This window comes from Macadamia integrifolia, chromosome 8, assembly GCF_013358625.1.
Source record: "Macadamia integrifolia cultivar HAES 741 chromosome 8, SCU_Mint_v3, whole genome shotgun sequence".
Lineage (NCBI taxonomy): Eukaryota > Viridiplantae > Streptophyta > Magnoliopsida > Proteales > Proteaceae > Macadamia > Macadamia integrifolia.
Genome location: NC_056564.1, coordinates 33,938,735 through 34,010,823, shown reverse-complemented (window position 1 = coordinate 34,010,823; position 72,089 = coordinate 33,938,735). Strand labels below are relative to the sequence as shown.

Genomic DNA, 72,089 nt, shown 5'->3' with positions numbered 1-72,089 from the left:
CTAGCTCCGGGGTTCGTGAGAGAAGTAAAATACCTAACCTAGCTGACTAATGTTGTCACTGTCCCAAAGTCCAACGGGAGATGGAGGATTTACATAGACTACACTAATCTGAACAAAGCCTACCCCAAGGACTATTATACCTTACCCAGGATCGACTCTCTCATAGACTCATTGGCAAGCCATGAGATGCTGACCTTCATGGATGCGTACTCTGGCTATAACCAGATAAAGATGAAAGCTGAAGACTAGGAGAAGACAAAATTTCTCACCACCCAGGGTAACTATTGCTACATTGCAATGCCCTTTGGTCTAAAAAATACAAGAGCCACATACCAGAGAATGGTCAACACTATGTTCTGAAGTCAGATCGGAAGAAACATGGAAGTCTACATTGATGACATGCTGGTCAAAAGCACTAAGGGCACCAATTATGTGTTGGACCTGAGAGAAGCCTTCAACGTTCTGTGGCAAAACCAGATGAGGTTAAACCCTACCAAGTGTGCATTTGGAGTGACATCTAGGAAGTTCCTAGGCTTTTTAGTATCACAAAGGGGAATAGAGGCAAACCCTTCTAAAATTGAAGCCATTCAAGAGATGCGCCACCTAGAAACATCCATGAAGTCCAGAAGTTGATGGGGTGCCTAGCCGTGCTGAACAGGTTTCAGTCCCGAGCTGGAGACAACTGTCTTCCCTTTTTTAAGTTGCTAAAAGGAGGAAAAGGACACCAGCAATTTTGCTAGACGAATGAATGTGAAGTGGCATTCGAGAAATTCAAAGCCTACCTGACTAGGCCCCCTCTGCTCAGCCAACCTGAGCTGGGAGAAGTGCTCTAGCTATATCTCACCACATCCCCGGTGGCCGTTAGAGCAGTCCTCATAAGAGAAGATGGAAAACTCCAAAAGCCTATTTACTACGTGAGTCATGTGCTCTTCGACATAAAGACATGGTACTCGAGAATTGAAAAGTTTGCATTAGCATTGGTAAAGGCATCCAGGAAATAGATGCCTTACTTCCAAGCACACACCATAGTCGTACTGACGGATCAGTCACTGAGGAAGTCACTCCACAACCCTAGTGTAGTAGGATGAATGGTGAGCTGGGCAGTCGAGTTAAGCGAGCATGACATAGTATTTTGGCATAGGAGTGCAATCAAAGCTCAAGCACTGGCAGATTTCTTGGTTGAATGCATACAGTCAGAGGATGAATCAGGAGCAGAGGCCAAGCCAAACAGGAAGTGGAAGCTCTTTGTTAATAGATCCAGCACCTCGACAAGGAGCGGCGTAGGACTTGTGCTGCAAAGTCCAGAGGAATTTACAATACAGTATACCCTCAAATTTGTATTCCCCGTAACTAACAATGAAGCGGAGTAAGAAGCCTTGATAGTAGGAATCAAGTTGACAAGGACTGTAATGGCAGATGCCCTCGTTGTGCATAGTGATTCCCAACTGATGTGAACTAAGTCAACGGTCACTATGAGGCCAAGGAAGAGAGAATGATCAAATACCTGAAGGAAGCTCGTTGCCTCATCACCAGCTTCAGTACATTTGAATGGTATTGTAGGTACCATGGACCTCCGCCCCTGCGGGATCGTTGATACGGCGCGTAGCGCATGTGAACACGCTCGGGTTCGACCCTAATGAGATGAGATAGTATCCCCTGGTCATCAAATGCCAAGGGGGGATACACATTATGGGTAAAAGGGAGTCGCCACCTAGAAAGGGTCTAGGACCCATAAATGTCTCCCCCAATCAAGGGAGAGAGACTAATGACTCTGATGGATAAGGCTGGTTTGCACCAAGATTCTGGACAACTGTCAAGTGACAGACTGGGAAGGTGTTAGGCACCCAGTCTGCCCGGCCCTAAGGCCGGTCTCTTTTTGTTTGACCAAAGTTTGTTTGTACCCTACTAACTAGTCCTAAATCTAGGTCACTGAAAACCTTAAACTAGGTATCTAAGCATGACATGTGAAGACCCTAAACCAAGTGTCTAAATTATGCTAGCTAGGTTATGATGTAAATAATGAAATGATTACGCTAATTAAATAAGCCTAAATGATTTAATTAATGCATTATGAGTCTTAGATTAAGCTAATTAAATAAGCCTAAACCTAGGATTAATTTAGCAACTTATGAAACCCTAAATTACACTAATTCGATTAATTGAGCCTGACCTAGATGGATGATCAATGAATTTGTGAGATCCTAAATTGAATTAATTAAAATGATTAAACCCAATCCCTAGTAATTTGTGAAATAAATTATTGCAATCCTTCTTAATCTAATTGGTAAAAATATTTTTAGATTAAATGGGGCCTAATTAAATTAGAAAATTTAAATGGGCTAATTACATTAAATGGAAGCATTTTACTAGTCTACCTAATCTAGTTTAGGAAGATTAAACTGAACCTATGGTTTAATTAAATTAATTATGAAACCTAATTGGACTAATTATGTCTACTTTAAGCTAATCCTAAGATGAGTTAAACATTTTTCAAAACCCAAGTTAATCTAATGAGAAGAGAATCTTTTAACTAATTAATCTAGTTAATTATCCTACATTAAATAACTAATTAGTTGATTGATTAAAATGGACAAACCACTAGAGGGAAAAAGATTGGTAATTACACAAGTTTAATAAATTGAATTGAATGAAGAAATCAAATGCAATGATTTAAAAAGATAAATTAACAAACCACAATTAAATGAATAACAGTTGAAATGACTAATTACATTAACTAAGTTACTTTAATTAATCTAAATTAGTACTACACTAATGCAAGTGAATGTTGGAGTACAAAAGATAGATAGTAGGAAAACCCAAATCCCCAATACACACCTAATGCTACGAGCCGGTTTGAGGAGCCAACCACGCCCGTCCTAAACTAAACACGCCCTAAACTACGTCCCATACATTATTTAGAGGGAAATAAAATGAAATCATTTGATTTTAAATTTTAAAATTAGGGGAATCCCAAACCTAAGTTCTAGGACTAGATACATTACAGACCTGAAATCAAACCAAAATGGATAAAAGAAAAACAAAATAAAAAAAAAGGGAGGGAAAAATTCCACATAGAAATGAAATGATAGGTTGGGGGCATTACAAATATGGACTATCTAATAGCAGATTAAAGAAATAACAAAAAAACAAGAAAATAAAATAAGAAGGAGAAGAAGAAAAAGTGAGTTGCAGGTTCGGTTACAACAGACTTTGGAGGAAGGAAGATGAGAAGAGAAGAAGCAGAAGAAAGAAGAAAGAGGGGGGTTCGGTTGCTGCCAGTTATAGCAGCAGGGAAGGAAAAGAGAAAGAAAAAAGAAGAAGAAAAAGAAGAAGGTTCGGTTGCTGCCAGTTACAGTAGCAGGGAAGGAAAAGAGGAAGAAGAAGAAGAAGAAGAAGAAGAAGAAAGTTCGGTTGCTGTCAGTTAGAGTAGTAGGGAAGGAAAGGAGAAAGAAAAAGAAGAAAAAGAAGAAGAAGAAGAAGAGGAGGAGGATTAGGTGCGGCTGCGGTTCGGTCGCTGCCGGTTAGGGGTTGCAGCAGTAGGGAAGGAAAAGAGAAAGAAGAAGAAGAAGAAGAAGAAGAAGAAGAAGAAGAAGAAGAAGAAGAAGAAGAGAGGAGGATTAGGTGCGGCTGCGGTTCGATTGCTGCCGGTTAGGGGTTCCAGCAGCAGGGAAGGAAAAGAGAAAGAAAAAGAAGAAGAAGAAGAAGAAGAAGAAGAAGAGAGGAGGATTAGGTGCGGCTGCGGTTCGATTGCTGCCGGTTAGGGGTTCCAGCAGCAGGGAAGGAAAAGAGAAAGAAAAAGAAGAAGAAGAAGAAGAAGAAGAAGAAGAAGAAGAAGAAGAAGAAGAAGAAGAAGAAGAAGAAGAAGAAGAAGGAGGAGGAGGAGTTAGTGCGGCTCGGTTGCTGTTGGTTAGGGGTTGCAACAGCAGGGAAGGAAAAGAGAAGAAGAGAAGAGGAAGAAGAAGAAGAAGAAGGAGGAGGAGTTAGTGCGGCTCGGTTGCTGCTGGTTAGGGGTTGTAGTAGCAGGGAAGGAAAAGAGAAGAAGAGAAGAAGAAGAAGAAGAAGGAGGAGGAGGAGTTAGTGCGGCTCGGTTGCTGCTGGTTAGGGGTTGCAGCAGCAGGGAAGGAAAATAGAAAGAAAAAGAAGAAGAAGAGAGGAGGATTAGGTGCGGCTGCGGTTCGGTTGCAGCAGCAGGGAAGGAGAAGAAATAAAGGAAGAAAAGATGGGGAAGAAATTAGGGCTTGAGATCCTAATCTAAGGGTCTAGATCAAAAGAACAAAAAAGTAACTTAAAAAAAAACTAAACCAGATCAAAGGTAAACATAAAAAACAATTAGACTTAATTAATCTAAAAAACAATTACCTAAATACCTTTAATTGGACCGAAATAAATCAATTCATATCTAACGAACCGTATTGAACCCAAATGAGACTAATAAAACATAATTAATCTAAACAAATAAATTAGGAATTAATTTATTACATTAGATAAGCTAGTTCTAAACTGCAATTAGGAGAAGAAAAATACCTTAAGCCGGCTTTAATCAAGGAACAAGGGGAGATAACCCTTGTGCTTTGAGCCCCCAAATCGAATCGAACCGGATAAGATCTCCCGACTCAATGAAGGATTAATGTATTAAACTTTTAAACTTGGAGAATGTTTGATTTTAGAGGGAAGAAGTTAGCCAAAAACCTTAATGGGGCCATCCTCTCTCCCAAATTCTCCATTTTTCTCCTCCCTTTTGGAAGAGGGGAAGGGCCATTTTTATAGCCATGGGACTTGGGGCAATTTTCTCAAATTTCTGATGTGGGACTAAAACTAGAGAGGATTTTCCAAAAGACCTTGCTTTTGGACAAAGTGGAGCACGGCCTGGTGTAGGCCGAGGTGGAGCACGGCCTGTTGCAGGCCGAGGTGGAGCACGGCCTGGTGTAGGCCGAGGTGAAGCATGGCCTGTTGGAGGCCGAGGTGCAGCACGGCCTGATGGAGGCCGAGGTGGAGCACGGCCTGATGGAGGCCGAGGTGGAGCATGGCCTGGTGTAGGCCGAGGTGGAGCACGGCCTGTCCACCTCACAGCCTGTTGGAGGCCGAGGTAGAGCACGGCCTGATGGAGGCCGAGGTGGAGCACGGCCTGGTGGAGGCCGAGGTGGAGCACGGCCTGGTGGAGGCCGAGGTGGAGCACGGCCTGATGGAGGCCGAGGTGCAGCACGGCCTGATGGAGGCCGAGGTGGAGTGCGGCCTGATGGAGGCCGAGGTGGAGCACGACCTGATGTAGGTCGAGGTAGAGCACGGCCTAGTAAAGGCCGAGGTGCAGCACGACCTGATGGAGGCCGAGGTGGAGCACGGCCTGATGTAGGCCGAGGTGGAGCACGGCCTGGTGGAGGCCGAGGTGCAGCACGGCCTGATGGAGGCCGAGGTGGGGCACGGCCTGATGCAGGCCGAGGTGGAGCACGGCCTGATGCAAGCCGAGGTGGAGCACGGCCTGATGCAGGCCAAGGTGGAGCACGGCCTGGTGGAGGCCGAGGTGCAGCACGGCCTGGTGGAGCCTGAGGTGCAGCACAGCCTGATGGAGGCCGAGGTGCAGCACGGCCTGATGTAGGCCGAGGTGGAGCATGGCCTGGTGGAGGCCGAGGTGGAGCACGGCCTGATGTAGGCGGAGGTGGAGCACGGCCTCGTGGAGGCCGAGGTGCAGCACGGGCTGATGTAGGCCGAGGTGCAGCACGGCCTGGTGGAGGCCGAGGTGCAGCACGGCCTGATGTAGGCCGAGGTGGAGCACGGCCTGGTGGAGGCGGAGGTGGAGCACGGCCTGGTGGAGGCCGAGGTGAAGCACGGCGTGATGGAGGCCGAGGTGCAGCACGGCCTGATGGAGGCCGAGGTGGAGTGCGGCCTGATGGAGGCCGAGGTGGAGCACGACCTGATGTAGGTCGAGGTAGAGCACGGCCTAGTAAAGGCCGAGGTGCAGCACGACCTGATGGAGGCCGAGGTGGAGCACGGCCTGATGTAGGCCGAGGTGGAGCACGGCCTGGTGGAGGCCAAGGTGCAGCACGGCCTGATGGAGGCCGAGGTGGGGCACGGCCTGATGGAGGCCGAGGTGGGGCACGGCCTGATGCAGGCCGAGGTGGAGCACGGCCTGGTGGAGGCCGAGGTGGAGCACGGCCTGGTGGAGGCCGAGGTGCAGCACGGCCTGATGGAGGCCGAGGTGGAGCACGGCCTGGTGGAGGCCGAGGTGGAGCATGGCCTGTGGAGGCCGAGGTGCAGCACGGCCTAGTGGAGGCCGAGGTGCAGCACAACATCAAATTCTAATTTTTTTTGAAAAAATTTTCTCTTGAAAGTTTATAGGAAAATATGGTTATTTTCTACTCTAAGTTTGAAAATTCTCCAAGTCTAAAATATCCAACATGTAATCCTTCATATTGTCATCATTGCCGGGGGGTGACAAAATTCGGTGGCTACACTAGGTGGTTCAGGCTGCCAAATCCATTGAGGACAAACAAAGAGAGAACTATAATGCCATACAAGGGAAGAGGACAGTGGCACCTAGCAGGTTTGGTAAGGGGACATATTCTAGTGTAGCCTCAGGTTAGTATAAAAGACCAGAATAGTCTCAGACGGTCCCCTTAAGATGTTTTGTCTGTCAGCAAACGAGTCACTTTGCAAGGAATTGCTCACAGAGAAGACCGGGTGACCCCTATGCAGGACCAGCCAAATCAGTGTAGACATTATCCGCCACTTGTCTGGCTCAGGCACCACAGGGAGCTAGACTGCAAGGGAAAGTGTTTGCACTGACTACTGAGGAAGCGGAGGCATCGCCTGGATTGGTCACAGGTACCTTATTGGTATCGATAACCCCTGCATATGTTTTGTTTGATACTGGTGCATCACATTCATTTGTATCCCCCACTTTTGCCGCTAAGATGAATATCAAGGAAAAAATGTTAACATACAAGTTAGTAGTTAGCACACCGACTGGGAGTGAGGTAGGATTAGAGGAGATTTATGAGCCTTGTCCTATTCAAGTCTGTGGATAGTACATGATTGCTCATTTGATTAAATTAGAGATGCGTGACTTCGATGTTATCTTAGGTATGGATTGGTTATCTGCCTATAGGGCATGTGTTTTATGTGCTAAGAAGAAAATTGTATTCAAACTTTGAGATGGAGGTGAGTTTGAATACAAAGGGAGAAAAGTCAAGAAGTCCAAGAAACTAGTGATATCTGCAGTTGAAGTGAGAAGATTAATAGAGCAAGGATGTGAGGCTTATTTGGCATCTATGATTGACACAACTGAGGACTGAGGAGGGCAAGTTAGTAGAGGAAATAGAAGTAGTGAGAGAATTCTCAGACATCTTTCCTGACGACTTACCTAGACTACCCCCGGACCGGGAGACTGAATTCACTATTAATCTGATTCCTGGGGCAGCACCTGTATCAAAAGCTCCATATAGGATGGCACTTTCAGAACTGAAGGAGTTGAAGGAACAATTACAAGATTTATTGGAGAAAGGGTTCATCCGACCTAGTGTGTCCCCATGGGGAGCACCGGTACTCTTTGCTAGGAAGAAGGATGGGAGTATGAGAATGTGCATAGACTACAGGGAACTCAATAACTTGACTATCAAGAAATAGATATCCGTTGCCCATAATCGATGACCTTTTTGATCAATTGCAAGGTGCAACCACATTCTCCAAAATTGACCTCAGATCTGGTTATCATCAACTCAAGATCAGAGAGGGTGACATCAGGAAGACAGCTTTCAGGACCCATTATAGACACTATGAGTTCCTAGTTATGGCATTTGGACTAACCAATGCCCTTGCAGTGTTCATGGAGTTGATGAATAGAGTATTCCACGATATGTTAGACAACTTTGTCATCGTGTTCATCGATGACATTTTGATCTATTCGAAGAGCCGGGAGGAATATGCTACCCATTTGAGATTTGCCCTTTAGAGATTGAGAGAGAAGCAGTTGTATGCAAAATTCAGTAAATGTGAGTTTTGGCTTACACAAGTGCATTTTCTTAGGGCATGTTGTCCCAGAGAAGGGCATTGAAGTTGATCTTAGAAAGGTAGAGGCTGTGGTAGAATGGGAGGCACCTAAGAATGTAGGTGAAATTTGTAGCTTCCTGGGGTTAGTGGGATACTATAGAAGGTTCGTTGAAAATTTCTCAAGCATTTCTGGATCTATGACTCAACAACACGGATGGGAGTGAAATTTGAATGGTCTAAGGAATATGAAGAAAGTTTCCAGGAATTGAAGCAGAAATTAATAACAGCTCTAGTACTCACTATTCCATAAGGCAACGCCGGAATGGTAGTATATAGTTATGCATCCAAGTTGGGCTTAGGCTATGTGTTGATGCTAAATGGCAAGGTTGTAGCATACGCATCTCGACAACTGAAGGACTATGAAAAGAATTACCCCACTCATGACTTGGAGTTAGCAACAGTCATTTTTACTTTAAAGATCTAGTGGCATTATTTATATGGGGGAAAAGAGTGAGATCTACAACGATCATAAGAGTTTAAAATACTTTTTCACCCAAAAGGAGCTGAATATGAGACAAAGAAGATGGTTGGAATTGATGAAGGATTATGATTGCACCATCCATTACCATCTGGGGAAGGCCAACGTAGTGGCTGATGCAGGAAGTCTCAGACTCTATCCCTAATAGCCTTGACGGTGAATGAACAACTGATTGAGGAAGCTAGAAGAATGGATTTGGAACTACTAATGAATGAGGTGGCAGTGACCTTGGTTGCACTTATGATACAACCATCATTAGTGGGGAAAATCCAAGCCGCCCAAGTACTGGATGAGGATCTTCAGAAAATAGTAAGTGATATCAAAGAAGGAAGACAAAAAGATTTAAATTTCAAGTTGACTAAAGATGGGGTCCTCAAGTTCAAGGATAGACTTTGCGTACCAAAGGATGAAGAGATGAGAGAATTAATATTGAAAGAAGCTCACAGTTCACCCTACTCCATCCATCCCGGTAGTACAAAAATGTACAAGGATTTGAAAAAGTCCTCTTGGTGGTGTCGCATGAAAACTGACATAGCCACCCATGTAGCCAGATGCTTGAATTGTCAACAGATCAAAGCAGAAAGGCAAAGGCCACACGGCTTATTACAACCCCTACCCGTACCAGAATGGAAATGGGAAAATATTACCATGGATTTTGTCACAGGACTACCACGTACTCAGAAGAGGAATGACACAATCTGGGTAATTGTAGACCGACTGACCAAGGTGGCCCACTTCATCCCTATGAAGATTACTTACTCCATGGAAAATCTGGCTCAACTGTATGTTGACAGTATTGTCCGATTACACGGTGTACCAGCAAGCATTGTCTTTGACAGCGATGCCAGATTCACCTCTAACTTTTAGAAATATCTACAGACAGTAATGGGGACACAACTGAATTTTAGCACGGCATTCCATCCACAGACAGATGGGTAGTCAGAGAGGACTATACTGACCCTAGAGGATATGTTGCAGGCTTGTGTGTTAGATATGAGCTATTATTGGGATGAGCACTTGTCACTCATAGAGTTCTCCTACAATAATAGCTACCAAGCTACTATAGACATGGCACCTTATGAAGCCCAGTATGGTAAGAAATGCAGAACACCTTTGTATTGGGATGAAGTTGGAGAAAGGAGGATCCTAGGCCCAGAACTGATCGAAGCCACTTGTGAGAAAGTGGATGTAATCAGGGAGAGAATTAAGGTGGCTCATTGAAGACAGAAAAACTATGCGGATGTCAAACGGAAGCACCTAGAGTTTGAGGTGGGTGATAAAATTTTTCTAAAAGTCTCCCCAATGAAAGGAGTGAAGAGGTTTGGCAAGAAGGGAAAGCTAAGTCCTCGATACATGGGACCTTATGAGATGTTGGGTCGAGTCGGAACAGTAGCTTATCAAGTCTCTATGCCACCTGAATTAGAAGGAGCTCATAATGTATTTCATGTTTTCATGCTCAAGAAGTACGTTTCCGATCTAGCTCATATTTTGACACATGTACCTTTGGAACTTGACGCTGATTGGAAGTATATAGAACAGCCAGAAGAAATCATTGACCGGAGAGACCACATTCTCCGCAATCGGACTATTTCTTATGTACTAGTCAAGTGGAGGAATCACTCCCGACAAAAAGCGTCTTGGGAACGTGAGGAAATGAAGAAGAAATATCCTCAGTTATTTGGATCACCAGGTACATCAAATTTCAGGGATGAAATTTCTTGTAAGGAGGGGGGAATGTTATAACCGAACCCTAAAACTTCCTATTTTAATGTTCAAGTGCGACATCGGAGGACACCAGTACCAGTGAGTACTGGGTTGCATCCGTCTTTTACCGAGGAAGGAATGGCAACCCGACTTGCACCTGCTACCCATACTTAAGTAATTGGAAGAGATTCTGGATCTGAAGGGAAAGGCCAGTTGAACCTCACACACACTAGAAACCCTGGAGAAGGCCCCACTCAAACAGAGGAAAGATCTCCATACCAAGTGACCAGTTCAGCCTTCACCGGCTGATGGTCACCATCAGCGGATGGAGCATCCACCGGTAAACACCATAAGGTGAGTGCATAGGCCAGTTTTGGGTTATTTCACTGGGGGACCCAAGACCTCACGATCGTGCACCCCAACCCATCCACATTAATGAAATAAGGTGTTAGGAAGTTGATTAATGTGGCGAGACATCTCAAAGCGGGCCCGTTAATGTCGGATAGCGGAATAACTTGGTGTTGGGTAAAAACCGATTAATTCCCCAAACAACTCTTAGTGGGACTTAAGTGGCTATAAATAGGGCTCTTACCATTCATTTCTTCTCCTACCAAAATAGAAAGAAAGAAAGGGAGAAAGAAGAAGAAGAAGAAGGAGAAGGAGAGAAAGGGAGGAAGGAAGGAGGAAGGCTAGGGCTCCATTCTTGAGGTAAGCCCATATACTCATCTCTCCACACACACACACACATAAATATCTCTCTCTCTCTCTCTCTCTCTCTCTCTCTCTCTCTCTCCTTCCCATTTCACTCTTTATTGGAAGAAATGGAGACCCAATCAAATTCCATTTACCCAACCATAAAGACTACATAATAGGAGGATGAAATTAGAGTAAGAGATTTACATTGGCAAGGTTATTCACTCAACCTTGGGTCTAAGGACAATCCCTATGAAACCCCTAACCAAAACCCTATGATTTGGGAAATTGAGCAAATCCTCTATGACCTAACATCCTAACCTAATCCTAAGTTGGGGAAAATGAAATTAAACCTATGTATGGTGTGTGAGAGTGATTTCATGATCCATTAATAACCATTCCATGAGCTCAACCTATATCTTCCCTAATGTAGCTTAACTTAAACTTGTGTATTGAGGAAATTGGGTGTATCTTAAAACCGTATGTTGATCCACTCACTAATTTCACTAAATCAAAGCTAAGTGAAGTATGTGAGGATGTCATACATGAAAACCAACCCTAAAATCACAAAACCCAATTTGTAAAATATACAAAAGAGGGAGAAAGGGAGGAATGGAGTTGGAAAATGACACCCCACTGAAAAATACGCATTTCCACCACCATACACAGAGACCACAGGGCCAATGGGCTGATCTGGGTAAGAAAACTCTGATTTTAACTTCACCGACTGATGGTCACGGCCAGCCGGTGAAGGTAGGGACCATCCACCGGTGAAAATATTACAGGATGTGCATTCCTTTCAGATTTATCCACCGATGAACTCACCGACGGATGATCATCCACCAGTGAAAATATTATAGGATGTGCATTCCTTTTGGAATTATCCACCGGTGAATTCACCGACGGATGACCATCCACTGGTGAACCATTTTAAAGCTAAATTTTTATCCTTTTATTGGGGCATGAGTCCTAGTGTCCTACTCCTCTTTGAATAACTGAATAACCTAAAAACATTATATATTCTAGGAGTAGAATTGAGAAGTGACGGAAGCACGCAACACAAAATCGTCAACTATCTACCGCCATCTAGAACACGAGGTGAGGGGATTTTGTGTGTTTTTATGGAATGCTTGCATTATAATGCATATGTGGATGAATTTTATCATTTCGTATATTATTACATTATTCCTTATGTAAAGTGTTGATGTGGCATGAGAATGTGGATTATGATTGTGCATGTGTGCGTGTGTGTGTGAGTGACTAGGGTGTGGGGTGGCCAACGATTGGTGCCGGTAGCACTACATGCTTAGGGTGAGTGTGCATGTGTGGGTGTGTGACTAGGGTGCAGGGTGGCCAACGGTTGGTGTCGGTGGCACTGCACGTTCAAGGTGAGTTTGTGTGTGTGACTGGGGTGCAGGGTGGCCAATGGTTGGTGCCGGTGGCACTGCATGCTCAGGGTGTGTGTGAGTGTGTGAGTGTGATTGAATTGTGTTGTGGCATATTAGAATGCATTGGGCTAGGATAAACACCTTGGTGCTACAACCCTTGCCAATAGGGGTTTACGTAATGACTAATTCTCTCGTCCGATGGTCTGTGGTTGGGGACGATTTTCTTTGACTGAGGTGCGAAGATGCCAGCGTCATGGCAGACCCTCACGCGATGTTTGATTTGGTGACGGGTATACCCTACATGCAATGTTGGATTCAATGTAGTGGTATTATGGGAGGGTTATTAATAGGGGTTTATCGAGCAATGATGTGGTTCCGGAACTAGCACGCTTCTGACTTGCAACTAACTAGTATCCCTGGGGATTGATAACGTACATTCATGACTGGGGATAACACCTACGTTGCAGTAGCACTTATACCCCCTTTGGAGTTACAAATTGTGACTTAGAATCGCTTGATAATAAATGGATCATGTCATTGCATTCATATTGATGTGGCCGCACATGAATATTTATACTATTATATTTTCTTGGATTGTCATGATTGCTTGTGTGTGTTACCCCTCACTAGGCTTCGTGGAAGCTCACCCCCCGTTGTTGCCCCTTTTTAGATGTTGATTCAGAAAATCCTTTGGAAACTATGATCGAGATCTCAGCTCTCTACAGAGGTGACCTCTGGGATAAGGAGCTGGTTACACATGAGGATGGATGCGTGTGCGATGATTGTGCATTTGGAGCACATTAAGGATGGGAGTATCATCTTCTATTTTTGATTCTTTTTGTATGTAACAGATGTAGCCCTATGCGGGCATAACTGTAATTATGATCAAGATGTGAAAACATTCTTTTTGTGTAAATGTGGTAAATATCAACAGAAATCACCAATTGATATATTTTGTTTATATTATAAGTATGTGATTTTAGAATTCATTTCATAATCTTATGAACTTAAAGTACTACATCGTGGATCCTAGATGGATTGTGGACACGTGTGCGTGTCCATGTCGTCAGCCTTCAAGTGAGTGGAGGCGGGGTGTGACAGCAGAACATCTGTCTCCAACTTTTGAGGAGGAGGCTCTCAAAAAACCCACTGGTGATGACTATAATCAGTAAGAGGCCTATGAGTACTTTCACTCAAGGGATTCTAACGCAATGCTGTACATTCTTAGATCGGTTAACAAAATGATCACTGAATCTGTGAAAGCCATAATCTCTACCAATGGGTATGATGGATAAGCTCAAGGAGCTTTTAATCAAACTGACATGCACGAGCATCATGAGCTCGTTGGTCTTATCCATAATACCAAGATGACGGTAGGGACTCCAATAATCGATCATGTGATGAAGATGCAAAATCTATTCGAGAAATAGAATCCCAAGATACCTCCTTCACTCTTAAATATAAGAGGAATGTGATTATGAACTCTTTCCCTTAACCTATGGCTCATTTATCTGCAATTTCAATATGAACAAACTAGATGTTGAATTGACTAAGCTAGGCAATATGTTGTAAGAGGCAGAGAAAGCTCAAAAGAAGAAAAATGGTGAAGTCAATGCTACAGAAGTCAAGTCTTCAACTTCCAAAAATAAATGGAAGAAGAAAAAGGCCAACAAGGGTGGGAAGATATAGAAGAATAAAAAAGAACCTAAGGGTCCATACTTATTCTGTACGAAAGAGAGCCACTGGAAGAGGAACTATCGTGTATACCTGACTACTTTGAAGAAGAAGTCATATGAAAATCCTAAAGAAGGTAATTCTACTACTCTTATCATTTATAAGTTAAGCTTGTCTATTGAACAATCCAAATCATGGTTGGTGGATACTGGATCCACTGTCTACATTTGTAATATGTTGTAGGGGTTCAAGATGACAAGAAGGCTTGACAGGAATGAACTGCGGCTTAAGATGGGCACTGGAGTTGAAGCTATGGCAATGATTGTTGGAGACTTTAGTTTATAATTTGATTCTACTACGATTTTATTAAAGGATTGTTATCATGTTCCTTGCTTTAAAAGGAACCTTATTTTGTTTCTAAGTTAGTTAAAGGCAATTATGTTTTTTCCTTTGATATCATTCTCACCATTTGTTTGAATAATAAGTTTATTGTTTCTAGATATATGCAAAGTGGTTTGTATTTTTTAGATTTCCTTGGGAAAACAAATGAGGTTTCAAATATCAATTTGAAATGTAAAAGAGCTCCAGTGAGTTCTATATACCTATGGCATCTCAAGTTAGACCATTTAACTTGGAAAGGATTAACATGTTGGTTAAGGATGGACCATTAGAAAGTCTAAAGGTTGAACTTTACCCAACTTGTGAATCATGCCTACAAGGTAAGATTACCAAGAAGCCCTTTACAAATAAAGGCAACAGAGCCAATGGTTTGTTAGAACTTATACATACTGATGTGTGTGGACCCATGAACATTTAAGCAAGATATGGTTTTGAAAACTTTGTTATGTTCCCTTATGATTATTCTAGGTATGATTACATCTACTTAATGCATAAAATGTCAGAAATAACCTTTGAAAATTTCAAAGAGTTTTAGGCAGAAGTCGAAAGACAATTAGATCAATGCATTAAGTCCCTTTAATCAGATCAAAGAGGAGAATACTTGTCAGATGAGTTCAAATGATATCTCACTTCTAAAAGGATTGCCTCACAATTAACAAATCCCGATACGCCACTACAAAATGGTGTATCTGAGAGATGCAACAGGACCTTGTTAGACATGGTTAGGACTATGCTCACATTTTGTTACACCCGTGCCCTGACCCGGTCTAATTTGAACTGTTGTGATAGGTCTCGGACCGGAGGTGGGAAGTACAATCGGTTTTTGGCTCGCAACTGCCCATTATCGAAGGGGCGGAGATGACCCCACATGTTCATGTATTGCTTGCCAGTCCAACTGGAGGGGATTCTTACTTTTCGATCTCAAATGGTAAGTCGCTCGACACCCTACACTTGAATCCAGACAGGCACTAAAATTGCTGGAAGACCATATACACAGCCTAGGGCAACTACCCGTGCGAGACCAGATGGTGGACAGCAAGCACTCAAGACAGCAACCTGTCTTGACCACTAGAAATATGCCACCGAAAACAGCCTGAGCCTATTTTCCCTGGCTGTTTTCGCTGACCAATCAAGCTACTGGTTAGATTCTGATGCCCGTGGGTAGGGCTAGCTGCTTCCTAGCACATGCCTGCTACCCATGCATGATTCCAAATCCTCCCCCACACCTTCCTCATGATATGAGCACCTTATGGACCGAAGTAGTCGAGTCCATGTGCCCTGAAAGTTGGATTAACCCATTCGGACCAGACTAGGACCGAATCAAACAGGCCTAAGGCCTAACTTACCATATAAGTGGAAATGAGGAATTCATTTCCTCATTTCTCACTTGTACATACACGTGGGAAAGAGGAAGGAGGAGGGAAAGGAAGAAGAAGAGGGAAGGACTCACCTTGGCTCCCAGCTATCGCATCATTGTCGAAATCCTTGCCAGAGGTAAGTGTAACCTCTCATACCACCCCTCTCTCTTCATTTTGAACTAGGTCAATCTAGGTATAGGTAGAATCTTGACCCATATACCTACTAGAGCTCAGGGATTGTGTATTTCATCTCCCCAGTGCCATTGTTGAGCTCAAACCGAGTCTAGTGAGCTTCGACAATAAGATTGACCAAATGGCCACCAAGGGATTCGATTGACCAAATGACCACCAAGGGATTCGATCGTTCGATCGATGTATCTCCCAAACAGCTTGGTGGAATTGGGATTTTAATGGCTTATAATGATTTTAGGAACATTCTCCACAAACTCCATGGAATAAATCCCAACGATCAGACTCGAACCGGGAAGCCCTAAATCTCACAGGTAGTTCTGTAATGCCAAGGGAAACACTGAAAACACTAGATCTATTTTCAATGAACATGAGAAGTCTTAGGACCTCTCTGTTATGTCCACTGGAAACACCACTGATATTTTCGGTGGAAAATGATTGTTTTCGTTGAGTGTTTCCGGTGACGGTGCTATCACAGAGGGACTTTTCCTGTACCCTTTAGGGGTGCCCCATGTGGGCCCCTCCCGATGTTCTCGATATGTATTGATATTCGGTTACCTTTGTACCTAGAGCAATGATGCGCACATACCCCAAGGCCAAAATTGAATCGAACAATTGATGGCTATACTTGAACCCTAATCTGCACGAGCCTAATCAAGGCGAGGGATGGTTGCTTTTATTTTGGGAATGTTTAATTATTTTAAAATTTCCTCACAAGTATAGATTGTTACATGATTATTTATATTACTCAAATGATGATGATATTCTATCACATGTTACATTTTTATGAAAATGATATGAAATGTTTGTGGATATGTATAGCAGGATCCGATGTGGCCGAGGTGGTACTGGTACCGTGATCACCGTTATATTCATGCATTGATTAAGAGTTAGTTGTAGTCATAGATTACACTTTGTAGCCGATGTGTTACCGGTATCGTGTACTCTAGGATTGCATTTGGAAATGGATACGCTTCATGGCCGATGGACATACTGGTGTTGCGAAGTCCATACTCAACTGTTATTATACATGCTAGATTAGGGAAATGGTCAAGGGTACACTTTGTGGCCGAGGTGTTACATGTATCATGTACCCTGGGACTATACTTGGAGATGGATTACACTTTGTGGTCGATGTGCTTTCGGTATTGTGTAATTTATACTAACTGTATCATTATGAAGGCATGTAGAATATTTATGGTTAGGTATCATTCCCTATGCTACGTCCCCTTTCCAACCGGGGTAAGGTGTTGGATAACCCAATGGTGGTTGTGAGGGTAGCGACTGGAGATGATGAGATGTCTCACTTCCCTTTTGGGGGGAAAAGGACTTGCATCCCATCCTCTCTCCTCTCTTTCTCTTTCATGTGAGGGAGAGGGTATGTCGTGTGTGCATACCTTGCGGGCCCCGCACCATCGTACCATTGCTCGGTGATACGTGGAGGCCTATTTTGTAAGAGTGTGAAATTCATCATTCGAGACGAGGGTTTGATGATGGTGCAATATGGGGATTGGGATCATACAAATGGGGGTTTGGCGTCGTCACCTAGGGTTATGGGCCTAGGACCCTAGGGTGGGCCCAATTCCTAAGAAAAGGGCCCAAATTCTGGTTTGGTCCAGAGATTTAGGATAATTGTCAGGTTGTAGAATTGAGAAGGTGTTAGGCACCCAATCTACCCAGTTCGACCGGTCTTCCTATTAGATACTTAAAAACAAATATTTTCCACAGTTATTACTATTCCACATGCATGGCTAAGTTATCACACATATATACATTGACTGAATTTAAACTACTATATACACTAAAACAAGGTCTATATAAAGTCTACATAATGACAAGTTGGTTGAGAAACTGTACCTGAACTTAACCCCTATTTTGGATCAAAAGGGGTGGGTCCCTGATTAGTACCGGCTCAAACTTTCTTTTATGTTCTCTTGGCTCAAGGGAAGATGGTCTTGACCTCCAACTTCCTTTCTTGAGAGATGTTGATTGTGATGGTATTCGGACAGGGTTCTGGCTAAGACCGATTACTTTTGGATTTGGATTTAGATTCGGATAGAGCTTTAACTAGGGAAGGCTATTTTCAGATTTGGAGTCTAATAGAACTTCGGCTAGGGAAGGCTATTTCTAAGCTTAGGATGAGGTGGCACTCCAATAGAACTTCCGCTGGGGATAGGCTAGCAGAGGGCTAGGCTAAGGTGGCACTTCGATAGAGCTTTCACTGGGAATGGCTATTTCTGAAAAGATTCTAGGGGCACTCAGACAAAGCTTCCTCTAGGAACTGCTATTTTTGGAAAGAAACGGATTGACCTAAAAATGGATTGAAGATCCCCAAAGCCCCAAAGAACACTTTGAAGATTCGAACAGAATTTCGAATCTTGACAAAGATCTCTTCGTAGGCCCGAAGAACCTCAAGGGAGGAGGGATTTCTATTTCTGGTAAAAACTAAGAACACTCAAAAGGGGGGAGGCTAAAACATACCATTTTTGGTAAAAACTAGATTGGGCTAAAGACTTAGATTGAAGATCTTCAAAGTCTCGAAGAACACTTTAAAGATTCGAACAAGATTTTGGATCTTGACGAAGATCGCTTCGAAGACCCGAAGAAAATCAAAAGGGGGACGGGAGGAGGAGAGAGGGCTTCACTATTGTGGAGTAAGGTGGGGTTGTTTGGTGTGTAAAATCCAAAGGAGGGGGAATTTATAGGATTTCTGGGCTAATGGGGTGGAGGAAGAATTTTTAACCAACAGATAAAAGAAGGTTTTTGGACTAAAATGGGTGAAGAGGGCTTTATCCAATGGGTAAAAGGGGTTTTTTGGGAGAGAGAATTCTTAGCAAAAAAGTGGGTTTTGGTCTCAAGTGGGTGGAGAGGAAATCTCTTCACCCATCGGACCAGTGGAATACCAATCCTAACCATTGACAGGGGCGCATAAGATTGGGCCGGAGTGCATGGGGCAAGGCCAGCATGGGAGGGCAGGTAATGTATGCAAGGTGTGTGGGCAATGGCATGGGTGTGCGGCACATGGCGCTCGGTAATGGCATAGGTGTGCGGGTAGTGGCATTGGTGTGCGACATATGGCACGCAGGAAGTGGCATTAGTGTGCGGCACATGGGACAAGGGGCAGCATGCATGTGCAACACATAGCGTGCGGGGCAGCACGTACATGGGCATAGGCAGCAGCAAGGGCATGGGCTGGGCAACAACAACCACCAACACAAGTTATAGCCAGCGGGGGCACTGGCAGTAGCCAGCGGGCAAGCGAGCACGGTCATGGGAGGGCGTGTGCTAGGTCGTGCGAGGGCACACGCACAAGGCTGTGGGGGCTGGCCTACTAGCCAGTGCGTGCAGCACCCATGTGGGCAGGGCTGGCTGGATAGCAGGCATGGCAACAGACATGCGCTAGGCAGCAACCAGTGCGTAGCATGCGTGCAGGCTAGCCTGCGGGCCAAAGCACATAGCGTGCGTGATCACGGATTTTTTCGACGACGATCACGGGAGATCTGACCTTCCAATTTTAACGTGTCATATATCATCAGAATTGTATTTTTGAGCACTATCCATCTGTATGGTCATCTTGACTAGATTCCTTCGTATATAAAAAGTTAGCATTTCTAGGCTTTTCAGGTAGTGGAATGTTTTCAGGTTTTCTTAGTCCATCATCTTTGTTGATCAGAAGTCGAAAGTCGCATCCAAGATCCATATTTCATCTTAGCCGACTGAGGGTGATAAAATTGGATGTCTACAAAATGCCCCTCTTTGGTCGAGGCCTATGCCAACAGTCGTAGGGTAAAGAAAAGAATGGCCACATTTTGTCACTCGGAGCGTGTACTGTCGTCATCCTGCTCATTTATTATGGAGTTGAAAAATGCAACAAATAATATCTCTCAACTTCTTTAGAGTTTTAGAACTTACCTGGGCTACCGATTGTAGGAAAGGAATTCATTGCTTTCCCAATCCTGCAAAAAAAATGTCAATACTTTGATCTTTGACTTTTCCTTAGCTGGGCTTTACATGTGCCAGTTCAAGGAATTTGGTCTCTAGGTTGGTTTTTTCAAACCAATTTGGACTATGTGGGACCGATGGTTACAAGGGAGGAATTCACTACTCTTCCAATCTTGTAATAGGCAAAAACATTTTATTCTTAGATTTCCTTTAGCTGGGCTTCGCATGTGCCAGTTTAGGGAATGTGGTCTCCAGGCTACGTCTTTTGAACTAATCTGGACTATCTGGGACCGATGGTTACAAAAGAGAAATTCGTTGTTCTTCCAATCTTGCAACAAATAAAAATATTTGATTCTTGGATTTTCCTTAGTTGGGCTTCACATGTGCCATTTCAAGGATTTGGTTTCCAAGCTGGGTCATTCGAACCAATTTGGACTATCTGGGACCGATGGTTATAAGAGAGAAATTTGCTACTCTTCCAATCTTGCAACAAATGAAAACATTTGATTCTTAGATTTTCCTTAGCTGGGGCTTCACATGTGTAAGTTCAGGGATTTGGTCTATGAGATCGGGTCACTTGGAGCGATACAAATAGAAAGGGCCCCCTGGGGCCGGGTAAATACAATTGGGCCATCTGGGGCCGGGTCAATGAAATTGTTTCTTTTCTTGATTTTCCCTTTATTTCTTGATTTTTGGTTCTTTGATTTAGAACTTTGTTTTTACTATTGATCTTGCTTTTTGCTTTTTACCCTTCTTTCATTATTCTTCATCTTCATCCTTTCTTATACTCCTTAGGATGGGAGGATTGCCGCCTTGGAGAGCCAAGTTAGTTTTTATGAGCAGAAAATTGCACAGCAGGATGCACTGATTCAGGACATGACATTGAGGCTAGAGTAGACTGGACTAGCATCTGCAGGTTCCTCGATACTCCATGGGGATGATTCAGAGTATGGTTTAGATGATGACTTTTGACCCATAGGGATTTGTTCCTGTATTTCCTGTAAACACAAATACATGTATATTTTTCTTTTTCTTTTTCCCTCCCCCTTGTTTGTTCAGCATTTTATTTTAGCATCTCATGAATGAAAACATATCTTTAGTACAAAGAATTTTTTTTTTTTTTTTTTTGTGGTTTGCAATGTTTAAGCATAATCAATTTCATAACTCAAGTCATAATTAGAATAATCGGGATAACAAGAGAATCCAAATACTTCCTCATTCTATTACCAAGTGAATTACATGAAAAGGGGAACAATTTTCCTACCATGGACAGGATAGGTGAGTAACATGGTGGGGAGACAACTCTTGAGGTGGGTGAAAGTTCACTAACTCCACTAAGGCCATCACTTCGAGCCCATATTATCGGCCGATGTACTTAGACAAATAAAAGGATGTGTGAGTCAATCCCATCAACTTGACATAATTGTAGCCAAGGATCTTCATTAGAATTTTTTTTATGGCTTCCTTGGGCACCTCCATACGATATCTTACACAGTCCTTTCCTTCAGGTACTTCTCCCAAATAGTGATAAGGTCGAATTCCAGAACTTCCCTCTTGTCTTGGTAGCAAAGAGCTTCGAGTGGGCCTCCTTTTAATGGTTTGGTTAACTTTAGTTTCTCGAGGAGCCAAATTTGAAAAATAGCAGGACTCCCTTGATAATGATCTAGTCTGAATCTATGGCCATGGCTCATGTCATCAAATCCCTTGAATGTTTCTGCAATAACCGTAGGGATGATGTCACCTCCCTTCTTTAACTATTTTACCACCTCGATTAGCATAGGTAGTGCACCATGCCTAGGAGTTCAAAAAACATAACGAGCTATTATGCAAATTAAATAAGTATCTTGTGATCTCTATTGATAGATTCCACCCATTGGTAGATATTGGATGAAGATATGGGTCACTTTCAGAATGTCAATCTTCCCGTACATGACAAATTGCTTCACTTACTCTTCTTTCCATCCGAAGAAGTCCTGAATTTTCTCTGAATAATCTTTCTTCAAAAATGGTTGGAACAACCTTCCTATGGGTGGGGATAACATACAAATCCAAAATTCTTCGAGAGTAGGGCAGATCTCTAATCCAAAGTGAAATACATGCAGGTTGGCATCCTAATTTTGAGGCACCTGCCGAAGTAACTGATGATGTAATTTCACACACTTGATCCGACAGAGGAATGACACATTCATGGATTCCAGCAATCCTGATGCCCTCATGTTTATGTCTGTGGTCCATTTCTTCAACGTCTCATCTAACGAGCTCATGACTTTTCCTGAAACCATCACAAATAAAAGAGATTTAATGATTTATCAAAGCATTACTCATTAGCTAATGACTCAAACAAGCCTTTTATCACTGTTGCATTAAGCTCTTCTTTTTTTTTTTTTTTTAACTGATCAAGGGTGGGGGATAAACTGATATCGGGTGGCAATTTTCTTTTAGGGGATGGAATCCTAGATAAGAGTTGACAGGCCAATGGGTGGATGATAGATACCTAATGGCCTTTTATGCCAAATGGCGATTCTTGGGGGATAAAATCCTGGATAAGAAGTGACAGACCAATGGGTGGATGACAGATACCTAATGGTCTTTCATGCCAAATGACGATTCTTATGGGACACAAACTATGATGATCTTTTAAGATACTTTGATTATTAATCGAGGAACCAATTTATTGCCTTTAGATGGTTGAGACCGCATTTGTACATGTCAAGTTACCTACGTACCCCTCGAAAAGAATTAGGTCTGACGTAGTTCAGGCTCTTCACCCTTTTAGACACAATATTTCTTAGGTTGATCCATGTTCACCAGTCCGAGTATTTCTTCGCCGTTGTGGTCTATAAGTTTCACAACTTTGCTTGGTAAAATCTCTTTGACGGTGAATGGGCCGCTCCAGTTGGGCCTGAATTTTCCTCTTGGGTCATGAATTGAGGCTCTTTATTCTCGAAGAACTAGTTCACCCTCCTCTATGTGGCGGGGTTTCACATTCTTGTTAAAGGCCTTGGCCATTCTCAGTTGATATTTTTTCAAATTATCCATGGCTTTCATGCGCCTTTCATCAAGAAAATTGAACTGGTCATGTCGGGCCTTCACCTACTCTCTTTCAAGTAGCTGACTATCAAGAAGCACCTTTAGGGATGGTACCAGGATTTCCATAGGTAGAACTGCCTCAACCCCATATACCAAAGAGAAAAGGATTGCCCCTGTCGAGGACCATATAGAAATCTGGTATGCCCATAAGGCAAGAGATAACTTATCAGCCCAATCCTTTTGTATTTCTGCCATTTTCTGTAGGATGACTTTGATGTTCTTGTTGGCTACTTTCACTGCCCCATTGGTCTACGGCCTGTAAGTGGTAGAGTGATGCCTTCTGATACTGAAATTTATGCAGATTTTATCGGTCATACCCCAGAAATGGGATCCTTGATCTAATATCAATTCTTGAGGAACTCCATATCGGGAAATGATATTTTCTTGGATGAATTTTGCCACCTTAGCAGATGTGAGGATCGCATAGGACTAAACTTCTACCCACTTGGTGAAATAATCAATGGCTACTAAGATGAACTCGTGACCATTAAATGCCTTGGGGTTGATCTTTCCAATGATATCAATACCCCAAGTGGAGAATAACCAAGGTGATCTGAGCGAATGCAGCTCGACTAGCGGGCAGGATATGTATGATGTTAGTAAATATCTAACACTTGTGACATTTCTTAACAAAGTCCACGCAATCTGCTTCCATTGTGTTTCAATAATATCTCAGCCTAAGGATCTTCTTAGATAACATCTTGGCATTCATATAGGGTCCACAAAGACCTTGATGAATTTCCTCCATGATAGTTGTCGTTTGCTCCTCATCCACACACAACAACTGTATTCCATCATAGGATCTCTTGTACAACAAATTTTCCTGAAGGATAAATTGGGTGGCATAGCTCTTTAGAAACTTCTTTTCTCTATCAGTTGCTTCAACTGGGTACTTCCTTTCCCTGATGAAATCTACTATATGAGCGAACCAAGACTGACCATCCACAATGAGAGAATTCACTGAATTCTGATAAATGGGCCTGCTTCTTTGTTCCACCAAGAACGATCAAACCCTAGCCGTAGGGTTGCATTCTACCATGGAAGCCAAGGTTGCAAGGGCATCAGCAAACCTATTGTTATCTCTCTAGAAGTATTCAAACAAGATCTTCTCAAAGTGTCCAGTCACCTCTTCCAAATGTTCTTGATATGGCTTCAACTTTTCATCTCTAGTTTTTCACTTTTCCTGTGTCTGACAGATGACGATGGATGAATTACCATATACCTTGATCCTTTTTACCCTAATGGTCAAAGCAGTTTCAAGCCCAAAGCACAAGCTTTATATTCGGTAATATTGTTGGTACAGAAAAAATCGAGACGGAATGATGAAGGAAAATAAAGACCATCAGGAGTGACAAGCAATATTCCTGCACCACATCCCTTCTGATTGGCTTGCTCCATCAAAGAATAATTACTATTCATTAATTGTGTCTTCTTCCTCTATTGCAATGATTCCTTCATCGGAAAAGGCATCATCTAAAGATCTTCCATCTTCTGTGGGGTGGGCAACCAAATGATCGGCTATGGCCTGCCTCTTGATAGATTTTTGAGTAACATAGGTGATGTCAAACTTTGATAGCAAAAGCAACCAACAAGCCATCCTTTCGGTTAGGGCTAGTTTCTCGAAGAGGTATTTCATAGGATCCATCCTTGAAATTAAGTTCACCGGATAGGAAACCATGTAGTGCTGTAACCTTTTCATTGCCCAAATCAACGCAGCACAAATTCTTTCCAAAGATGTATACTGTGTCTCATATTCTAGGAACTTCTTGCTGAGGTAATATATGGCATGCTCTGCCCCCTTTTCCGTCTCCTTCTGTTCTAGCAATGAGCACATGGAATATTCTCTCACGGATAAGTACAAGAGAAGTGGTTCTTCCTCCACCGGCGGTGTCAGTACTGGTGGGTTCATGAGGTATCCCTTGATTTTGTCAAAAGCTTGTTGGCATTAGTCATTCCATTCCGTGGGTTAATCCTTTTTCAGCAGCTTGAAAATTGGTTCACAGATTATAGCCAACTGAGCTATGAATTTGCAAATATACTGGATGTGACCCAGAAGTCCTCGTATTTGCTTCTCAGTCTGAGGTGTGGGCATTTTTTGAATTGCCTTAATCTTGATAGGGTCGACTTCAATGCCTTTTTCACTCACCAAGAAACCTAACAACTTTCCTATTGTTGCCCCAAATACACACTTCTGAGGGTTCAACTTCAGTTGAAACTTCTTGATTCTTTCAAAGAAACGCCTTAGCACAGGAATATGCCCCTGCCGATCTTTTGACTATACTATCATGTCATCCACATGACTTCCACATCTTTGTTCATTATGCCATGCAATATGGCTGTAGCTGCTCTCTGATAAGTTGTCCCAGCGTTCTTCGGTCCAAAAGGCATCACCTTGTAACAATAAGTTCCGCACGGAGTGGTGAAGGTTATCTTTTTGCGATCTTCTAGGTGCATATTTATTTGGTTGTATCCTGAGAATCCATCCATAAATGATAACAAAGCATGCCCCACCATATTATCCACCAATACATCAATGTGAGGCAATGGGAAGTCATCTTTAGGGCTCACTTTGTTAAGATCTTGGAAGGCCATACACATTCGTACCTTGCCATCTTTCTTCGGTATTGGTACAATGTTGGCTAACCATTGGGGGTACTTCACCACTTGTACAGATCCTGCATTCCACTGCTTCATAACTTCTTCTCTGATCTTCTCACTCCGTTCTAACCGCATTCTTCAGAGCTTCTTCTTTACAGATTTTGCCCTGGGGTAGGTCGGTAATCGATGCTGCACGATGTTGGGGTCGATACTAGGCATATCCTCATAAGACCAAGCAAAGACCTCGATGAATTCCTTCAAAAGACTAATCATCTGTTCTACTTCTTCGTCATCAAGGGTAGTGCTAATTTTTACCTCTCAAAGGCATTGGTCGGTTCCTAGATTAATAATCCAAGTATCCTCATGGATGGGTTGGGCTTTCTTTGATTTGTATTGTTTTATTGATTCTTGATATTTATTAAGATCATCATCAAAAAAAGGAGGCAAGTTATACTCGGAATCAGAAATTTCATTCATAAAATGAGTAACACACTCGACATACAAGGACTCTGAACTCTCCTTTAGAGGGGAGGCCGACATGAAATCATAAACAACAAACTTGACTACAGACTTGATAACTGGCTTGATACTTTTGCTAGGGGTATTCAGGCTGGTTGACTCAGTAGCATGAGCAAACTTGAAGTTTTCTCCAATGCTTGTCCAATTCAGGAGCAGCTCAGTGGCTTGATGGATGAGGAGGTGTGGCAAAGGGCCTTCTTCTCCTTCTGAAAAAGTTGCTGCTATTCCTTCAGTGTTGCCATGGTTCTTTTGGATAGGTGTCTGTTTCTTCATAAATACCAGCTGGTCAATCTCACGCTCTCAGAAGCCGAACTTTATGAGGGGTGAAGATTGGTGGAGACTACTCAATCATTTTTTTATAAAGTCCATCTTTTTTAGCCTATTGAGGGATGCCATCTCAGTACCTCGGTCACATCTTTGACCACCTTCACGAGCCTTCCCGTTGCAGTTAATTCAGGCATAGTACATACAAACCATCATTCTCTGTGCTCTTCTTTGCTTCGTATACGCACTTCTTCCCCTGAAAGGACGAGGCTTAAGCTCATGTAGCTCTCGGACTCTTAGTTCTTATAGGAGGGAGCAAATGTAACGTTTCAAATCAATGGAAAGCGACAGACTCCAGGTGAGCCTTATCTTCTTTTCCCATTCTCTTTTTAGGAGGACTCGAGGACTTGATGCCTCCTTTAATTGGATCAATGTTGTAAGTTCATTAGAGGAATCTCAATCAGTGCAATTTCTGCTATCCCAGTGATGCAACTGTTATGATCACTTTCTTTGACAAGCATTTTCTATTGTTCCACTTCATGAGTCATCCAGTCGAATTCGTCTTAGAAAAATACTTCAAATCCTGGTTGCATCTTTACGGCGGTTTCATCAAACCATGGCTCCACATTTTCGTAAAAAGGAAAATCCTCTCCTTCTTTTACAAAATACCCATTGAGAGTAGGGTAGTAAGAGATGGAGATCTTCCTAGTCATCCTCAGCACTTTTTGCCCGTTGGTGGTCGGAGGAGTGTACCCGAGACCATTCTTTCCTTTGTTCACCGCCAAACTAGGCTACTTTGAAACTCCTTGATGATATTTCTCTAGCCCCATGCCAGGAAAATATTACATATTCTTCATCATCTGATTTACTGGCGGACTCTAGATGGCCTCATAGTTAGCTGGGATTTCCTCCTTTGGAACTTCTTTAGCAATGGTTGTGCAAGTTATGTCTAATTCAAAACCACTTAGTTGGACTTCCTGATCTTGTTCTTCCCCAATTTCAATATTGGCCAAGGTATTAACCACTTCGGGATCTCCGGCTATTGTGATCACCTTTCCTTTATGAATGAACTTCATTTTTTTATGGAGACTAGAGGACATTTCCCTCACATGGTGCAACCAAGGCCTTTCCAAGAGCATGTTAAAAGCTGCCAGTATATCAATGACTTGGAAATCAATATCAAATTTCACTGGGCCAATCTTTATGGGAAGGGTAAGGATGCCAAGGATCTTCCTGTTGGTATTATCATATACCTGTATAGTTTGGGTAGTGGGCCTCATTTCTTCCAGGTTGACGCCAATACTCTTTGCCGATCTCAATAGTAGCACATTCAAAGTGGGCCCGTTGTCAATAAGAACCTTGGGAACCACCTTATCAAGACACTCTACCATGAGGTGGAGAGCTCGATTATGCTGGACCCCTTTGGGAAGCTATGAATCTGAGAACATCAAGGATTGCACCGCATATGTTGCCCCTACTATATGTATGAGATGTCCTGGATTTATCTCATTCGGCACATGTACATTGGTGGGAGACTTCAAGACTGCTTCACGATGTATGGGGGATGCCATCAACAATCCCCAAATTGAGATATTCGCTTGGGACTTCTTGAGTTGACCCAAGACTAGGTTCTCTGGCTCTTTCTTTAAGCTGCTAGTTCCGGCCTCATTAGCCCTTGACTATTCTACTGCTAGAGCCTTGCCCTTATAGTCTTCTCCACTTCTAGTTTCCATCACGTTGACAGGTTTCTTCACAATAATCTCTATGGGATAACAATCTTCATCATCATTATTTGTTATGGTGATTATCCCTACCATAGGGTTATCCTCTTCTTCTGATTCTCCTTCCGTGCTTAGGGCGAAAAGTCGAGGTCCTCCACAAATATCCATAGCCCTGGCTCATAACTGTTTGACTATATTAGAAAGTTGTTGGTATGCAGCGTCTACTACCTCTACAAATGTGTCGTCTGGCCCTATTTCCTCCAGATCATTCAACTGCTTATGGTAGTAATGATCACCGATAGTTACTTCACCCAGTATATTGTCAATTTCTTTCACTCTTTCTTACATTCTCAATGTGTTTGAGTACACTTCACACAGCTTTGCTTCCATCTCTAATGTGGATTCTGGTTCATCCAGATAAACTTACATCGGTTCTCTAGATTCTTCATCACTTTCTGAATCTGATGTAGAATCATCTCCTCCCATGCAGAGGGAAGGGTAAATGCCACCTGTCGGATCAGCTATTAGGTCATCACCACCGATAGCATAGACTGAGAAACATGTCTGGTGGTCTAGTGAGTAATGTGCCAACTCATCATCATTATCATTGTACCAAGGCCCTTGGTAGTCATCCCAGTCTGGATACTCATCATCCTTTTAAGAATCAGAGTCATCTCCTTCCTTCTCATCTTCATTCTCATCCTTATCGTCGTCGTCATCATCCTCCTCTTCACTAATTTCCCCCTCACTTGGTTCTCCATCAGATTCTTCTGGACTATTAAATTCTCCTGTATCTAAACGCTCATAGTATTCAAAGCATATAGACTGGAAGATTTCCATAAGGTTGGTCTTGACATCACTAGCTCGAAATTGGACCAGTCCTGATTCATCATCCTCTGTGTCACTCCTTATGTGAATTAGGGAGGTGTGCTCTTTTAGTAGTTCCCCTATGGCCAATGTGGTTACTGCTCTAAGAAGATCACCTGTAACCTCTTTAATTACCTATGGATTGTCTTCTAAAGATATAGTAAACTAAATTAGAGAAGTGGGATCACTCACCTGGTCTTCCCCTAATGCATTCACTGACCCTGTTGATGAAGTCATCTTTGGGGAGTCTAGTAGCATAAGCATATCCTTCCAATCGTACCTATCCTTCCATCCTTCTTTTGGGTTATATACCAAACCTTGAGAATGGGATTGGTATGAGGGTGATGAGGGATATGAAGTGGGATGGTATGAAGATGATGTAATATGGGATATAGGATATGAAGATTGGGGGTGATAGGATGAGGAAATTCCTTCTCCTTGATGCTGAGGTGAAGGTTGATGATATGACGGAGGCTAGTAATATGGTGAAGGTGGGAGGTATAGTGGAGGTTGGTAATATGGTATGGTGGATTCTTCTGTTGATGAGGAATGATGAATGGTGGGAGTCCGATCTTTTAATTCTTCCTCTGATGATTCTCTTCTTTCAGGAATCCTTATGGCTCTGGCCCTTTGACTCATGAGTTTCCTGTAAGCTCAGGCATTCATATGATTCTTTTGAGCTCTAGGTACAATGAGTTGAGTGGGGTCACTCTCTATAGCTTCTTCATCTAGATTGTTCATATGCTCGAGGAGTGGATTGGTATTGACATTGGGAGGTCGCTTCACCTTGATCTCAATGGTTTTGTTGTCTACCAAGTCCTGAATTGCATGTTGTAAACCTAAACATCTTTCAATTTTGTGCCCCTTCTGAGTGTAGTAAGCACAATATTCATGATCCCTATACCAAGCTGGAGGAGGGTTACTGATCACTCTTGGAGCCACCATCCCTAGCAATCCTTGTTTCTTTAACTTCTCATACACTGTCGTCACAGGCATTCCCAAATCAAAAAATTATCTTCTTGGATGAGGGATCTTCTGAGAGGGTGCATTTGCTTGTATTATGAATGGCAGTGAAGAAGTGGCTGGTGAGACTGATTGCTGAACTGCACTCACCATATTAGTTTTCAGACTCTTTCCACATCCGACTCTGGTGTTTTTCCCTACATCTTGGGAGGATCCTTGATACTGAGCTTCCCTTAGGATTCTGTTTTCCACCCATGTGCCAGTGGCTATTAGGGCATCAAAAGTTTGCAAATCTTGATAGTAGAGGACATCATAATAGGGCTTTGACAAGTTCTCTATCAACATCTCCACTTGCTCTGCTTTTGAAGGTCGATCTGCCATCTTGGCTACCTTATCTCTAAACCTCATCAAGAAGGCGATGAATCCTTCTCTAGGCTACTGCCTCAATGTCTCCAGCTCTCGACGTTTTACATCCACCTCAATATTGTATGAGCACTGCTTGGTGAAAGCTTTCACCACTGTTATCCAATTCTGAGTTTGGGATGGCTCCAACTGCGTGAGCCACCTTAGTGCTAGTCCTGATAGGGTTAACATGAAGGTATGCTCCATCTGGTTTTATGTAAGCTGCTATGACTTAGCGATGTTGAGGAAGACTTTGAGATGAGCCTTGGGGTCTCCTGACCCATCAAACCTGTAGGTATGCCACTTGAATTTCTCGGGAATACTTGCCCTAGAAAAGAAACTCATTTCATCTAAAACTACTGTTTAGCTTTCCAAACTCTTCCCTGCTCGGAACATATTTTCCAAATTTTCCAATTGCTCCCTGACTTTCCTTTCTCTATCCATTTCTGGAGGTTCCATTCAGACGTGTGCTACAAATTCCTCTTCCTCATCTTTAATTACTACCCTGGGAGGATGGACCTTAGAATAGGCCCCTCATTGACCATTTGGACGGGTAGGTGAAGATCTTCTTTAACCAGTTGGTCTGACTTGCTCTGGTTCTCCTGAGTTAACTTGGGAAGAGTTTCCACAATAACTTATAGTGCCATTTTTCTCCACATCTCCTGTAGCCAGTGCCATCTCATTCCTAGGATCAGCTCTGGGAGGGTTCTGAAGTGCATACAATATCTGAGCTATCTCTCTCTTGACTTCAACCATTTTTGTATGGAAGGTCTCCACGGGACAAACCCATGCCTGTTCAGGTGATTCAGAGTCATGTGGATCCATACTAATTGGGCTATAATCACTTGGTAGTAGACAATCTCGAAGAGATAATGGAGGTGACACTTGACTTAGGCGAGTCAACTGATTACCCTAACGTGTCCAAAAGGACCGCAGAGAATACTTGAGGTGTGGAATTGTGCCTGAACCAAAAGTGGTTTATTTTAGGATTCTTGAATTCTCAACCCCTTGTTCACACATTCACTAGATTAACAACCAAAGATACAAAGTTAGTCCGCTTAATGATAGGGAGTGGATAGTGTTTGATGCCCCTGGTCCACTCGATATCATAAGCAGGAGATTCATACAAATGGCTTGTTGAGAATATTTCCATAAGACATTCCATGTAATAAAGTCATACTTTCCTTGCTTTTTTCCCACTAGGTGTCCTTCCTCCTGATTTTCTCGGGACTTCTCGGGACTTTATGTGACTCTGACAAGATTACCCCTAAGTCACATATTTGAACATTTTTCTTAAGGAGGAGGGACACCTTCTATCCAAAACCCACTTAGGAAAGCAATTCTTTACGACGGGAATATAATGTAGGAACATTCCTTTTCAAGACCGCAAACAAGTTCTATAGTTAGCTTGTGGCACTTCTAGCTTCTTCATCTATTTTCTACATGATGCTAAATATGCAGTGGATGAAATAGGACCGACAAGACTTCCTTAACAAGATCTATATACACAAGCTACGTGTTTCTTTCGATATACCTATAGGTACGAGATCAAGGGGGTGACTTCCTTTCCCATTACTCGTGACAACACAAGAGGTTAAGCAACTGGCCACGAGGTGGTGGAACTATGAGTGATTGTGTGCAAAAATAAAATGCAAAAATACCATTATCCGATCTCAGAATGTCACAAAGTGCACGGACCTCCCCGAGGGTGGTGGCACAATTACGAACAGTCTCACCGTTTAATAATACCTCACACTCTTGTACAAGAAGCGGGTATCATTTGCTCTCAGAGTGCTCTCCATGACATGCGATGATCTCCCCCAAGGGTGCAGGCAAGACAAGGAGTCCCTCGCCAAATGATATACCTCACCCCCTATTGGCAAGGGTTATAGCAGTGGGATATGGTCCTAGCCCAATGCAATCTAAATGCATACAGTTCAGTCAATATATCCACACATCCATACATCCTCTGACCTCTAGGCCCATGGTCTGGCATCCTCCTTCGGTCACACCGTGCCCTAGATCGTCAGAGCTATGGTCATAATTATAATATTGACCTCTGAGCCCATAGTACCGAAATCCTCCCTTAGCCACACCGAGCCTCAAACCATTAATACTATATACTATAACTACAACCATACACCATAATATAATCCACATCCAAAACCACGGTCAAATTAATCATGATATTCAAAATCCATATGTGCAATAACAGGTATATACAAAATATATCCATAACATAGAAACAATCCAATACACATGTGCATTCAAAATCAAAAGATAGAAATACTCCGTAAAATAATCACAATCACCCACTCACCTTGATACCCGAATCCAAAGTATTGTCACTGAATTCCCGTCATCACGTATTCTTGCCGAGCATCTTAGGTTCCTAAATATCAATTCAATTATTTAATGTTAGATTTTGTTTATTCAATCCAAATAAAGTCTTAATTCAAATATCAGTTGAATTCCCTCACTAGAACTCGACCACGGACCACTGAGAAGGATTTTGTCCTGTGCCAGCATCTATCCCATATATTGACCTATATGGGTCCACTTGACCCCAATAGACCATATGTAGGCTATTAATGCAACCCACACAACCATTGTCCAACTGTCCATAAATCAGAGCCATAACTTGACCAATTTGGCCACCGACACACCACATAGGTGATTGGGGCAAGGACAACAGGAACAGAGGGCATTCCCTCAACAAAAACACCCACCGCCAGGTTATGTGCAAGGGCACTGGCCTACCGCAGGCACCCACCGGTGGAGGTTTTACAGCAACTCCTGGCAGTTGCTGAAATCCCCACTAGTCTGAGGTGTTCCTGCCCCTTTGAACACTCAACTTGGTGTTTCTAGGTAACTTTCATGTGTATAAATAGGTTCCACTCAAATCCAATTAATTTACCCCACTCCATCATGGTCTTCAATTCCACACTGAATCTCAGCAGTGCACAAGTAAGCATTGTTGACCTATGATTGCCAGCACAAGCAGCCCCCAATCTGAGCATGTGCAAACCTAAAAGCATAATTGGGTAGCCATATGATGGTAAACATGCCCAAATTCAAACCCAGTTAAATTCCCAAGTCCTAAGGTTCAGAAATGAGTCAGAGATGAAGGTGGGTCTCTGAACCACTCCATTCTTCTATTTCAGTTCTAGAATGGTGGTCCCAGCCTTGAAATAGAATTCCCTCATTATACCAAGTCTGCTTAGACTATGGTCAGCCATAAGGATAAGATACATACATGTATCTACCCCTAGGCACAGGGTAAGTATGCTTACATTACCCAAATTTACAAATTCAGCAACTACAATGCTTAGGCCCTATCCTAGCAGCTGAGTTCTCAACCCCAGGACAAGAACCCCTTGTTTCCAAGATCTGATACTTATTTAGTGGAATTTATAAAATTAGTCACAAGCCTGTGTACTGTCCTGAATGTATGGACAGCAGGCTTATAACATCAATCCAACCCTTACATTTGGGTTTCTAACACAGGAACAAAGGAATCCTTGTGTACAACCCAACACTCAACTATAGGAGGCTGTAAGGATATTATCCCGAAATCTGAGCACAACCTTATAGTGAGGACAGCAGGCATACATTAACCAGATCTCCTGCTCATTAGACATTAAACCCAATTTCAAGTCTTGGGTTGCCAACTGCACACTTACAGCTCTCAATTCAACTGGAGAGGCCCACAGGGATCACATGAGACCTGCATACATTCCATGTCATACATGGACAGCATACCTTCATGCTCAATTTCAGTCCCTGTGACTGATATTACCAAATTCCCAAGCCTACAGATAAAAACCCCAAACCCGGGCTTGCTTAGCCTACCAATTTAGCCCAATTTGACTGAAAGAGGCTACGGGGACCATGATTAATTTAATTCCTACCCAATTAACATAAATTAAACATGCTACTATACTTTACACAGTCCCTGTTACTGAGTTCCAGCCAATTCCCAGGCATACAGTCCAAGGTTCCCAGTTCTTTGTGTTTGCATGCTTGGAACCTAAGCTGGATTTTAATTTCTCATACAATAACCTACTGTACAGCATATAGAGGTAAAATTTTGGCAGGTACAGTAGCAGGGAAGGTCTTGTAGCAACAATAACAGCAGTAGCAGAGCAGCATGCACGAAATCCCCTTTCTCCTTCTCTTTTCTCCTCTTCCGCTCCAACCGAATTTAGTCCATAAATGAGAGGAATTAGAAAATGAGAAATCTAAGCTTCTAAACTTACTGTACAAGAAGTTAATGATCTTCTCTTACCTGTATGTATGTATACAACAGAGAAGTGGTAGCAGCAGTAAGAAAGGCCAACTTGGAAGCAGCCTTTGCCTTCCATAGCTTGCATGAACCATACTTGGACAGCAGCTACAGCAAGGATCAGCAGCAACATCATGTATATGCAGCAGCAGCTATCATGCAGCAGTAGGAGCAGTATGTATGCAGCAGAGGCAGAAGAAGCATCACCAGGGCAGCAACCAACTTCAATTTCAGCTTGTATAAGAATAGAAATGGTAGGACAGCAGCTGAATTCTAACCTTTGGGCAGCAGCCACCTTCTTTGTACAACAAATACACTCCCTATAACTTGCATGTATAGCAGTAGTAACCAGCAGCAGCAGGAGCAAAGACATTAGCAGCAGCTGCAATGGTGGTAGCAGCAGCAGCATTAGGCTTCATGCAGCCCAAGAGAACAGCCCTTTTCCTTCTCCCCTCCTTATCTCCTTCTCCTCCCCAGTACTGGCATGTGGGCCCACCTGATCGTCTGCATGTTGGGTGCCACATAACCAGTGTGAGATACCCTTTCAACTCATATAATTGGTCGAGGCATGCCTGAAGGGATGTGGGACCCACAGGACAATAATGTAATTTTTCTGCAGACAGCACAACCGGCAGGTGGTCAGGCAGGTGACCTGCCAGTGACAGCAAAACTGTCCCCCAGCAGTCCCAACCACTTGGCCCTCAGGCCAGATATGTGTGTGACCTTGTACACACCATTTTGGCCTATTTTCCTCCACTACTTGGCTCAGGTGCAGTGGCAGTTGCCTTATCCACTGTGCAACCTACACTGGCCAATTGGGCAGCCCAGTTGCCCTTAGTGTCGGCTATGTCCAAACGCCCGAGGCATGCAGCTGCATTTTGATATGGGGTATCACAGGAAACTCTTCAAATCCTTCAGTTGGGTATCTGAAACTGAAAGAGCACTTCTACAAAGCTTTGGTAACAGAGATTTGATGGACATTATCTACTTTTGAAACCCCATATCCAAGAGCCTAGAAGCCTTCTTCTCTAAGATTAAAACCTACTCCAGTCAAAAAGATGAATCCAATATCAAATTAATTAACAGTTTAAGTTGGTAAGTAGAAGAATGGGAAAACCCCAAAGAAACGGGCATGGTTTAATTCCTACTTTTAGCATGCTTCCTTCTCTAGTGACAGTGGGGAACCATAGAACACATAGTCTTTACTCGAAGAACTATAGGAAAGTACAATTAGAAAAATCATATTAATCAGTTTTGCAACCAATAAATGCATAATTGGAGGCTTTTACACACTATCGAATCCCCATTTAATGCAATTCTCATCAATGTCTTTCAACTATACTCATCCTTGCCTTCCGTATCTTTCTTGTCTGAAATGGTGGAAATATTTTGCTCCGGTGGATAAGTTAAAGCTGACGTTATCCCTTAATAAATGTTTTTAATACTCTTTAAAATTCTGAAGTTCTGATTGTTCTGTTTTGTTTTCTCTTTAAAATTCCATAATCACCTCTCCCCATGAACGAAGTCTCGGCATTTCACCTACCGCCGTTTTGAAGAACAGAGGACAAATTAAGCTGATTCCCATTATTATGTATGCCAAATCATGAATTCCTCCGGGTAAATAGATAGTAATACAAAACACAATATTCCACTTTCCCTCATTGAAAAGGACCAAAAACAAGGTCAAGGGTGACAACTTAATTGAAGAAGCCAAAACAACATCTCAATTCGTAAGCATAATCTTGGAAGAAAATCTAATACCCTTAGCTTATATATCAAAGGCTAAATATCACATTCCACCCCACATAAGATTCCAGTGATGTGACTAGGACACTTAGCGCCGTCCTACAACACTGCTAGGATCTCTGAAGCAGTACCTCAAAGTCACAATCCTTAACAAGAACCATACTAAATCAGATGTAGCGGAATAGTAAGACAGAATATCAAATTTCAAGTTCTAGGGACATCTAAGTGATAATTAAATACATATCCGATTTATGTCCTTAATTATATAACAAGACATACTTGTAATAATCCACAAGTGCAACAGTAAAGATTACACAAAATGATGACAGCAACACAATTCTATGGTCACAGTGCACTATAAGCACAACTGTCACACGCACAGTCCATGTCATGCTCCTCGGGCTTCAGTGTCCACCGGTTCCCGCCGTACTTAGCCATGGATGAAGTGGCACTTCTCATTGGCAATTGTACCTGCATCATCATCTAAAAGCAACACGCACATGGTATGAGCTTCAGCTAGCTCAGTGAGGGATGGGGTTCATGCATGCAAACACAAATATTCTGTGATTGTGTATAATGCAGTTCATTTTATTATTATCTACCTAACAAGCAACTAAGTCTGGTATAATGCTACTACAACACATTAGGTATTATCCCTAGTCCGAGAACCACCATCAGCCACCCAATGATACAACCCTAGCTATGGTTAGGAGCTTGCTGGTTTTAGATTGTGCCTTCGATCACCCAGCAAACCCTTGATAACGTCATCCTAGCAGCCACGGTACAAGAATTACCATCAGCCACACCAGGCTAATTTCCTCCTGCAACAATAATCATATCGTACCATAGAAATGGCATCCCAGAGAGTCTTCAAACCTACCACAGTGAGTTATCAAACACTTCACCCCATATTGGCAAGGGGTCGTAGTATAGAGTAGTTATTCCTAACCACAATAATATATATGCCTGTCATAATTAGATATAGTTAGTATGGCTAATGCGGTACCAGAATCACCATCGGCCATACTGCATTCTATATCCAAGCCTAGTTCATGCATCCAATTGGGATTCTCCCCTTGGGAAGGTCAACCAATTTCTAGGTACAGTTCTTCTCAAGAGCCATCATTTCCTCTGACATGGCTTGTTTCCACTTAGGGTCTAATATAGTCTCAGTAACAGTTTTGGGAATGGAAGCAAAAGAAAGAGCAGCTGTAAAAGCAACACCTGTAGGAGAGAGAGCATCATAGGAAACAAACTGGGCTATAGGATTAGTACAAGCTCTCTTAGCCTTACGAACAACAATAGGATGATACAACTCCAAATGAGAGGTGTTACCTAACTGAGGTAGGGAAAGCTCAAGATGTGGATTCAAAGAGGACTCTTGGCAGGTCTTCTTTGTCCTTCTTGTGTACACAATAACAGGTGTCTTCTCTATACAAGGATTATCCACAGTACCAACACCATCTACCTCTTTATTTTTACCAATATCAAAAGAAAAAGGAGTAAGAGGCAATGGGATAAGAAATGGAATGGCATCAGCAGCCTTTTCACTTTTATTTTCATTCTCCCCCTAAAGAGGATGCTGATGAGGTGCAAAGTAAGGGACAGACTCAAGAAATGTGACATATTTGGAAAGAAATCGCCAGCGAGATGGAGGGTGATAACACTTGTAGCCTTTGGATGTGGAAGAATACCTAAGGAAGAGGCATTATAGAGCCTTGGGATCAAGTTTAGTGCGGGAAGATTTGTTAACATGCATATAACAAACACAACCAAACACCTTTGGAGGAAGAGTGAAAGCAAAAAACTGAGGAGATAAGAGTGCAATGGGGTTTTGAGACCCAAGAATTTTGGTAGGCATGTGATTGATGAGGAAAGTCATAGCAAGAATAGCGTCAAACCAAAAAGTTGTAGGAACATACATACCAAATAACAGACTTCTACCAACTTCTAACAAATGGCAATTTTTCCTCTCAGCTACCCCATTCTGTTGGGGTGTATCAACACAAGCAAGCTGATGGATAATACCATTGTCAGTAAAAAATCTTGTAGACCACCATACATGTACTCCCCCCCCCCCCTTTATCAGACCAAATAATTTTGATCTTGGTTTCAAACTGGGTATGAACCATTTGATAGAAGTTTTTGAAGGCATCATAAAAATCCCTCTTATGCTTCATAAGAATGGTCCAAGTACAACAAGAAAAATATTCCACAAAAGAAACAAAATAGCGATGGCCAAACAGAGAGGTAATGGGACAAGGTCCCCAAACATCAGTATGCACAATATGAAAAGGAACATATCTATTACCATGATAGGGATAAGATTAACGACAATGTTTAGCAAAAGTAAATGGTTCACAATGAAATACATGAGTATAAGAAATAGATGTAAACAAATAAGGTAATTGTTTCCTCATAACAACAAAAGATGGATGTCCCAAACGCTGATGCCAAAGCATCACAGAGTCTATAGAGCTAGCATCACTACGGCCACATGCATAGGATTGTGGTGTAGGCAAAAAAGATAATTGCGGCTCAAGACAGTATAGGCTGCCCTCCTCACGTCCACTGCCAATAATCCTCTTCATCCCCAAATCCTGAAAAAGACAATAAGAAGGAAAAAAATGTGATACAACAATTCAAGATTTTAGCTAAAGTGCTCACAGACAATAGGTTCAAGGTAAGGTTAAGGACATGAAGAACAGAGGTAAGTGAAATGGAAGAGGTAATAGGAATACTGTCTTTACCAGAGACAGAGGAGAAAGTACCATCAACTACCCGGACCTTATCCTTACCAAAGCAAATGGAGTAGGAGTCATAGTAATGGGACGTACCAATCATGTGGTCAATGGCACCAGAGTCAATGACCCACGACGAAGCTGTAGAAGGTGTAGAGGTGGTGACATGCATAGCAGAAGCTGAGGCATCCTGTGAGGTAGACGGGTTGTAGCTAAGACATGAACCAGTGAAGCATTGTAATATCTCTAAAGAAAGAGCTAGTATCTAGCTGTGCAGGGCCTCTAGTATCAGTCTCTGTCATAGTAGCATGGGTCGTAGCCCCTCCTCTACAGCCACCACGTGTGCCAGTAGATCCACCATGTGTACTAAGATGGCCTTGAAGGACCTAGCACCGCTCTCAAGTGTGGCCAGGTTTCCTATAATGATCACACTGTCGTCTATCCCTGTCATCTCCATGGGATGGCCCTTGACCTCGGTTGCCTCCACACCATTTTCTATGAGTAGTAAAGGAAAGGGCAGAGCGCTCAAGTGAGGGTGTAGAATCCATGGCACCTCTCCTGGTTTCCTCACTCATGAGGTAGCTACACACCTCATCAAGTGTAGGTAGGGGTGATTGGCCCAAAATCTGTATCTGGATCTGCTCATATTCTGAATTCAACCCACCTAGAAGAATCAGAACACTCTCTTTTTCAAGAGATCTATAGACATTGGCTTCATCATCAGGATTGGTCAAATGAAGATCTCGGTAATGATCATATTCTTCCTAGAGTCCTATAACAATATTATAGTAGTAAAAAATGGACTTAGTCCCCTGCTTTATGGAGAGAGCCCGCTGAAGAAATTGGTAGACCTTCACAGAATCACCTACCCTAGCATAAGTTCTAGAGACACTATCCCAAATATCTTTTGCATTTTCCTTCCTTATAAATCTCCTACCTATCTCAAGTTTCATGGAGAAAAGAAGCCAAGTCATAACAGTAGAGTTTGCAGTCTCCCATTTCTGGTACCTGGGTCTGCGACAGCGGGAGCCTTGATAGCCCCAATAATATATCCTAGCTTCCCTCTACTCCGCAGGGACAGCTTCATAGAGTGTGACCAATCCAAGTAGTTGGTATTATCTAACTTCACAAGAGAAATCTGGGTGTTAGGATAATTAATCGAGCTGGGGTTGGTACTACTCAACCCACCCAATGTAGCTTCAAGAGGCTCTGTGAGATCAAACATAATGTAAGGATACTCCTCAAACACCAATGGAGATCCAAACCAAGAGGGGATACACAAGTCCTAAATATTGTCTTCTCAGAACCCAAAAAAAAGTTCCAGCAACTAGTAAACCATGGAAATTTGATGGAAAAACAAAAGAGGCCACTTACAACTATAGGGCTCCATCCGAAAGTACATACAATCATCATAGAACATAATACATCCATCAAATGGAACCAAAGCATCCACTATCAGCTATTTTTTACCCAAAAAAAGGTAAACCAGAAAAACCGATGATACCTGGCAGCAGGTAGAAAAGGAGTTGTGTTCCCACAACACTACAACACTACACAACATATGAGGCTTGGAGGGGTCATACAAGACCCTTGGGCGATTCTGTCCAACTAGGCCACATCCTCAGCCAATGTCGGAGGAGAGAGAGAGGAGCTGGAAGCAATGGCTGGCGGTAAAGCTTGGAAGAGCCCTTCTTCTCTGTGTGAGTTTCAATTAGTCCATGTAGCCCTTAAATCTTCCTCCAAATGTCTTTAATTTGTTTCTAAAACTCCATTAGGTCACCTTCTATACTCTTCTTACATAGTATAGCCTCTAATGGACCCCTTTTTTTTCTAGGGTTCCAAGAGAGACTCAAAGAGTGGAACAAGAGGGCTTAATCGACTCTTAAACCCTTGTACAATCCTCTGATACCAAGTTAGAAATAAGGACTAGGGTTAGAGATGAAGGAAGAGAGAGAAGAGGGTAAGAAAGATGAGGGAGAGACATTGGGAGAAGAAGAGAAGAGAATGAGAGAGAAACATGAATGAGCTTTTGGCTCATCTCATCAATATTAGATTCAAATAATGTTTAGGGAATTACATATTACTCCTTAAGGGAGGTGAAAAAGAAATAAGAGAAATAAAAAAAATTACATATAAGGACAACTTAACATAAGACAATTCCTAATGTACCCCTAATACATATATTCTAACACGATCTAGCCAGATGCCCAAGCTGAGTACATACAAAACATAGAGGTTAACCCACTTGTTGAGGTACCGCTATTGTTGACCTAAGTTGTGATGCTTGGCCAACTTCGGGTCTGTCGAACTGGGGTGCAATCGGAGTAGGTTCCTCTGATTGTCCTAATGAAACCTCTCCCGCCAACTAGTGTGTTTTCTCTCCTTGCTGCTTGAACTTAATAATTATCTCTCTGTTTTTCTATAGACTTGGCTATTTGAACCACCGGTGCATAGGTCTGCAAGTGATGTGCCACCAATAATGCACCAATCCCTGGTCTCAAACCCTTCTCAAATTTCTTGGCTTTGGCTCTATCTGATTTCATGTGCTCTGCTGCAAAATATTACAACTCTTCAAACTTCAGCTGGTATTCGAGAACAATTCTTGGCCCTTGAGTTAAAGCCATGAACTCTACCTCCTTTCTGTCCCTCACTCTCTCTGGGAAGTAGTTCTTATAAAAAGCATCAATAAATTGATCCCATATAGGATTGGGATAGGTAGCTGTCAATATGGGCTTTGTGGCCTTCCATCACACATTAGCTTCATTCTGCAACTGGTAGCTGGCACAAAGTATCTTCTGCTTATCAGTGCAACCCAACACCATAAATGCTTTCTCTACACCCTCCACCCATTTAGCTAATGCCAATGGGTTATATGTCACACCACTAAAGTAGGGAGGCATGCACTTCTAAAATTTCTCCATTAACTTGGAGATATCTATCGACACTGGAGTAACTGGCTATGTCTCTGGTGTATGCTGCCTAGGATGTGTCACTAGTACTATTACTCGCGGCCTCCCTTTCAGGGTTCTCTTTTGCCCTCTCAAGGATCTCTCCCTTGGTGGTGAGTGTTCTCCCACCATAGTTTTTAAGGCACTGCTAAGGCATCGCCTTACCAGTGCCTTGGCGTTGATGTGGTCTAGAGATGGTAAGGCAATACTCCGCCTTTTGTGAAGTGGCGCCTTATGGGTTTTTTTTTTTTAACACATTTAAAAATTACTTAATGGATATTCCAAATATAGATTTTTTTATTGGTAGGTGTATGATTTTGTTAACACTTGAAAAGTATGGGATCAGCTCTACTCCACCAAAAATAACCAAAACAAACAAAACAAAAACACGATTCACAAATAGGGTTTGGATTTTGTCAAGGGTTTTAAGAAAGGGCTTTGAGAAGGAATTAAGGAACAAGGAAGAACCACTGATTTAGGCGACCATTTTGCTCCGGCAGCGGTGAGTTTGCTCCAGCAGCGGTGAGCTTCATTCTTCTTTGACAATAGTAGAAATATAGTGGATGACCTTAGGGCTTAGGCACTCATTTTGGCATCATAAAGGTAAGTATAATAAATACTTGTATTTTTTGTCTTCTTTTCTTTGTATTTATAATTTTGTTTCATAATTATGTATTTATATTATATGTTAATATGTTATGATGATTGATGAAGATGAACTTAGTTTATTCACTTTATTGATTTGTTTTCTTGATAAATATCTTACATTCGTATGAATATGAACCTTTAATATTTATTTAACATATGAGTAATAGGATTCAACTAGGATTTGATTCAAATAGATTGGTTTTATAAAAAAATTACACATGAACGCTTTAGTCAATAAGGCGACGCTTTATGCCCGCCTTATAAGGCGCTTCGAAAGACCCTCAAACGCCTCCGTCGCCTTACCGCCTTAAAAACTGTCTCCCACTAGGGGCCCTTTTTTTTCACGGATTTGATCCAGATTCCTATGCTTGGTTAGATCTGGATTGGTGTCTTTTCTTGTGATTGTTTGTTGAATCAACACCTATAGTGTCTAACGAGTCCGAGACATCTGTTCTCCGAGAGGGATGTAGTCGTTCCTCTAATTATCACTACCCTCTCTTCTCTACTAGCTCCATTAGATTGGACCAATTATCTGATATAGTCTTAGTCCTACTACTTGTCGATTGTTTGTTGTGGTTATGCCGGATTTCTCACAGGTGATTCAATACGCACTACTACTGCTAGTTCTGCGTATGATAAATGGGACGCTGCCAATTGGATGGTAATGTCCTACCTTATCAACTCTATTTCCCCTTCTATTGCTAGGACATATTTGTTGCTTGATTCTACTACTAAGGTCTGGTAATCTGCTAAGGCCACATATTCTCAGGTGAGCAAGCATGCCCAGTGTTTTGAACTGAGAGAAAAAATCCATAAGGCTACTCAGAAGGAGCTTTCAGTATCTCAATATTACTCTGATGGTATGTGGAATGAGATTGATTATTATAACTGATGGTGTAGGTGTTAGGAAGCGTGAGGAGAAGCTCCGTGTTTATGATTTTCTGGCAGGTCTCAATGTGGAATTTGATCAGATTAGGGTCAATGTGCTTAATCGTGATCCCTCACCCACTCTTAAGGAGGCCTATTCCCTGATTCACGCTGACGAGGAACATCATTCTGAGATGCTACAGCCTACTTCTCAAGGTCGTCCTACTCTTGTCTCTGCTATTGGTACTGGTTCAAGGACTGTTTCTCCCTCCTCTATGAACAAACCAATTATTAAATGTGACTACTGTGGTAAGGAGCATCACACTAGTGAGACTTATTGGAAGCTCCATGGGCACCCCATCGACTCTCATGGCCATAATCAAGGACATGGAAAGAACACTCAGGCAAATCAATCTAGACTACAACCAACTCTGACAGAGCCACTACTACAGGATCCTCCTCTGTTGACAAGATGACTAGGCTTCGTCGTATACTGACTCAGATGAGATCCTCTACTATTGTTGATGTTGCCTCTTCTCTGCCAGCCATCACTGCCTCCCACTTAGCCCAGTCATGTACTATCTTCTTTGGTTATAATGCATCTGTTGCTCCCAGGCTTAGGTAATTGATTCTGGGGTTACTGATCATATGACTAGTTTGCACACATTTTTTTCTACCCATTACCCTTCCTCAGGTAATACCAAAGTTCGAGTTGTTGATGGTTCCCTTTCTCCTATTGCTATATCGGGTTCCATTTAGTGCTCCCCTTCTATGTCTTTGTCCTTTGTGTTACATGTTCCTTAATTTTCTACTAATTTATTATCTATTGTTAGTATTACTAACAATTAAACTACAAAGTCATTTTCTTTCCTACTCACTTGTGTTTTAGGATTTGGTAATGGGGGCAACGATTGGTAATGGTAGAATAAGTGGTGGTCTATATTACCTAGGCACTGGACCTTCAAAGGCTTTTCACACATCTTCTGAATTGGCACTCTCAGAGCTTTTGTGTTGGCACTATTGTCTAGGTAACCCCCTATGGTAAGGATTTTGAGATCAAGGACTTAGGAAGGCCGAAATAGTTTCTTGGCATTGAGGTGGCACAATCTACCAAGGGTATTGTTCTCTCTCAGAGAAAATGTACCTTGGACCTCCTCTCAAAGGCTAGTATGTTAGGGTATAAGTCCTCAGATACTCCTATTGATGCTAACTCTCATCTCAGAAGCAAGGAAGGTGAACCTGTTGATAAAAGTCAGTACCAAAGACTGGTTGGAAGACTCATCTATCTATCTCACTCCAGACTAGACATAGCTCATGCAGTTAGTTTGGTGAGTCAATATATCATGATCCCTATTCCTCGTATATGGAAGTTATGTACCATATTCTTGGGTACTTGAAGATTGCCCCTGGGAACGACATTATTCTCTCCATCAGATTATACGAGGGTTGAGGCGTATACTGATGCTAATTGGACAAGTTCTCTAGATGATCGTCATTCCATTATTGGTTATTGTACTTTTGTTGGTGGTAACTTGATTACGTGGCATAGTAAGAAGCAGCCAGTTATGGCTCGATCTAGTGCAAAAGCTAAGTTGAGAGCGATGGCACATGGGATATGTGAATTACTTTGGTTGCAGAGTCTTCTTCATGATTTGGGCATGTCCATTCAGGTGCAATGTTATTTTACTATGACAATGTCAGCTATCAGCATTGCACATAATCCTGATCAAAATAACCATACCAAACATGTGGAGATTGATAGGCACTTCATCAAGGAAAAGTTGGAGCAAGGCCTGGTTTATATTCCTTTTGTGCGGAGTGAAGATCAATTAGCAGATATTCTCACAAAGGGACTTAGTAGTAAATATTTTTATTCTATTTTGTCCAAGTTGGGTATGTGTGACATTCATACACCAACTTGAGGGGGATTGTTGAATAATAAGATTTCAATAACGGATTTTAGGTGTTATATCCAAACAGACCCTTAAGCCCACTTAAGGTTTTATTTCATTATGAATAAGAGAGGATTGTGCTCATTAATGCACAAGTCACAATTCCTCAATTCTTCAAAAAGAATATCATAAAAAATCTAATTTAAAGAAATTAATTTTCAACAATTTTAGGAAATTAAAGTTCCAAATCACAAACACTCTGCTTCAAAATAAACAACCATTCCCCGCAAGTGTTGTCATCGCTAACTAACTAGTCCATGAAAGCTCAATCACACGGGAACCACAACCATACACCATTTCGTCAGCTCTACATTCCATTCCCTCAGATGAGGAGATCATAACTACCATCCTCTCCCACAAAACCAATAAAGCTCTCGGGCCTAATGGCTTCAGTATGGGCTTCTTCTCTTCCTGTTGAAACACCATCAAGAATGACCTTATTCAGACCATCAGAAGCTTCTTCCTCAATCCTAATCAGATTAAGAATATTAATCATACTTTCTTATCTTATCCCCAAAAAGATGGGGCTTCCTCCATGGCTGACTTTAGACCGATCTCCCTCTGTAATCTCCTGTATAAATTCATTGCCAAAATTCTTAACAATTGTATCTAGCCAGTGGTGGATTCCTTGGTCAGCGCTAATCAATCGGCCTTCATTGCCGGAAGAAGCATTGTCAATAATATTATCTTGTGCCACGAGATTGTCATAGAGGGTTTGATCGCAAATCCCACTCCTCTGCTGCCCTTCTCAAAAATGACATCCAAAAAGCTTTTGACTCCATCAAATGGGATTTCATCTCCAAAGTCTAGCTTCAGATGTCTGTCCCCCTATTTTCGTTCCCTAGATCCACTCCTACATTTCCTCCCCCCATTTCTCCGTTCATGTTAATGGTAGCCTCATTGGCTATTTTCCCTCCTCCGTGGGTATCAGATAAGGTTGCCCCCTCTCCCCGTTTCTCTTCTCCTTGGCCCTCAAGGTTTTCTCCAAATCTATCCAATCTTCCATGGACCAGCACCTCATTTCCCCCATTCCCAAAGGTAAATCCCTCTTCCTCACCCATTTAGCCTTTGCCTCTGATCTTATGATCTTCTCCAAAGCAGACACTCTCTCCATCTATTCCATCATGTCCTCCCTACATCTCTTTGAGGGGCTCTCTAGACTACATATCAATCTTCTCAAGTCCCGTCTTTTCCTCTCTAGCATCCTTGAAGCTTCAAAAGCTCACCTCTTTGATCATAGTCGATTCTCCTTGGGCTCTCTCTAGGTCAAATACCAAGGTTGCCTCTTATCATTGTCGGGCTTGCTGCTCACCATTGCACCCCCATACTTGCCCTCATGAGGAAAAGACTCCAACCCTTGAAAGAAAAACTCCTCTCTTATACCAAGCATCTGGAACTAACTGGATATGTGCTTCAATCGATGTTACCTTTATTGGTCGATTGTCTTTGTCCTTCCCAAGTCCATAATCAAAGTTATTGAATCCAATCCCTCCTTTATACTTTCCTCTAAAAATGGGTCAATTCTAACAAGTTCATCCACCCTTTACGTTGGCCTTTTGTTTGCCTTCCTAAACCAGAAGGTGGCCTAGGTCTGAAGACAAATCAAAGAGGTCAACACTGTTGGCATCCTTAAGTTTATCTGGAAAAGATTGTGTCTAAGTAAAACAGTATATAGGTTGCTTGGGTTCAATCCTACTGCCTCAAGAATGACTCCCTTTAGACGGTTTCCCTTGCCTTTGATGCTTCTTGGGTCTGGCGCAAAATCCTCAACCTTTGGCCTTCTGCTCTTGGATCCATCTCTTTTTCCATTGGCAATGGATTCACAGCCTTCCTTTGGCTTGACCCGTGGCACCCTTGGCGTGTGCTTTATGTTCTTAACCCAAGGATTTTTTACTCCTCTGGATTAAACAGGAATCAATTTGTTGCTTCTATTATTTCTAATGGCGTATGGTCACCCCCTCTCCTCCCCTTCTAACTAATATCTGGTTTGCCCTTCCTCCCCTCCCTCCGGGTCATCATGGTAGAGAAGACAAAATTTCCTGCCATCCTTCTCTCTCTAGTCTGTTTAGCTCCTCTTCTACTTGGGACATCAAATAAAAGGCCCTCTTGTCCCTTGGCGTAAGTCTATCTGGTTTAAAGGCCACATCCCAAGCCACAGCTTTATAGCTTGGCCAGCCATTTCCAACTACCTTCCCATGCAGTCTTTCCTCATCTACCGGCACATTCAAGTTCCCGCCTCTTGTTATCTTTTCTGGAATGACATAGAAGATGTCAACAATCTTTTTTTCTCCTTCCTTTTCTCCTCTATCGTCTAGAAGAGGGTCATTAGTAGTTGTTGGCCTTCCAGGAGAGCTGCTCTTCCCCTTAGTATAGAATAGATCTAGGTTGATATAACCTTTGTTGGTTCCTCCATCTGTGACACAGTCAGAAAGCTCGCCTTTTGTGCCACCATCAATCATATTTGGATGGAGTGTAATCTTCGTAGATGGACGTCCAACTCCTGATCTTATGATCAAATTTGGAAAGCCATCTACTTTGACTTCAACTCCAAACTCGCCTCCCTCTCTCTCGTAATGTAAGGGACTCTCCAAGGAACATACTTATCGTTGTATCCTAGGATCTTCCCTCCACCATCTTGCTTCCCCCTTTCCCCCCGGTGATTTTGTTGTAGCCCTTTTGGCATTTATGTTATGTTGCCCCCCCTTAACTTGTTCTTTTTTGCTTTGTTGGCTTGCTCTAAACCTTTCTCCCCATCTATTAACAACAATAAACAACAAATATAATCTTACCCAACTAAATGGGTTCGGCTACATGGATCCAATATGGAAAAAAAGAAATTAAAGCAACAAAAGAAGAACAAAAAAAAAGGAAATACAAGGGGGATAAGAGAAGAAGATAGGGCAGAAATCAAAGATGCATCATAGGAACATCCCCTACACAAGGTCGGCAACCCAAGTCCTTGTCCTCCACAAAACTCTATCCATGGTCATACTAGAATCGAGCCCCACCATATTCATGTCTTTTCACACCACTTCGTTAATAGTCATTTTAGGCCTTCCCCCACCTTTTTTGGCTCCCTCTAAGTAAAGCTGACCACTCTTCCTTACTGGGGCATCTATAGGTCTCCGTTACAAATAGTCATACCACCTCAACTAGTTCTCGCGAAGCTTGTCCTGGATTGGTGCAACCCCCAACTCGTTTTTAATACAATCATTCCTTATTCTATCTCTCTTGGTCTTGCCGCACATTCCTCTCAGCATCCCCATCTCTGTTACACTCAATTTGGTCAAATCACTCTGCTACATATGTCATAGCTGGTAAAAAAACTATCCTGTAGAATTTTTCCTTAAGTTTAACAAGCATTCTTTTGTCACATAGCACTCCTGACGCACCTCTCCATCTCATCCATTCCACTTTAATTCTATGGGCAACATCATCCTCTATATCACCCTCTTTGTTAAAGATGGACCCCAGGTATTTAAAACAATCACTCTAGGGTAGCTCTCATTCCTCAAGTTTCACCACTCCCTCCTTTCCTCTAGTTTGACTAAAGGGGCACAACATATATTCTGTCTTCGTTCTGCTTATCATAAAACCTCTTGATTCCAAGCTTGATCTCCATAGCTCCAATTTAGTATTAATCCCTTCTACTATTTTATCTATTAGAACAATATCATCTGCGAATAGCATACACCATAGAACAGGATCTTATAAGTGTCTGGTTAGATCATCCATTATGAATGCAAACAAATAACGGCTTAGAGCTGATGATATTCTCCCCGTCTTTTATCCTTTATATATTCTTCTATCTTGCGGTAGTGAATTTTCTATTCATCCAAAAAAAAAAAAAAAAAACATAGTAAATTAGAAGCAGCGAATCATACAAAAATAAATTGTAACATACTTAGCAAGGTCTTGACTGAAAATAGAGACAAAACCCGTATGAAGTTTTATTTGCATTTCCTTGAAAATTCAATTCTTAAACATAACAGAGTTAAAAAATGATTTAAGTAAAAGATACCTACTAAAGCCAATTCAGCCAACTTGTCATCAACCAAATCAGATAGAAGGCGTGGGGGCTGCGAGAGAAACAAAAACAGAGAAAAGAAGAGTGGGGGAAAAACACAGAGATGAAAGAGTACAAAAATAAACATGGATCAATAGCCATTCGAGACAATAGATGCTGCATAAACATGGATCAATAGCCATTCGAGACAACAGATGCTGCCCACCTTTCTAAAATCAACTTAAAAACTACCACTTCCCTTTTCAGTGAATGCAATAATGTCTAAATCATGATGTCGGAGACTTAAAGGAAGGCCTCAATGCAACATTGGAACCTATAAAAAAAATGTAATGAATTCACTCACATGCATCCTAGCGTTCCTCTATTAAATAAACTCATATCAACTGGAAGTAGAGACCTGCAAAAGAGAAGCACAGCATGGAAGAAGATGTCATCAAGGTCAGTGCCCAGATTGTCACTCAAAAAACTGACTTCCAAAATTAAAATAAACAAGACCCCAGAGAGATAGATAGAGACGAGAAAATGTAAGAGTAATAATAAACATCTTTCAAGGCCAAAATCATACTCACCAGAAAGCTTATTAAGAAGACATGTGAATGGTTGCTGAAATAATTATCAGATTCTTCGAAAATGATAGATGAAAAAATATTCCAAAGACAAAATTGATAGAGGATTAGACAGACATCTCTGAGTGGCTCTCCGACTGGATGGCCAAGGTGTGGAGGTTTCTAGAGGCAGTTAGCGGTTGATGCAGAGGAGGTTGCAATCTTGCAGTAAGAGGGAAGGGGAGTCGCAGTGGGTGGGGCGGTGCGTCCTGCTATTGAGGTCTGAGTCTCGGGGTGATGGAGATGGGATCATCTGTGGCTCAAGTCAGGTTCCTTTTTATAATTGAAAAATGATGGAGATATATATCAATATATGTGGTGGGGAAGGCGGTGTCGTTTAGCATAGAGACTCTTGGGAGAGGCTGTGACTGTTCCGAGAGAGAGAGAGAAAGAGAGATGTCGAAACTTGTACCTGCATGGAATGTTCAGTCACTTAAGAAATCAGCACCAGAGCTATTTCTTTGCTAGATTCACAGAGCTCAAATTCACAATATCGATGGAGTTCCCAACCCAAAAGCTCTGTTTTCCGTTCAGGAAGTTCTGCCTACTTGAAGCTGGTTCACTCAAACATGGAATCATATGCCCAGCCAAGTACTTGAAGCTGGTTCACTCAAACATGGAATCATCCAACCCCCAGGGGGTAGCTCAATTGGCAAGGTCCAACACCTCACAATTAAGAGGTCATGAGCTCAACTCTCCTTGGGGCCCTACCTATCAAAAAAAGAAAAATGGAATCATCCTTCTTCAGAGATCTGAACAAGAGGAACTTGGTGAGTGCACGGGATACCCAAAGACTTTGTTCTTTGCAACGTTTGCAGAGATGGTGAAGAGGGTATGGCCACTGCACTGCTTGGCCTTCTGCTCAAGCCCAAAGTTTTGATATTCCAGGTGAGATGATCCACTCCTGTTCTGGTTCATGTTCAATATCTTGTTTCTTTGAAATTGAAATAAATCCAAACATATCCAAACATTTTACCAAAAAAAATAAAAAAGAAATAAATCCAAACATGATGCCAACCAGCAATATCACTGAAACTCTAATAGTGTCATATATCAGAGAATAGAGGAGACTAAAACGAAGAAAGAAAAGGGTAAAACATAGGTCAGAAACTATTTTATGCTGAATCAACTACAGTCCATATGTTAACAAAACAATTTAAGGAAAAAGAAATATAATATTAAAATAAGGAACCCACAGAAGCAAAATAGAGAGAGAAGAGAGACTGAATCAGAAAGTGAGACTACAACTTACCGTTCTCATTGGAAATTCAGAGATGAAGCCAGGCAATATGTGACTAGAGATTCATATTTGAAGCCTCTTGCTCATTTTCTACTCCCTGAATTATATCCAATAGGAAGAAAAAGTGGGTGCTCCAAGAAATCAACACCTCCTTATGATGCAATTCTGCATACAACAGTTGCCAAAATAATAGCCATGATGGAGAGAGGAAAGACAATGAGATTAGGAAACAATTTTCGTAAATAATTGAGACAAGGAAGTTTATTGGACACAGAAAGATGTGGTGTTGGGGAGAAAAAGGACGAAAAATGAGAACTTGCAGCAGCCACCACTCCCAGGGAGTGTATGAAGAAGAGCTGGATAAGAAGATGGTGTGTGACGAAGACAAACTCTTGAAGAAAGAAAGGCAGCTTGCCAATAAAGGGACCGTGCCATGTCAGTAAAGGGCCATTACCCAGTGCTGGTCCCACCTATGTGGGGTCATGGGGGGTGGGTTTGGGGTCAGTCCTAAGTCCTAACCTTTGGCATTTTCTGCTCAAAATGGCCACCTCAAGACTCGAACACAGGCATTTTCCCCGGCAGCCCGAACCTTTTACCATTGCTCTAAGCAATGGCCTCTTGTGCCATGTCATTCAGAAGATTAAAAACTGACAAACCCTTATGGAATCTCCTCCACGCTTTAGTATCATAACAATTAATCAACATTGACCATTAACAAAATATGAATAGCATCTTGACCTAAACTAAAGAAGTACAAAGAAATAATAGAACTAATTGCATGAAGGAAAAAAATGTCACCATGGGCATGCATCCTTAGATGAACCATAAGGCAAACAATAACACTTACTTTGTAAAAGGTTGTTGTTTTAAAACTTATATCTGTCTCCTTTCTACTTTAAGACGACATTCTGCAAGCAAGCCTCGTATAAAACGATCTGGCACAACACCATCAGCCACCATACGGTCATAAAGCATCATAGCTTCAGCTAATCTTCCAACCTTGCAGTAGCCATGAATCAGAATCCCATATGCCACAATATCAGGCAGAAAGCCCTTATCTACAGCACAATTAAAAATAAAAAATGCATCCAGCACTAGACCCCTTTTGCATAGACCATCCATAAGGACACTATAACTGACAATATTTGGCAAGACTTTGCTCCTAAGCATCTCTTCATATAGTTGTAAGGCGCTATGCATATTTTGATATTTAAAGTAACCATCCATCAAACAACTATAAGTGACCACACTGGGTTGAGAACCCTTTTCCAGCATTTCAGAGAAAATTAACGTGGCCTCATCTGTTCTACCTTCCTTACAAAGCGCATTAATCATAACAGTATAAGTAATTATGTTTGGATATATCCTTTTGCGTGGCAGGTCTTCAAAAATTTGAATGGCATTATTCAATCTTTTTGCACAGCAGTAGCCACAGATCATAGTGTTATATGTAACAATATCAGGTTTCAACCCAAAATCAATAATATGCCTGAATAGCTCTGTAATTTCATCTGCACGGCCTTCTTTGAATAAACTATGAATGAGAACATTGTAGATGGCTATATCAGGATTAACTCCATTTGCAAGCATTAAATTGAAAATTTGTAATCCAGCTCTAAGACCCTTCTGCATGCAAAACCCATCAATGACAGTGCAATACATCATAACATCAGGAGAGATGCCCAGCTTCAGAATATGGAAGAACAAACCTAGTGCTTCATGTAATCTCCCTTGATTAATAAATCCCTTCATAAGCACAGTGTAAGTAACTAGATCAGGAAGAATGTTATCCTTCAACATTTGTATATATAAATTGATTGCATCTTTGAATTGTTTTGTCCTACAACAACCATCAATTAAGGTATTGAAAGTAACAACATTGGGATCCAAACCCTTGTATAATGCCTTGAAGAAGAACCTAAGAGCATCATCCATCCTCTCTTCCTTAACAAGACCTTTTAGAAGCACACTGTAAACAACAACATCAGGAACACAACCATTCTCTATAATACACTCGTACAAAAGAAAACCATCTCTGAGATTTCCGGAACTGCATAAACCATCAATTAGACTACTATAAGTCAAAACAGATGACTTGAAACCATGCTTGATAATTTGACAGAAGATCCCACAAGCCTCAAGGATCCAACCTTGTTGACATAATCCACCAATAAGGATGCTTTGTGTAATCACATTGGCCGAAATCCCTTCATTCAACATTTTGGCATACACCTCAATTGCCATTTTAACATTTCCAATTCTGACATAACCATCTATAACTGAACTGAAAATTACCACATCCAGCTTGATCCTTTGATTCAAAGCCAATGAGAGGAGACCGTGTCCCTCTTCTATCCGCCCTATTTTAGAGTAACCATCTATAAGAATACTGTATACAACTAGATCAGGAGCAACACCCTTCTCTCCCATTAGATTATAAAGCTCAAGTGCCTCCTCCAATCTACCTTCCTTACAGTGTGCACCAATCAGAGTGCTAAAAGTTACAACATTTGGCTTTAGACCCTTGACTAAAATCATAGTAAAAAAATCAGAAGCAACTTGCATCCAATCCCCCTTACAGAGAACTTTCAGGATTTTATTACAAGAGACAATATCCGGCATAAAGCCCCTCTCTATCATCAGTTGCTGGAAATTTAAACACTTTCCGGGCTCTCTCCTCTCAAGGAATTGATTCATAACAAAGTCATACAAGGGAAAACAACCAGTTGAATATCCTTCTACCCCATCACATAATTCTTCATAAATTTCCAAAACAAAATCAATTTGACTCGAATCAATCAAGCAACTCAACAGCATCGAGCACACATAATTCGGGACAGAAATCTGCAATCCACGCATTCTAATAGATGTCTCGATGGCCAGGTCCACCATACCCGCACGGCAGTAAGATGCAGCTAAGAAGCCATAAACTGTACTAGGATTTGAATCATAAATGTGAAAACCCGCAGTCAATACAGAAAAAATGTCTGAACTCCCGAAACGTTCGATCATCTGCTGAAAGAACCGATGAGCAGGGTCAAACATTCGCCAACGAAGCAGCATGTGGGCGAGGCTGCAGAAAGAGCGGAGGGTGTGTGGAGAACCCAGAAAGCTCTCCGACCATTCGAAGAATCTAATGGCGGAACTGGGCTCCGAACGCAGGCGATGAAGGACGTATTCCACGTCGTTGAAATGTAGATTGGAAAGAAAGCTTCGAGAGAGAAGGCTGGGATGTGTTTGACGAAATGCATCTGAGAGTTTGTCAATTGCGTTCGATGAAGTGCTGATGGGATTGGAAGGGAGGCTGAGAAAAGGAGGTAGGAAGAACCGAAAAGAAGTGGGTTTGAGTACCCTTGACGCAGAGATCATCCGAAAGAAATTTCACGATTACGCCCTGCCCGGTGCTATGGTACGAATTTTCACTTGAAAGGAACAACGGAAGAATGTCCCAGGAAGGCCCATCCCTGCCCAAGTGCCCAATACCAAAGCTCGCCCTCACCCTTCTACTGTAGCAGAGAGAGAATTTACAGTTTATTGCCAATCTTCTAAGGGCGAGTCGTCTTCTACTTTCCTTTCGATGCGTTTCGTGTCCTCTCTCCTCTTCTGGTTCATCTTCCAACTACAGTTGATAACGAAGCTGATCAATGTGAGTAGTCACAAAGGAACAATTAGTTGGGCTGGTCCGGCTATTAATCTCCTTTCAGTTCCTCCTCTTGTTAGCTTCCAAGATCTCATTCAGCCATCGAACGTGGGGTCTTGGCGGGGAAAACATCGTGGAGACGATTTGTGGCCGAGACGCCTTAGGCTGCTGACATGTGGTTTGAGCCGATCCAACGGTGAGGAATCAAAGAGCAGATTTTGTGTTACCAACAACCTATGGGCTCGATCTGAAACCCTTAGGACCCGTTTGTTTAGAGGGGTTTTGCCGGGGCAGGATTTAAGGGGTGAGAGAGTTGATAGTTATATGGAACTACTCCACCCCATGTAATTTGAGACTGTTTGGTCATTGGGGTTGGGATTTTGGGTTGACAACCACTGAACACCACTTTTTCATTGTCAATTGATGTGACAATGAATTTTTACCACCCCAACCCCTTCCAAAGTCCCACCAATTGCTCGGAAACCTGAGGGAGAACGGTTGGAGATGGCTCGCATTCATCAACCACTGGCCACCCCAACCCCTGCCCAATAATTAGCCACTGCAACTTGCCATCGCTGGAAAAAAAAAATCAAAAATCTAGGACATTGTGAGAGTAGCGGCCGGAGAATGCCTCCGCCCTCTTTGTGAAAAGGGGGCTTTAGGCGTCGATGCAATCCTCTCTCCTCTCTTTCTCTTTTTAATGAGGGAGGGGTGTGTCATGTGTGCTTTACTTGCAGATCCCGCACCACCATATCGTCACTCGGAGATACGTGGAGGCCTATTTCGCAAGAGTATAAAGTTCGTCATTCGAGATGGGGATTTGATGATGGTCCAATACGGGGATCGAGATCATACAAAATGGTTTTGAGTCATCACCTAGGATTATGGGCCTAGGACCTGGGGCTGGGCCCAATTCCAGTGAAAAGGGCCCGAAAGTTGGTCTGGTCCAGAGAATTAGGGTAAGCATCAAGTTACAGAGTTGGGAAGGTGTTAGGCACCCAATCTGCCCGGTTCAACCGGTCTTCCTATTAGATGCTTAAGAACGAACATTTTTCACGATTATTACTATTCTACATGCATGGCTAAGTTATTACACATATATGCATTGACTGAATTTAAACTACTTATACACTAAAACAAGGTCTATATAAAGTCTATATTATGACAAGTTGATTGAGAAATTATACCTAAACTTAACCCACGTTTCGGGTCGAGAGTGGTGGGCACCTGATTAGTACCGGCTCAGACTATCTTTCGGATTCTCTTAGCTCAAGGGAAGATGGTCTTGACCTCCAACTTCCTTTCTTGAGAGATGCTGATTGTGATGGTATTCGGACAGGGTTCCAGCTAGGAACAATTACTTTCGGATTTGGATTCGGACAGAGCCTCAGCTAGGGAAGGCTATTTCCAGATTTGGATTCGGACAGAGCTTCAGCTAGGGAAGGCTATTTATGGGCTTAGGCTGAGGTGGCACTTCGACAGAGCTTCCGCTGGGGATAGGCTAGGGGAGGGCTAGGTTGAGGTGGCACTTCGATAGAGCTTCCGTTGAGAATGGCAATTTTTGGATCTCTCCCACGCAAGGGTTTCTAGGGTTTCAAGTCCGGGAGTGTTTCTGGGTTATCTAGGTAGGTAGGGGATGAATTTTAGGGTGTTTGGGGTAGGTAGGGGATTTTTTCAGGTTTCCAGCGGGACTGTCCGTGTGCGCGGCATATGTACGGGAAAGTGTAATTTTTCAAGGATGATTGCAGGAGATCCGTCGGTCTGATTTTGATGTGTCATATATTGTTGGAATCATATTTCTAAGCACTATTCATATATACGATCATCTTGACCAGATTCCGCCATATATAAAAAGTTAAAATTGGACCCTCTTCTTTCTCGTGCGATAGGGGAATGTTTTCATCATCATCTCTATTGATCGGAAGCCAAAAGTTGCGTCCAAGATCCATATTTCATCATAGCCGGAGGAGGGTGACAAAATTGGGTGTCTACAAAATGCCCCTCTTTGGCCGAGGTCTATGCCAACGGTCGAAGGGCAAAGAAAAGAACGACCACATTTTGTCACCTGGACCATGTACTGCTGTCATTTTGCTCATTAATGACGGAGTTAAAAATGCAACAGGTAATATCTCTTAACTACTTTGAAGTTTAGGACTTACCTAAGCCGTCAATTCATAGGATAGAAATTCGCTGCTCTTCCAATCCTGTAAAAGATGTCAGTATCTATTTTTGGGTTTTCCTTAACTGGGCTTCACATATGCCAGTTTAGAGAATTTGGTCTCCAGGATGGATCTTTCGAGCCAATCTGGACTATCTGGGATTGAGGGTTGTAAGAGAGGAATTTGCTGCTCTTCCAATCTTGCAACAAGTAAAAATGTTTTATCCTTTGATTTTCCTTAGCTGGGCTTCACATGTGCCAGTTCATGGAATTTGGTCTTCTAGGCAGGTTCTTTTGAATCAGACTGGGCTATCTGGTCTTCCAGGTGGGTTCTTTCAAACGGGGCTAGGCTATCTGGTCTTCCAGGTGAATTCTTTCAAACCGGGTGGTATTGTCAATTATAGGAAAGAAATTCACTGTTCTTTCAACCATGTAAAAGACACTAACAAATAATTCTCTATTTTTTATTTGAACTTTGAATTTTGGGTCTTGATTTAGAATCTTTTGATTTGAACTTTGAATTTTGATGCTTGATTTGGAATCTTTTGATTTGCTCATGGATTAAATTTGGACTTTTGAATTGGAATCTCGATTTGCTCTTGGATTGAATTTGGACTTTTGAATTGGAATCTCAATTTTTTTATATAAAATGGGCCCCCTCCCCTGTTTATTCTTCATTCTAGCTTTTCTGAGTGAAGTGAGTTCTTGGAGCCCTCTGGTTTTTCTTTAAATTTTCCTTCCTTGTTCTTGAAGTTTTTTCATTTTGTTCTTGGAGTTCTTCATCTTGCTCTTAAAGTTCTTGAAGATCTTCATCTTGTTCTTGAAGTTCTTGAGGATTCTTCATCTTGTTCTTCAAGGAGGATTCATTTGGAGAATTTGTTATTCTTTTAGGCTTTTATGCAATTTGGAAAACTTTCTAGGGCTTCTTATAATTTTGAAAACTTTCTGGGGCTTCTTGTGATTTTGGAAAGTTTCAGAGGCTTCTTGTAATTTTTAGAAAATATGGCTGATAGGAGAAAGAGAAAGACTTTGAGAGAAGTCCAGCTTGAGAGTTGCAGCAACCCTTCCCGCAGGGATGAGGGTCTGGCCGACTATTACTCTGCGCAGACCCTTCACAACAATCGGAATCACATCTGCAACTCCATATGAGATTCCTGGGTAAGTCTTTATATTTTATTCATTATTTTGATTATCTTTTATTTTTGCTTTGTCTTTCCTTTTATGTTGTTTTGTTTCCTGTTTGCTTTTTTTTTTTTTTCACTTACAATGCTTAGGCACAATCAATTCCATAACTCAAGTCATAATTAGAATAATCAAGATAACACGAAAATCCAAATACTTCCTCATTCTATTACCAAGTGAATTACATGAAAAGGGGAACAATTTTCCTACCACAGATGGGATAGGTGAGTAATAAGGTGGGAAGACAACTCTTGAGTTGGGTAAAAGTTCACTAACTCCTCTGGGTCCGTCACCTCGAGCCCATATTATAGGCTGATGTATGTAGGCAAACAAAAGGATGTCTATGTGACGAGGCTTCACATTCTTGTTGAATGGGGTCATGAATTTCTTTAACAATGAATGGGGTCATGAATTGGGGCTCTTTGTTCCCGAAAAACAAGTTCACCCACCTCTATGTGACGAGGCTTCACATTCTTGTTGAAGGCCCGGGCCATTCTCAATTGATATTTCTTCAGATTATCTATGGCTTTCATATTCCTTTTGTCGAGAAAGTTGAGCTCATCATGTCTGGCCTTTACTCACTCTCCTTCAGGTAGCTGACTATCAATGAGCACCCTTAGGGATGGTACCAGGATTTTCACAGGTATAACCGCCTCAACCCCGTATACCAAGGAAAAAAGGATTGCCACTGTCGAGGATCATATAGAAGTCTGGTATGCCCATAAGGCAAGGGGCAACTTATCAGCCCAATCCTTGTGTGTTTTCACCATTTTCTATAAGATGACTTTGATGTTCTTGTTGGCTACTTCCACTGCCCCATTGGTCTGTAGGCTGTAAGTGGTAAAGTGATGTCTTTTGATACCGAACTTTGTGCAAATTTTATCGGTCTTGCCCCAGAAATGAGATCCCTGATCTAATATCAATTCTTGAGGTACTCCATATTGCACAATGATATTTTCCTAGATGAATTTGGCTACCTTAACAGATGTGAGGACTGCATAAGACTGAGCTTCCATCCACTTGGTGAAATAATCTATGGCTACCAAGATGAACTCGTGACCATTGGATGCTTTAGGGTTGACCTTTCCAATGATGTCGATGCCCTAAGTGGAGAATGGCCAAGGTGAACTGAGCGAATGCAACTCTTTTGGCGGGATGTGTATAATGTTAGCAAATATCTGACACTTATGGCATTTCTTGACAAAGTCCATGCAATCTGCTTCCATTGTGTTCCAGTAGTATCCCAGCCTGAGAATCTTCCTAGATAACATCTTGGCATTGCTGTGGGGTCCCCAAAGACCTTGATGAATTTCCTCTATGATGGTTGTAGCTTGCTTCTCATCCACACACAACAATTGTATTCCGTTATATGACCTCTTGTATAACAGGTCCCCTTGAAGAATATACTGGGTGGCATATCTCCTCAGAAAATTTTTTTCTCTATCAGTTGCTTCAATTGGGTACTTACTTTTTATAATGAAATCTACTATGTGAACAAACCAAGACCAACCATCCACAGTGAGAGAGTTCACTGAATTCTGATTAATGGGTATGCTTCTTTGTTCTACCAAGAATGGTTGGACCCTAGCTATAGGGTTGCATTCTACCATAGAAGCCAAAGTTACAAGGGCATCAACAAACTTGTTGTTATCTCTTTGGAAATATTCGAATGAGAACTTCTCAAAGTGTTTAATCACCTCTTCCAAATGTTCTTGATACGGCTTTAGCTTTTCATCTCTAGTTTTTCACTTTCCTTGTGTCTGAAAAATGACAATGTATGAATCTCCATACACCTTGATCCTTTTAACCCCAATGTTCAAGGTTGTTTCTAGTCCCAAAGCACAAGCTTCATACTCAGCAATGTTGTTGGTTCAGGAAAAATCGAGGCAGAATGATTAAGGCAAATAAAGGCCGTCATGAGTGACAAGCAATATTTCTGCACCATACCCCTTTTGATTAGCCACTCCATCAAAGAATAACTGCCATTCATTACCTGTGTCTTCCTCCTCCATTGCGGTGATTCCTTCATCGGGAAAGGCATCATCCAAGGATCTTCCATCTTCTGTGGGGTGGGCAGCCAAATGATCAGCTATGGCCTGCCCCTTGATAGATTTCTGAGTAACATAGGTGATGTCAAATTATGATAGTAAAAGCAACCAATAGGCCATCCTTCCTGTTAAAGCAGGCTTCTTGAAGAGATATTTGGTGGGATCCATCCTTGAGATCAAGTGCACTGGATAAGAAACCATGTAGTGTCGCAACCTTTTTGTTTCCCAAATCAAAGCAGCACAAGTTCTTTCCAAAGATGTGTACCGCGTCTCATACTCTATGAACTTCTTGTTGAGATAATAAATGGCATGCTCTACCCCTTCTTTTGTCTCCTTCTATGCTAGCAAAGAACCCATAGAGTATTCTCCCACAGACACATACAATAGAAGTGGCTCTCCTTCCACCAGCAGTGTCAATACTGGTGGGTTCATAAGGTATCCATTGATTTTGTCAAAAGCTTGTTGGCATTGGTCATTCCATTCAGTGGGCTGATCCTTCTTCAGTAGCTTGAAAATTGGTTCACAGATTGTGGTTAACTGAGCTATGAATATGTTAATATATTGGATGTGACTTAGAAATCCTTGTATTTGCTTCTTAGTCCATGGTGTGGGCATTTCTTGAATTACCTTGATCTTGATAGGGTCAACTTCAATGCCTCTTTTGCTCACTAAGAAGCCTAACAATTTTTCCGTTGTTGTCCTGAATACACACTTATGAGGGTTTAAGTTTAGTTGATACTTCTTGATTCTTTCAAAGAAACGTCTTAGCATAGGAATATGCCCCTACCTATCTTTTGACTTTACTATCATATCATCCACATAGACTTCCACATCTTTGTTCATCATGTCATGCAGTATGGCCGTCACTGCTCTCTGATTAGTTACCTTGGCGTTCTTTAGCCTAAAAGGCATCACCTTGTAACAATAGGTTCCCCACGGAGTGGTGAAGGCTATCTTTTCATGATCTTTTGGGTGCATGCTTATTTGGTTGTATCCCAATAATCCATCCATAAATGATAATAAAGCATGTCCTGCCATATTATCTACCAATACATCAATATGAGATAATGGGAAATCATCTTTAGGGCTTACTTTGTTAAGATCTCGGAAGTCCATGCACATTCGTATCTTGCCATCTTTCTTTGGTACCGGTACAATGTTGGTCAACCATTAGGGGTATTTCACCACTTGTAAAAACCCCGCATTCCATTGCTTCACCAATTCTTCTCTGAGTTCCTCACTCCATTCTAGATGCATTCTTTGGAGCTTCTATTTTACTGGCTTTGCCCCAGGGTAAGTTGGCAATCGATGCTACACGATGTTGGGGTCGATACCAGCTATATCCTCATAAGACCAAGCAAAGACTTTAGTGAATTCCTTCAGGAGACTAATCATCTGTTCTGCTTCTTCATCATCAAGGGTAATGCCAATTTTTACCTCTCGATGGCATTGGTCGGTTCCTAGATTAACAACCCAAGTATCCTCACGGATGGGTTGGGCTTTCTTTGGTTTGCATTGTTTTATTAATTCTTGGTATTTATTAAGATCATCATCAGAAAAAGGAGGCAAGTCATACTCAAAATCAGAAATTTCATTCACAAGAGAAGGAGTAATAGACTAGACATACAAGGACTTTAGACTCTCCTCAAGAAAGGTTGACACAGAATCGTAAACAACAAACTCGACTACAGACTTGATAACTGGCTTGATGCTTTTTCCAGGGTTATTCAGACTGGATAGCTCAATATAATAAGCAAACTTGAAGTTTTCTCCAATGCTTGTCCAGTTCAGGAGCGGTTCAATGGCTTGATGGATGAGGAGGTGTGACAAAGGGCCTTCTTCTCCTTCTGAGAAAGTTGCTGCTATTCTTCATTGAAGTAATGGTCCTTCTAGATAGGTGCCCGTTTCTTCACAAATACCAACTGGTCAGTCTCATGCTCTCGAAAGTCAAACTTTTTGAGTGGTGAAGATTGGTGAAGACTGCTCAATCCCCTTGCTATGAAGTCTATCTTTTTCAGCCTGTTGAGGGATTCCATCCCATTGCCTCAGTCACATCTTTGACCATCATCACGAGTCTTACCATTGCAGTTGGTTCGGGCATAGTACATACAGACCATCATTCTCTGTGCTCTTCTTTGCTTCACATACGTACTTCTTCCTCTGAAAGGATAAGGCTTGAGTTCATACAACTCTCAGGCTCTTGACTCTTGTAAGAGGGAGCAAATGTGGATTTTCAGGTCCGTGGGAAGCTACAGATTCCAGATGAGCCTTATCTTCTTTTCCCACTCTCTTTTCAGGAGGAATCGAGGACTTGGCAATTCCTTAGATCGAATTAGAGTCGTGAGGTTGCTAGAGGAGAACCCATCTTCAATCATTGCAACTTCTGCTATCCCAGTAATGTAGTTGTCTTGATTACTATCATTGACCAACATTTTTTGTTGTTCTACTTCATGAGTCACCCAGTCGAACTCATCTTGGAAGAACACTTCAAATCCCAATTGCATCTTGGCGGCGGTTCCATCAAACCAAGGCTCCACATTTCCGCAGAAAGGGAAATCCTCTCCTTCTTTCATGAAGTACCCATTGAGAGTAGGGTAGTAAGTGATGGAGATCTTCCTAGTTATCATCAACACTTTCTTCCCTTTAATTGGTTGGGGGAGTGTACCTAGGACCATTATTTCCTTTGTTCATTGCCAAACTAGGCTGCTTTAGAACTCCTTGATGATATTTTCCTAGCCCCATACCAGGAAAATATTGCATATTCATCATCACCTAATTCACCAGTGGACTCCAAATGGCTTCATAGTTAGCTAGGATTTCTTCCTTTGGTGCTTCTTTGGCAATGGCTGCACAAGTTGTGTCCAATTCAAAACCACTTTGTTGGACTTCCTGGTCTTGTTCTTCCCCATTTTCAATATTAGCCAAATTATTAACCACTTCAGGATCTTTGGTTATTGTGATCACATTCCCTTCATGAACGAACTTCATTTTTTTATGGAGACTAGAGGACACTACCTTCCCAGGATGCAACCAAGGCCTTCCCAAGAGCATGTTAAAGGTTGTCGATATATCAATGACTTGGAAATCAATATCAAACTTCACCGGGCCAATTTGTATGTCAAGGGTAATGATGCCAAGGATCTTCCTCTTGGTATTGTCATATGCCGTTATGGTTTGGGTAGTTGGCCTCATTTCTTCCAAGTTGATGCGAATACTCTTTGCCGACCTCAATGGTAGCACATTGAAAGCGGACCCATTGTCAACAAGAACCTGGAAAACCACTTTGTCAAGACATTTTACCGTGATATGGAGAGCTCGACTATACAGGACTCCTTTTGGAAGCTCTGATTTTGAAAACATCAAGAATTGTACCACATATGTTGCCCCTACTATATGTGCAAGATGTGTTGGATTTATCTCTATCAGCACTTGCACATTGGTGAGAGACTTCAAGATTGCTTCGCCATGTGTAGAGGATGCCATCAACAATTCCCAAATTGAGATATTTGCTTGGGACTTCTTGAGTTGAGCCAAGACTGGGTTCTCTGGCTCTTTCTTCATGCTGCTAGTTCTGGCCTCACAAGCCCTTGGCTGTTCTACTACTAAGGCCTTGCCTTTATAGTCTTTTCCACTCCAAGTCTCCATCACATCGATAGGTTTCTTTACAATAATCTCTGTGGGATAGCAGTCTTCATTATCACTATTTGTTAGGGTGATTATCCCTACCATAGAGTCATCCTCTTCTTCTGATTCTCCCTCCCTGCTTGGGGTGGGAAGTCGAGGTCCTCTACAAATGTCCATAACCTGGCTCGGTTTTTTATCGCATTAGAAAGCTGTTGAAATGCAACGTCTATTGCCTTTGAGAATGTGTCGTTTGACCCTATTTCCTCCAAATCATCCAACTACTTATAGTAGTAACGATCGCTGACAATTACTTCACCCAACATGTTGTCAATTTCCTCCACTCTTTCCTGCATCTTCATTATAGTGGAGTACACTTCACATAGCTTTTCTTCTATTTCTAATATAGATTCTGACTCATCCAGATAAACTTGCATCGGCTCTCTAGATCCTTCATCACTTTTTGAGTTGGATGTAGAATCATCTCCTTCCATGCAAAGGGAAGAGTAAATGCCACCTGTCGGATCAACTACTAGGTCATCACCACCAATAGCATAAACTGAGTAACACGTCTAATGTTCTGATGAGTAATATTCTGACTCATCATTATAATTATTGTAACCAGACCCTAGGTAGTCATCCCAGTCTAGATGCTCATCATCTTCCTAGGATTCAGAGTCATCTCCATCATTCTCATCCTTGTCCTCATCATCATCGTCATCATCCTCTTCTTCACTGATTTCCCCCTCACTTGGTTCTTCATCAGATTCTTCTGGACCATCAAATTCTTCGACATCCAAATGCTCGTAGTGTTCAGAGTGTATGGACCGGAATATTTCCATAGGGTTAGTCTTATCATCACTAGCTCAAAGTTGGACCAGTTATGACTCATCATCCTCTGTGTCACTCCCTATGTGGATTAGGGAACTGTATTCCTTGATTTGCTTGCCTATGGCCAATACAGTGACTGCTCTGAGAATATCAATTGTAACCTCTTCAATTATTTTTAGATTGTCTTCCGAAGATGCAACGGGCTGAATTAGAGAAGTGGGATCACTCTCTTGGTCTTCTCCTAATGCATTTACTGACCCTATTGATGAATTCATCTTTGGGGAATCCGATAGTGCAAGCACATCCTTCCAATCGTACCCGTCCGTCCATCCTTCTTTTGGGTTATATACAGAGCCTTAAGAATGGGATTGGTATGAGGATGATGAGGGCTGTGAAGTGGGATGGTACGAAGATGATGTAATGTGAGAGGTAGGATATGAAGATTGGGGGTGATAGGATGAGGAGGTTCCTTCACTTTAATGGTGGGGGGAAGGTTGATGACATGGCAGAGGCTAATAATATGGTGGAGGTTGATAATATGGTGGAGGTTGGTAATGTGGTGCAGTGGTCCTTCTATTGATGAGGAAGGATGAACGACAGGTGTCCGATCTTCTGATTCTCTTCTTCTGGGGGCCCTTATGATTCCAGCCCTTTGCCCCATGAGTTTTCTGTAAGCACGAGCATTCATATGATTCTTCTGAGATCTAGGTACAATGAGTTGAGTAGGGTCACTCTTTGTGTCTTCTTCCTCCAAATTGTTCACATGATCAGGGAGTGGATTGGTGTTAACATTGGGAGGCTGTTTGACCTTGACCTCAATGGTTTCATTATCTACCAGGTCCTGAATTGCATGCTGCAAACCCAAAAATCTTTTAGTGTTGTGCCCCTTCTGAGTGTGGTAGGCACAATATTCATGATCCCTGTAACAAGCTGGAGGAGGGTTGTTGATCACTCTTAGAGCCACTGTCCCTAGCAATCCCTGTTTCTTTAATCTCTCATATGCTACACTTATGGGCATTCCCAAGTCAGAAAACTGCCTTCTCGGATGAGGGGCCTTCTGGGAGGGTGCATCTACTTGTATTATGAATGGCTATGAAGAAGTGGTTGGTGAGCCTGACTATTGAACTGTAATCACTATAATAGATTGTAGACTTTTCCCACGTTCGATTCGGGTGTTCTTGCTTGCATCTTGGGAGGACCCATGATACTGGGTCTCCCTCAGAATTCTGTTCTCCACATGTGTACCGATTGCTATCAAGGCATTAAAAGTTTGCAAATGTTGATAGTAAAGAACATCATAATAGGGCTTTGACAGGTTCTCTATCAACATCTCCACTTGCTCTGCTTCTGAAAGTCGATCTGCCATCTTGGTGGCCTTATCTCCGAACCTCTTCAAGAAGGCGGTGAATCCTTCTCTAGGTTATTGCCTCAAAGTCTCAAGTTTGCACACTTCACATCCACTTTAGTGTTATATGAGTACTGTTTGGTGAAGGCTTTCACCACTGTCACTCAATTTTGAGTTTGAGATGATTCCAACTGCGTGAGCCACCTTAGTGCTGGCCCTAATAGGGTTAGCATGAAGGCTTGCCCCATCTGGTTATCTGCCAGTTGTCATGACTTGGCGATGCTGAGGAAGACTTTGAGGTGAGCCTTGTGGTCTCTTGACCTATCAAACCTGTCAGTCTGCCATTTGAATTTTTCTAGAATTCTTGCCCCATAAAAGAAACTCATTTCCTCTGAATCCACTGTTTGGCCTTCTGAGCTTTTTCCCACCCAAATCATGTTCTCCAACTTCTCTAACTGCTCTCTGAGTTTCCTTTCTTTCTTCGTCTCTGGAGGCTTAATGTGGATGTGTGTTGTAAAATCCTCTTCTTCATCTTCAATCACCACCCTGGGAGGAGGAACCCTGGAATAGGCCCCTCGCTGACCATTTGGACAAGTAGGTGATGATCCTCTTTGACCAGTTGGTCTGGCATGCTCGGGTTCTCCTAAGTCAACTCAAGAAGAGTTCCCATGGTGACCCGTAGCTCCATTCTATTCCACATCTCTCGTAGCCAGTGCCAGCTTAGTTCTGGGAGGATTTTGAAATGCCTACAAGATTTGAGCTATTCCTCTCTTAACTTCATCCATTTCTATTTGCAATGCCTCCATGGGACAGACCCAGGCCTATTCAAGTGATTCGAAGTCGCGTGGATCCATACCAACTGGGCTGTAATCACTTGGTAGTAGACAATCTCGGAGAGATGACGAAGGTGATACTGGGCTTAGGTGAGTCAACCGATTACCCTGACGTGCCCAAAGGGATTGTAGAGAATACTTAAGGTGTGGAATTGTGTCTGAACCAAAAGTGGTTTACTTTAGCATTCTTGAATTCCCAACCCCTTGTTCACACACTCACTAAATTAACAACCATTGATTCATCCACAGTTAGTCCGCTAAATGATAGGGGTGGATAGGGTTTGATGACCCTGGTCCACCCAATGTCATAAGTGGGAAATTCATACAAATGGCTTGTTAAGAATATTCCCATAAGACATTCTATGTAATAAAGTCATGCTCTCCTTAATCTTTTTCCCACTAGGTGTCCTTCCTCCTGATTTTCTCGGGGCTTCTCGGGACTTGACATGACTCTAACGGGGTTGCCCCTAAGTCACGTATCTAGGCGTTCTTCTTAAGGAGGAAGGACACCTTTCATCCAAAACCCACTTAGGAAAGCAATTCTTTATGATAGGAAAATAGTGTAGGAACCTTCCTTTTCAAGACTGCAAACAAGTTCTACAGTTAGCTTGTGGCGCTCCTAGCTTCTTCATCTATTTTCTACATGATGTGAGCATGCAGTGGATGCAATAGGACTGACAAGGCTTCTTTGACAGGATCTATATACGTAAGGCACGTGATCCTTTTGATATACCCATAGGTACAAGATCAAGGGGGTGACTTCCTTGCCCATTACTCGTGACAACACACAAGGTTAAGCAATTGGCCATGGGGTAGTGGAATCGTGAGTGATTGTGTGCAAAAGTTTAATGTAGGATAACCATCATTCGATCTCAGAATTCCATAAAGTGCATAGACCTCCCCAAGAGTGTTGGCACAAATACCGATGTCCTCGTCGTTTGATGACACATTCGATCTCAGAATGTCATAAAGTACACGGACCTCCCCGAGGGTGCTGGCACAATTATAACATCCTCGTCTTTTGATGATACCTTCCATTCTGATATAGGAAGTAGGTATCATTTGCTTTCAGAGTACTTAGTATGTCATGTACTGACCTCCTCAAGGGTGCAGGCATGACAGGGAGTACCCTCGCCGAAAGATTTCACTTCGATTACGATGCATAATGTGGTTAGTGAATACAATTACAAACATGGGGTTAGCCAAACATATTTTCAAACAAATGTGGTGGAAAATGTTCTTGCATTTAAAGGTAGCATCTAGTATCGAAAGCTTGACATTAATCCCTAGTGGAGTCGCCACTGTAAGGGTAGCGGTCGGAGAATGCCTTCGCTCTTTTTGTGAAAAGGGGGCTTTTGGCATCGATTATGTCCTCTCTCCACTCTTTCTCTTTTTAATGAGGGAGGGGTCTGTCATGTGTGCTTTACTTGCTGGCCCCGCACAGCCGTACCGCCACTCAGAGATATGTGGAGGCCTATTTCGTAAGAGTACAAAGTTCGTTATTCGAGACATAGATTTGATGGTCCAATATGGGGATTGGGATCATACAAAAGGGTTTAGAATCACCACTTAGGATTATGGGCCTAGGACCTGGGGGTGGGCCCAATTTCAGAGAAAAGGGCCCGAAAGTTGGTATGGTCTAGAGATTTAGGGTAAGCGTCAGGTCATAGAGTTGGAAAGGTGTTAGGCATCCAATCTGTCCAGTTCAACTAGTCTTTCTATTAGATACTTAAGAACAAACATTTTCCACGATTATTACCATCCCACATGCATGGCTAAGTTATCACACATATATACATTGACTGAATTTAAACTACTATATACACTAAACAAGGTCTGTATAAAGTCTACATTATAACAATTTGGTTGAGAAATTATACCTAAACTTAACCCCTGTTTTAGGTCAAGAGGGGCGGGTCCCTGATTAGTACCGGCTCAGACTGTCTTTCGGATTCTCCTGGCTCAGGGGAAGATGGTCTTGATCTCCAACTTCCTATCTTGAGAGATACTGATTGTGATGGTATTCAGATAGGGTTTTGGCTAGGAACGGTTACTTTTGGATTTGGATTCAAACAGAGCCTCGGCTAGGGAAGGCTATTTTTGGATTTGGATTCGAATGGAGCTTTGGCTAGGGAAGGCTACTTCTAGGCTTAGGCTAAGGTGGCACTCCGGCAGAGCATCTGCTAGGGATAGGCTAGGGGAGGGCTAGGCTGACGTGGCACTTCGACAGAGCTTCCACTGGGAATGGCTATTTCTGGAAAAATTCTAGGGGTACTCGGACAGGGCTTCCACTAGGAACTGTTATTTTTGGAAAGAAATGAATTGACCTAAAAATGGATTGAAGAGCTCCAAAGCCCCGAAGGACGCTTTGAAGATCCGAACAGAGTTTTGAATCTTAACAAAGATCTCTCCGTAGACAAGAACCTTAAAGGGGGGATTTCTACTTTGGGAAAAACTCAAGAAAACTCAAAGAAGGGGGTTGAAGAACGTACTATTTTTGGCAAAAAACTAGATCGAACTAAGAACTTGGATTGAGGATCTTCATAGTCCCGAAGAACAAGAACTTGGATTAAAGATCTTTAAAGTCCCGAAGAACACTTCAAAGATCTGAACAAGATTTTGGATCTTGATGAAGATCGCTCTGAAGACCCGAAGAAAATCAAGAGGGGGAGGGAAGGAGAGTTTCACTACAAGGGAGTGTGGTGGGTGGGATTTTGATGTGTTTTTTCCAAAGGAGGGGGCAGTATTTATAAGTTTTTCTGGCCAATAGGAAAGGGGGAATCCTCTTTGCCCAATGGACAGAAAGGGGGTTCTTGCCTAAAGTAGGGGAAGAGGACCTTTATACACTGGGGAAAAGAGGGGTTTGGACAAAAGTGGGTGGAGAGGGATTTTGTCCAATGGGTACAAGAGGGGTTTTTTGGGAGAGAGAGTCCTTAGTAAAAAGGGGTTTTTTGGTCCTAAGTGGGTGAAGAGGGAATTTCTTCACTCACCAGTTTAGGGAAACACAAATCTCGGCCATTGTCGACAGCACGAATGATTGGGCCAAAGTGCACAGGAAAAGGTCATGGGTGCGTGACACATGGACAATGGATGGGACAGTTGGGTAGCACATGGTGTGCGAGTATGTGCAGGCTGGCCTGCCAGCCGGCACTCGCATGCATGGGTTGGCATATTGACCAGCACGCACATACATAGGTTGGCTTGTGGGTCAGCACACATGCACAGGGCATGGGCACAAGCCAGTGTCCGCAGGGGCATGAGACATGGGGCGGGGGCGTGGGGCCACAGGCGTGGGCTGCAGGGCATGGGGGCATGGGTTGCGGGGTGTGGGGGTGCAGATTTGTGTACGGGGGCAAGGCAGTGGATGCATAGGTGGTGGGCAGGGGCTTGGCTTGGGTGGTGCATGGTAGGTCCATGGCAGCATGCTCTGTAACCCATGGGCATCAGCCATGGGCCTCTGCCATGGGCTGCTGCCATGGGTTGTGACCATGGGCAATGGCCATGGACAGCAGCCATGGGCTACGGCTATAGGCAGTAGGCATGGGCTACAACCAAGGGTACCAAGCACATGTGTGGGCTGGCCTATTGGCTAGCGCTCGTAGCGCTCGCTCGATTATGGGTTTCTCTGGTGATGGTTATGGGAGATCTGTTGGTCTGATTTTGGCATGCCATAGATCGTCATAATCGTATTCTCGAGCACTATCCATCCACATGGTCATCTTGACCAGATTCCTTCGTATATAAAAAGTCAAAATTGGACCCTTTTCTCTCCCTCTCGAGGGTTTCTAGGGTTTCAAGTCTGGGAGTGTTTCTAGGTTATTTGGGTAGGTAGGGGATGAATTTTACGGTGTTTGGGGTAGGTAGGGGATTTTTCTAAGTTTCCAGTGGGACTGTCCATGTGCACAGCATATGTACAGGAAACTGTAATTTTCCAGGGATGATTACGGGAGATCTGTCGGTCTAATTTTGACGTGTCATATATTGTCGAAATCATATTTTTGAGCACTATTCATCTATATGGTCATCTTGACCAGATTCCTCCATATATAAAAAGTCAAAACTAGACCTCTTCTCTCTCACGCGGAGGTTTTCAAGGTTTCGGGTAAGGGAATGTTTCCATTATCATCTCTATTGATCGGAAGCCAGAAGTCGAGTCCAAGATCCATATTTCATCATAGCCGGAGGAGGATGACAAAATTGGGTGTCTACAGACATGAAATTATGAATTTTGATCGTATTCACATATCAAAACCCTAGGACACGAATAGAGAAATTCCCAAAAATGTCAGAGAGACAATCATGGTCAATCGATTATGAGCTATAAGTATGAATCATAAATTCCAGCCATGCCTTGCCGCTGCATGATGGGAATCGCTAGCCCCTTTTAACTTAACCCCTTGCAGTTATGGGTTCTGGGTTAAAAAAATGGATTTACAAAGAAGAATATAAAGGGAATTTACAGGAGTAGTGCCATAGCGCCCCTCTGCCTGTAGGCCCTTGCAGTTGGGCTGCAAGCTTTAAAACAAAAAGAGAAAAAATAAGAAAGGGGATTGAAGAAGAAGAAGAAGGGAACATGCAAGATGGAGTAATCAAGAAGCAGATGTCTCACGATCAGATCTGAGAAGGATTGCCATTTGCCGACTACGTGCTCCGACAGCTCTTCATCTACTTTGTTTTGGTTCCCATCCATGGCTTGAACTCTCTCTGAGCTCTATTCACCTTGGTCTTTTAACTGGTTTCCCTCACATAGAACAGAGCTTATCCTCTGGAACCTTCCCTTCACACAGGATAAACAAACACAATGCAGGAATGGAAAAGTAAATGTAAAATTCGTTACATTAGCTTTACTATCCTTGTCGCTTACCTTAACACTATATAGGTCCCAGTCCCACAACAATCCCACCCCAACCACCCCATGAAACAAACGGGGGCTTATAAAGGAAACCACACATAGAAAAATAAGAACATGATTTTTAATGAAACTTAATGGAAATTGGTATGTTCCTAAAACCTAATATGTTGAAAATGATAAATGCAGTTCTTCGCAGTTTCTTTCTCTTAGCTATGGAAATTCTATAGC

The 72,089-nt window shown here is 42.3% G+C and overlaps 2 protein-coding genes and 1 long non-coding RNA gene across 19 annotated transcripts; 1 reads left to right on the top strand and 2 right to left on the bottom strand.

The window, feature by feature from the left end:
• The first annotated feature begins 13,899 nt into the window (after positions 1 to 13,899).
• Positions 13,900 to 14,503, top strand: LOC122086397. The gene is made up of 2 exons (XR_006142401.1): positions 13,900 to 14,116; positions 14,224 to 14,503. It is a non-coding gene; the product is annotated as an uncharacterized LOC122086397 (long non-coding RNA).
• A 7,190-nt stretch (positions 14,504 to 21,693) lies between these two features.
• On the bottom strand, positions 21,694 to 35,612 carry LOC122085441. Of its 2 annotated transcripts, XR_006142129.1 has the most exons (3): positions 34,581 to 35,612; positions 32,613 to 32,684; positions 21,694 to 22,140 (listed from the first exon to the last, which is right to left on the bottom strand). XR_006142129.1 is itself a non-coding variant. In XM_042653876.1 (2 exons), exons 1-2 carry the CDS (start codon positions 34,984 to 34,986, stop codon positions 21,980 to 21,982), a joined length of 567 nt encoding a protein of 188 aa, XP_042509810.1. In that variant the 5' UTR covers positions 34,987 to 35,612; the 3' UTR covers positions 21,694 to 21,979. The 2 variants fall into 2 exon arrangements, 1 of the variants encoding a protein (XP_042509810.1); XM_042653876.1 differs by lacking the exon at positions 32,613 to 32,684.
• An 896-nt stretch (positions 35,613 to 36,508) lies between these two features.
• On the bottom strand, positions 36,509 to 55,076 carry LOC122086671 (putative pentatricopeptide repeat-containing protein At1g31840). Of its 16 annotated transcripts, none has more exons than XM_042655644.1 (5): positions 52,199 to 55,076; positions 50,076 to 51,516; positions 49,850 to 49,903; positions 49,501 to 49,558; positions 36,509 to 36,806 (listed from the first exon to the last, which is right to left on the bottom strand). In XM_042655644.1, the coding sequence occupies exon 1, from the start codon at positions 54,718 to 54,720 to the stop codon at positions 52,225 to 52,227; it is 2,496 nt and encodes an 831-aa protein (XP_042511578.1). In that variant the 5' UTR covers positions 54,721 to 55,076; the 3' UTR covers positions 36,509 to 36,806; positions 49,501 to 49,558; positions 49,850 to 49,903; positions 50,076 to 51,516; positions 52,199 to 52,224. The 16 variants fall into 16 exon arrangements, with proteins under 16 accessions (XP_042511578.1, XP_042511584.1, XP_042511581.1 ...); XM_042655650.1 differs by having other exon boundaries at positions 51,364 to 51,516; XM_042655642.1 differs by lacking the exon at positions 36,509 to 36,806 and adding an exon at positions 38,646 to 38,923.
• Between the last annotated feature and the right edge of the window lie 17,013 nt (positions 55,077 to 72,089).

Bases quoted from the DNA above. Each gene is read 5' to 3' on its own strand.
- LOC122085441 (XM_042653876.1), bottom strand. From the start codon at position 34,986: ATGCTGCTGCTGCTACCACCATTGCAGCTGCTGCTAATGTCTTTGCTC. The intron at 22,141-34,580 runs GTAAGAGAAGAT...TGATGGTTTCAG, and splicing joins TGTTGTATACATACATACAG to GAAAAGTCATGAGCTCGTTA.
- LOC122086671 (XM_042655644.1), bottom strand. From the start codon at position 54,720: ATGATCTCTGCGTCAAGGGTACTCAAACCCACTTCTTTTCGGTTCTTC.